The 72089-nt window shown below is 41.1% G+C and overlaps 3 protein-coding genes and 1 long non-coding RNA gene across 7 annotated transcripts in view; all 4 read right to left on the bottom strand.

The window, feature by feature from the left end:
* The window catches only part of LOC115355799 (calmodulin), a 13840-nt gene extending 8499 nt beyond the window's left edge, over positions 1-5341 (bottom strand). The window contains exon 1 of the mRNA XM_030046689.1: positions 5214-5341. Within this exon, the coding sequence (XP_029902549.1) occupies positions 5214-5216 (3 nt within the window). The 5' untranslated portion in view covers positions 5217-5341. The remainder of the gene's footprint in view (positions 1-5213) is intronic.
* A 4399-nt stretch (positions 5342-9740) lies between these two features.
* On the bottom strand, positions 9741-22499 carry LOC115355800 (uncharacterized). Of its 4 annotated transcripts, none has more exons than XR_003927917.1 (5): positions 22417-22499; positions 20273-20367; positions 18140-18235; positions 11158-11334; positions 9741-10083 (listed from the first exon to the last, which is right to left on the bottom strand). It is a non-coding gene; the product is annotated as an uncharacterized LOC115355800 (long non-coding RNA). The 4 variants fall into 4 exon arrangements; XR_003927919.1 differs by having other exon boundaries at positions 11158-11289; positions 22375-22473; XR_003927916.1 differs by having other exon boundaries at positions 22375-22473.
* A 2361-nt stretch (positions 22500-24860) lies between these two features.
* Positions 24861-39919, bottom strand: LOC115356297 (26S proteasome regulatory subunit 4). Its single transcript, XM_030047412.1, has 11 exons — positions 39829-39919; positions 39241-39294; positions 38071-38167; positions 37431-37555; positions 36848-37033; positions 36475-36603; positions 32910-33006; positions 29526-29715; positions 27546-27697; positions 26169-26323; positions 24861-25206 (listed from the first exon to the last, which is right to left on the bottom strand). Exons 1-11 carry the CDS (start codon positions 39829-39831, stop codon positions 25072-25074), a joined length of 1323 nt encoding a protein of 440 aa, XP_029903272.1. The 5' UTR covers positions 39832-39919; the 3' UTR covers positions 24861-25071.
* A 7287-nt stretch (positions 39920-47206) lies between these two features.
* Positions 47207-55500, bottom strand: kcnk13b (potassium channel, subfamily K, member 13b). Its single transcript, XM_030047448.1, has 3 exons — positions 55164-55500; positions 52161-52942; positions 47207-47362 (listed from the first exon to the last, which is right to left on the bottom strand). The coding sequence occupies exons 1-3, from the start codon at positions 55498-55500 to the stop codon at positions 47207-47209; spliced, it is 1275 nt and encodes a 424-aa protein (XP_029903308.1).
* Between the last annotated feature and the right edge of the window lie 16589 nt (positions 55501-72089).

Below are 72089 nucleotides of genomic sequence, written 5' to 3' on the forward strand. Positions count from 1 at the left end.
GCTAAGCCTTCGCCAGAGGCCTCAACCAGAATCCACTCTCTGCTCTCAAAGTGAATATCAAGACTGTTCATCGATTGTATCTCATGTTAAGCCCCCGTTCCTTAATATTTCAGTGAAAGATTTCTTTATGCGCCACTTTATTTCCAGCGTGAATCATTTCCAACGGTTGCTTTTTTTTCCTAATCAGGATTAGACCATGCTCAATCGATTGTGTCCCAAGGAACGCCACTGATGTGGTTGAAGATACGAATGCCTTTGGGAAGCCATTTTGATTCCTTCTCGACTTTGCCACGAAGCTGATATTCCTGCTGAAAATCAGACACCAGGCCTACTTCAATTGCATAAAGAGCGAGCGCTACTTTATATTTCATTAACTGGATCCCCATTGGTGGATGTGACTGCTCGTCTTCTTTAGGTGCATTTGTGTACAGTCACAATGAGATGTCTCAAACACAATGGGAACTACTGAAAGAGTGCATTTTTTTTTTTTTTGGACTGACAGAGACTGCCTCTACCACATGCTAATCCATTGCCAGCTCCACCAGGCACTGCGTGAAATTGTACTCTCGGCCATTCAGCTGATCAGTGGCTTCTTGAGATTGACTCGCTATGTATGTACAAAGAGTAGAATAAGTAAATATACTCCTGTCTTCACAAGTGGTCCATTAATAAAGAGGGACAGCAGGACAACAAGACAGTGTAATGAAAAGGATAAGGGATTGTCTGCAGGCCAAGAGAAAATGTTTAGGCGGGGTTGTTTCAGGACATATCAGCATGGGAATGTTTTCCATGGTGCTATTGCTGCCTACCAACAGGGAAAAGGGCCTGCTGGGTTGGCATGGTTTGGTTCCCCTCCCAGCCTGCTCTCTCCACGAACTAGCCTCTCTAATGGCTGTGAGTGACTCACACGGGCTTTCAATGGCTTGCAAGCGTGTATTCACGGCCAGGCCTTTTACATAGATGGATCGAGCCTGTGAAGGAGCCACTGATTTCAGACAAACATCCTCAGCAGTAAAGCGGTGATGTGTGAATATGAAGCCTGTGGTACAAATGGCGCCTCCCACAGGTGCCCTCCCTTCCTCGTTTGAGGGAAAAAAAACAGAAACTTGTTATTATTATTGTTAACAGACGACTGACGTCATTCTGCTGGCAGTAAAACAGGAACACACACACACAGACGAACACACATGAGCTGACACCCATATGCACGTCCAGATGTATTTTAACCTTTATACTGATATACTAAACACAAGCACATCTCTCACACACACACACACACACACACACACAGAGAGACACTATTAATGGTATTCTTCCTCAACACCAATTCTTTCCATCCCCATGTTTCCTGTGAATTAGTCAGAGTAGCCAGTTCTGCCTCAAAGCAAATTCCTACAGCCCATCGGTGTGTTTATGTGTTTGCACAAGCAATCTGGCTGTGGATACAGTCAAGCACACGTCACATAACAAAGCCACGCTTATATCACATGGCTGTGCAAATCTTAGCCTTGCCAAGTTTTTGTGCAGAGGAGATTCTTGTCTTTAAATCAAGACAGTACGACAGTTAATTTAATTTGTTGCGTCAAAGTAGATCCAGTTAAGACTGGATATTATTTATCAGATAACCGCGTGACACACTGGCAGATGCCCTTTAACTTGAGCTTTTTGAAAACAAAAGGCCTCTCCTCTTGGCTCAAGTAGAAGCCACGGGAGAGATCGATCCGGCCAGCAAGGGTTCATGGATAACTTCAGCAGCCCTCATACGATTAGCTGACATGATTCAATAACCTGTCCCGCACACAATAGCCTTTGCTTTTCCTCTCTCTCCCTGCCCTCTTTCCTGTCTTCATTTCCATCTCTGAGATTTGTGAAATGTCAAGAGACAAAACGACTCTACTGAGGGGTGGGGGGTGAGGTGGGGTCAGGTCAATGACACTAATATGCCCCCTACTCTGACCAATATTCTCTCTTTCCTTGCTCTTACTGTCTTTCCCTTCTCCATCTGCCACTTCTCCTTTGTCTTTCATTTCTCTTTGTCCATCATATTGCTGGGCCTCTCTCTTTCTCCTTCTCTTCTATCTCTTTTGGCTCGCTCTCTGGTGCATCTGTCTTGCTGTCTCTCTCTTCCTTTGCCTTTCTATCTCCTACTGTCTGTCTTAAGAGGACTGGGTGTGGGGTTCGGTGACTCAGTGTGCTGTGGATCCTCCCCTGGCTCTGGCCCAGGCTGCTGGGCCTCACTGTGCTGCTGCGCCACCAGGCCCACTACCGGCCCATCCCTTCCTCCACTCCGTTTCCATCCTTATTCCTCTGGCTCCTGGAACTCAGCCCATACCAACTCCTACTCCTCCAAGCCTTTTCCCCTCTGTGTGTCTTTCTATTCCTCCTCTCTTTCCCTGACACACTGCTAAGAGGAAACTCCCTCTGATTCATGATCCACACTGTCCTATGGAGAGGGCTGTGTGTTGCCTGGCTTCCAGCCTTAATGACAGCTTGTAGAGGAATAGGTGGGGGGATCCTGGCAGTGGCTCGCTGGCATGAGTGGGTCAACCACTCCCACTGTTACTCGGGCAGCCAGACCCAGCAGAGAGCTCCATACAAAACTATGGGAGGCAGCAGTTCACTGGGCCACTGAGTTACATCTTTGCCTATCATAACATCCTTCTCCAAACAAACGGCATCCTTCCCGGTGAGTACTGCGGTTTAATTCCACTGAGGATGCAAAATGGTGCAAGTGAAAGCCAAGTGGTACCTTGTCCTTTAACATCTCCAAGCCTTTACTTTATGTGTTTGGGATTTGTTATTGTCAGTTGTAGCAACCATTACTGAAGTAGCAACTCCATATTCACCACATGAAAGGTGCAAAACCAGCTGCCACTCTGACAGATGGGTGTGACACACACACACACACACACACACACACACACACACACACATTCACGCTGACTCACAGACCCACTCACAAAGAGTCAGTGTGACAAACACAGGCATACAATCCCGTTCTATAGGGTCACTGAGCTCAACAGAGTGCTGAACGCCTCTTCTCTTTGAGCCTGGACAAAAGACAGAGGGGGCTTTGGGCTGGGCTGGCACTGGAGGGGAGGAGGGAGAGTTGATGGGTGTAAACAACACCAGCCTCGCTGCACCCTCAAGGCATGGCCAGTCCACCATATGGCCTGGCGGTTGTAGGTGGCTGGGTGCTCGCCTCCATACGACAGAGAGCACTTTACCTCTCTTAGACACCAGGAACATGGGGACATGGCTATAGGGGTGGCCGCCCAACATATAAATTATTCATTGCAGCAGATCAGATGTCCTCCGAGTTGCTCAACATGCATCAGCAAACAAGAGCGCAACAGGAATAGGATAGGGTCTTAGCATGGTCCAGCTACTTATTCGATACTTCCACCTCAATGGGGGAGGCTGTTTCCACTTCAATGGGTGTATTGATGTGGACAAGGGGCTTACGCCTGTGGATTAGACTTTTTCAGAGATGCTGATATGCAGGCTAACTCCATAACAATTCCACTTTACACTCCAATTACTACGTGGCGTTGCAACATGAAACTGCATTGCAGCTCGATACCATATATGGGATATTTGATCACAGCAGAGGGGGGGAAACGAGGTCTATGGCTTCTTGACTCCCATGGGCCATTAATGATCCATCAAGGTTGATAATCAATGGATTAGCTCGAAGGCCTCTTTTCCACATCCAGATCATTTCCATTGGGTTACTTCTCCTTATGTGACGTAACTAGTGGAAAGGCTCTGTTTCTTTAGCTGGCTGCAGATGCCTGAACAAAATGTGTGTGTGTGTGTGTGTGTGTGTGTGTGTGTGTGTGTGTGTGTGGCCCTGTGTCTGAAACATCTGGTGAGATTGGTTCGAAGAGAATTATAGTTGACATACATTCACACAAGTCACCGAGGCCTATGGAATTCATACTTCATCGTTTAATGGCATTTCAGCAACCAGAGAGAAACAGCTGGACTTACAAAAAAAATATATAGATATATAGGCTGCAGTTTGGCATGAGAGTCCTGTAATATTCAGGTTCACAACATGTTTACTTGATTTGTAAAGTCAACCCAACTTTACAGCTGTTTATGTTTAGTGGTAGCCAGTGCAAGAAAGAGCTTCTTGGACGACTCGCCCCGGTAAGGGATTTGCATACCATCAAAAAATTTGCAAAGAGGCAACCAAATCAGCCAGCATAACACGGAGATAAACCTCCAGTGCCTGCAGTAAAGGCGGAACTGAGGCTGATATCGCTTTTCCGAGGCAGCCCAGACAGGACAGGCGATACAATGTAGCTTAAACATTTGCACTACACAGAACATGGTGGATTTCCGTTGCGGTACACTGACGAGATACACTGTTCCAATTGGCCCATCACGGCTCGGCTCGACAGGCAACAAGATGGTGCAACCTAGAAAAAGGGAAACCTAATGGAGCCAGCTCGTTTCCTCAAAACGAGAAGCGCCCTTCGTGCACTCGCCTTTAGTGGCGCTCGGAAACCGACTCCACGCCGTCTTACAGGGCGGAAAAAAACACGGATATCTTTCAAAAAAAAAAAAAAAAAAAAAAAAAAGGGTTATAACATACTGCTTATAACACGTCTGTCAATAAAATGTCAGCAAGGGAGTTGTGGTCCGATCTTTCTGATAGGTAGGCTTCCCAACACGCCTGCGCTCCAAAGGCGGATTGTAAAATGTAGCCTAATGCACTTATGGCTGCAGAATTATGCTGTAATAACCCAGAATAGCTTGCTAGTTATCCCGATACCATTAAATCTAGTCCAAGAATTAATTCGATCTGCACCATGCAGCCATGACCCGTTATGGCCATATGGGCAATAATGCCGTAAAAATTGCGCAGTTATGGGGAAACACTGTTCCCTTTTGAAAAAGGAGCATCATCTCAGAAATAAATCTAGTAAGCCACATAAAAGATTACCCATATTCTGGTTTTCCTTTATCCCGATGCGATAACTACATAAATGCAAAAGTGTACATATATATTTATGAAATACGCTTCGCGGGCGTTTTCTGTCTCCTCTATAAAAAGAATAGTCTATACGAGGAATCAATGAATGAGCAACAAATACAAGGAAAGAAAAGCAATAAGCAACAACAGACTTGCACTTCAATCGGCAGAGGCTCTCCCGGAATTAAAATGTATTTCTTGAGTATTGAGAATGAATGAGGATACGTACCATGTCTGATGAGTTGTGTGCTTGTTGGTCTATGGAGGCAGACTAGGAGTGTGGTCGTTCCTTAGATGGAGTTCCACTAGCGGGTTAGCAGTGTGTATATTGGCCGTGGCCAGAATGGGGATTGCCTGTGTATCCCTCCGCCACTCGAGCACTGATCACTCACTTTCTTATTTCAATTCAGAGCTGTTGCAGCAGCGCGGCCTCCAGCCAGAGACATGCCAATCACAGTGTCTAAAACGCCTGCAGCGCATGTTGAGCATCCTGAAACACAGCCTGTAACAATACGACTGGCTCACCCAAACCTCAATATACCCACTTCTGTACTGACAAGAGTCTTTCTGCCATCTAAATTCGGACTATACACAGCTATAGGCATCTTCATACATGTTGATGCAAAGCTTCCTGCAGTACATGCATTTTAAATGGGCATGACCTCATGAGAAAGCAAACCCCTAACCTTGAGGATGTTAGTCAAATCAGCTCATCTGTTCTATCATAGGAAGCAGCATCAATCCGGTGCCAGTTATGTAAAGAAAGGAGAAAAACATATTAATGCTTCTTGGGGTGTAACTGATGTTTATGGTTTATGTTTGGCTTATAATGATTACCAGCAAGAGGTCATAACCACTGTATCTCTGTGTAGACCTGTTTTGTGCACCATACTGCAGGCTACCATGACTTGCAGGAAGGCCCCATGATGTGCAGTTTTTTATGCCTTTGGTTAGCAATGAAAATGAAATTGAGCCCAAGTAGTTATTTAGCATTAACACATTAACAGAGGTTAAAATGGTTTATAGTTGGGTGACACCATCAAGGACTGCCATCGCTGTCTAGAGGAGGAGAGATGGATTGCAGTAACATCTTTCTATGAGTTTGGGGTTGGTTCATTCATTTAGTAAGACTTAAATGGTGGCTGGTCTGCTAACTTTCTTTCCACAGCTACCACCACACCTCATCATCCACTGCAATCAACACCTCACCCTGTCATAATATCACTATTATCCAAGATGAATCAACAGCCAAAAAAATAGGGAGAGAATGTATTAGGTAAAATTGTTATACATGTTTTATGTAACTTATGCACTGCAGCAAATAAAGAGGATTTCAAAACTAAATACATGTGTAAGTAAAAATTACAAATACAGCTCCAATCCAGATTATTTCCTTTACGGCACATTTCTTGATGTTTCATTACACATTTTTGTATCTCATTTTGTTGCCATTTTGAAGTAATTTTGAAAATCATAGCCTGCTTCAAATTCTGTTAAAAATGCAGACTGCACCTTTAAATTGGACCCATAATTGAGAGACACCAAAACTTCATTTCATGGCTCTAATGATGTTTTTCGCATTAAAACGTCAAGTCTCTTTAACAATTTAACAAGAAACTGCCATCTAGATCCACCTGCCGTTTTTTCTATTCCACAACAGATTTGAATTCTCCCAACATACAGCACTACTTTATGGGTGCGGAAGGATACCATTGGTGTGGGAAGCGACTGGTTGACACTGGAGAATTTGCTGTGCCGGTATGTGATGGCGTTTCTGATTGGCCGCTGCAGACCCGCAATATTATACTCCATGTATCGGCGAGTGTGATTGGCTACGTGGGACCTGCATTGCACCAGGCAGTGGCACTTGATGGAAATATAATAAATATAAATACAAGAAACTTAAAAATCAACACACCGTTAACCGTGGTTTCTCTAGCACCTCATTAGTTATGTTATATGTTCAACATTGGTTGGCGGGGTTGGAGGGATGGAAAATGTGACAGGTTTTATTAGTACAGGGTGGTTGTTTGATAGGCTCGACATGGGAAGTGCGAGACCTGCCATTGGCTGCTACAGAGTCTTCCAGGTAGGCCTGTGTGAAGTGTAAGAATGAAGCACGGCAGATTTGTTGCACTTATTTAAGCTGCGCAACAACTGCAGACAGTAAAGCCTGTGTTATCTTCTTCTTGTCGTTCACCCTCAGGCCAGAGACAAGCTCGGGCTGACAAATACCTGCCCGAGGGCCATGAATGAAATTTGGTACATAGAATGACAAAGCAAAACTTGATAAAGCAGATACTATCACACTGTTGTCATAATTATAATAAACAGTCTGCTAACTACACACAAGTCCTCCAGCCTGTTTGAGGATGAAGTGTGTCTGACCAAAGCGCCACCCAGTGGACACCGTGTAGAATTAAACTGGTGAGATCATCCAGGCACAATGAGGAAGGAAGAATTTGGAAAGGAAAAAAAAAAGGAAACAGGCACAGAGCCAGTGCTAGGAATTTTGTGGCATTTAAAGGGTGCAGCATTTTGGCACTTGATGCATGTAAACAATATGCTTGCACTGCTGTTGACTGTGAACACTGAGGTAGAACAAACTTGTAGGCGCAGCAGTAATGACTTACAAAACAAAACAGAAAAACATCCCATATCTCATGTTCTCTAAGTTTTCACATAACTATATCAGATAAGTCATACTTTTGTGGTGAAACAAACTGTTTAAAGATAGACTTGGCACAATGTAGTGAATCTGTGCAGTTCACTTGGAGACCAGGCTGTGCTAGATGCCTTCTCATCGGGTCATAGAGCTGAAATAAATTCAAATTAACAAATTAAATGACTCAACATATGTAATCTCATGAATGATTGAACATGCTGCAGCATTATTTCCTCCTTTGATTCATAAGCTGATATACTAGTTATTTATTGTTTGTCCCAGTGCCTATAGCTCCTTTGTCTCACTAAGTTTAGTTTTCTAACTTTTTAAAGGAGGGATAAGAGTGCGAGGCAGCTGATAGGGATCACTCACTGCTGATTGTGTAGACATGCTCCAAGGCAAATGGCAGAGCTTGTTTTGAAAGCTGGTGAGTAAAGTCCTAAGTTTTGAGCACATCATATTATAATGTTTGTGAATACCTGAATACTAGGCCTTGTATGACAAACATAATTGTGGATTTTTTAAAACTCATTTGTCTATTTAAATGTACAAGTTTCCACAGCCGGTGCAAATGAAAATAAGGCTGTTACAAATACAAAATGTATTTTAGGTGTAGATTAAGAATTTGGTTTAAATTACCTATTGCCATAGTGAGACTGTTGTCTAAACCTTTGCAACTCAGTGTTAAGCCTGAGTGGGTTCAATAACAGGACACGAAAATGTTTTGCAAATGTCCTACATAGTGAGGTTACCGTTTGAATTTCTTTCGAAAACCCTTTGGATGTTAGAGAATCCTGAAAATAATGTAATCATCTGCTTTTAAACAGAACATTATTTGCTCGAGCACAATCTGTACACATCAACATGAATGAATAATGTGAATGTGACATTTCAGAGAATGCCAACAACATGGTCAGCCCTGTCTTATCATCCCCCATCAGTATCTCTGTGCTTGCGGGGGCGGTTTGGAAATACCCAACCAAGAGATGCCTCGAGCTGTCAGGTCAAATGCCTCATTATAACACACCCCTCCCTGGCCCAATACGCCACGCTTGTCTTATTTAAATGTTTTTTACCATTTGCTGAATGTTGCAGTTGAAATGCGTGACTGATTTAATAAGGAGAGAGAGTTGCAGGGGAGGGGGGCTGCAGCAGCTGCAGCAGCAGCAGCATTCCCACTCAAGTCCAAACACGGCCCTGGAAGTGTCTAGATGCTTTGCTGCATGGGGCCACTTTCTGCTGAGCGCTGACTTACACATGGCTCCACATCAAGAGGAATTAAATCAATGCTGCTGTTCGCTACATGTCAAGCTGTACACTGAGTGTGGCTTAGCTGGATTAAGCTCAACGCACTGGAATAACCAAGAGGCGTTGTGAAATCCAGTCACAGTCAGCACTCTCCCCCAGCCATGTGCTTCCCCCAGAGGAACCCAAACATGCACTAAAACATTCCCCTTACTCACTAAACACTAATGCACAAGCGCACTGACATTACACAGTTCCTGGAAGCAATGTCTGAGTAAATGCTACAGTAAGGTTGCTTTTTCTTCTTCTGTAACCCCAAGATTTATTTATGTGCATCTGTGTTGTTGTCTAGTAATTGGTGGAGAACATTTTTTTTAAGGGAGGAAGGAATTTCAACATCACGACGGGCAGTTCCCTCAGCCCTTGTGTTTCTCTCTCTCCCTCCCTCTCTCTCTCTTTCTCTGAGTTTTCACAAAGTTTTGCTGTGAGAAATAACAGGTTTTTTGTGTGTGCATGTGTGTGTGTGTGTGTGAGAGAGAAAGAGGGAGGAGGAGTGATAAAGAGGTAAGAAACACTACATATGACTTCGCATATTGACTTATACCACAATTAATTCTGTTTTTGACACCAAGGGCAACAACAGAGATTGAACTAATTGAATAATTTGTGTGATTAATTAAGTGAAGTTATCAAAGCACAGGGATAAATGCAATATACAGTCATCTAATGGGGCGCAGGCATCCACAGATGCTGCCGCTCTACAAACACGGCCTAACAGGGTTCCAGCCAAATAGCTGCAGCGAAACAACGTGGATCAAACACACGACTAAAGCTGTGACCAGATACTTTACAGTCGAAAAAAAAACTCTTTATTGTTGTTTTATTTATTGTCATATCACATAACGGTAACAAGAGAGCAGGGTAAGCCAGACATAACATGCACAAAATATATCAAAACTCTCTGGGAAGACAGACAACACAAGTGCTGCCTCCTCTATTTCACACAGCGATGGCAGATCAGGGGGTGGGGGAGAGAAAAGCAAAAGTTTAAATGTTAGAGGTAGAGCCCCTCTGGTGTGCCCTCCTGCTTCTTGTACAAGACGTTCTCCTTGGACTTTTTGAAGTCCTCGTTGGTGACCTTCATACGGCGCTCCTGCAAAGCCATGAGGCCTGCCTCTGTGCAGATGGCCTGCAGGAGGGGAGAGGACAGGAGGGGAGAGGTGGAAAAAAGAATAGAAAAAACATCTCACTACAAATAATTATGTTTTGGAGAAAAAAAAAAAAAACATGCTGCATGTTAAGACTGATTGGTTGGCATTGGTTATGAGGACATGCTGACGCTGCCAGGACAAAAAAGCAGCAGTCCAAGTTAAGACTAATAATTAACTCAAATATCAAAATCATAATCCAAATCACAGGTGCTGCAAAGTGAAGCAAGATGGGAGACTAATGATGCAAGCACACAGAAACTATAGTTTCTGGTTTCTACCACAGTTTGCAGAAACTATAGGGAGGTTGCCATCACTGTAATTAATTTGACAATGTTGCAATTACTCTACACCTTTAAATTTACACTGTTATTCCTGTAAAACTATTTAAAGTAATGGTAATTAAAAATAAAATGCTGCTCAGTAATAGAACAGGGCCGTCTCAACCTTCCCAGCCTTTTCATAGTAACTTTACCAGCTGCTGTAGCTGACAGTAAATGTGTGCAAGAGACCGCGTTCACATTTATAAGATCAACAGACTAAACCTGGAGTTAAAGAGCCAACTCCTTGCTGGAGCTGCTCAAAGTGCCATTCTGGAATATTCCACATGAGGGCAGCAGAGCTGTTTTGGTGAAACATAACGCTCCAATTGCAGAGTTGCTGGATCTTTGCCAACACCTTTCATGCTCATCTAAGCAATAAAGGGCTGCAGCCACAGAGCTAGGCTGGAGCAAATTAACAGCACATCTCTATCTCCATGATGCAATGTAACTGCACACACCCCTTGCATGTTCTATAATCCATTTTTATGTTGAGACAAATGAGAGAAAGGGCACAATGAGATGGAATCTTTTATTAGATTAAGAAAACAAATCAAAACAGAACAATGCTAAATAAATAATAATGCACATAGTGTAACCACAATGCACTACTGGTAGATTTTCAGTATATTTGATAAATGACTGTACTCTACCAGCCTCTCTGGAAAGTAATAACATGTGTAGGTGTGTAGGTTCCTCTGTAACCCAAACAATAAAAACAGTTTTCAGTCAGACCTTAATGTCCACTCCTGATTGGTCATCCTTAGCCAGGATCAGGTCATCCAGGGTGACTTCATCCACTACCATCACGCGGCCAGTGTGAACCTGGAAGATCCTCCTCTTGGTTTTTTCATCTGGCAGGGGGAACTCAATCGTACATTTTCAATTTTCTGTTATTCTCTTTTTTAGAACCTGGGGATGAATAAGACCCATTTCAAGCCATCTTTATATATAAATTTAAGGGTGCAGCAATAAATTGCCAATCATCATCTGCGGATAAGTTTTCTAATTAGGACATTAGTGATCTGTCAATCACTGTCTCAACCGCCTAATCAAAAGAATCAGGATCAGGAAAGCAGTCAAACACATGACATATATAGTGGGAGCCAAATTGTAGCTGTCAGCAGAGTGTTATGAATGTAGGCTTGCTGCCCGTCCGGCACTGACAGTTTGCCGTGTTTTGAATTTTGACAGCTTATTATCACCGATTAGAACCAGAGAGCAGAGAACATGCTGCCACAATGAAGAAACTGCTCTACCAGAGGTAATAGGTGAGTAGGCATCACACACACACACACACACACACACACACACACATGCACATTAACATGTGAGTACCACCATTTGTTTGTTGCATTATGGCTTGGCCGGTGGATGTGATGTATGTTAAGAGCAATCTGTTAAGGAGCTAAATTGTACAACTTATGTGCGTGGGGCACACCGTTACAGGTAGAAAGTTTGGGCAAACAGTATAATTCCAGTCCCTGATCAGCAGCCAGCCATATATTAGTTATTATTGCAGACTCTTGTTGGAATGTGCGTGCAGGCCAGCGGGACGCTAGAGGCCCATGCCAGTAAAAACCAGGGCCAGGGACTGACTGGGACACAAAAGTGGCCCTGCACTTTGACCCAGACCAGCCCACTGCCCACGCCGTCCAGATTCTCTGCACCCCCAATACCTAACCATGATCACACACAACATGAATACACCAGCCCCTAACACCACCTGTCTGCATCACAGCAAATGTACACTGATATACAACAATCATGAATGGAGACATATTTTCATTCAGAAAACACTTAAAGATGAAAAAGAGATGAAAGGTGAACTATATTTGTTGCATTTTAGGGCTTACATTTGTAATTTTGATAAACACTGGTAAAGATGAAAAAAACAGTTTTGGTCATTTTTTTTTTTTCTGCTTTTGAAAATGTTTCTTTTATCTTTTTTTGTCTATATAAAGTAAAATCTGCATTGTAACTACCTGCATTATGCTTTATTATAGGTCTGGCAATGTGAGGCAGCAGTGTGTCACATTGCCTCTGGTACAATGAGGTATTATTTTAATCATATTTTAACAATTCTATGTAGTTTTTACCTGTTGGAGGGCCATGCCTTGAGAAAAAAAAATAAAAAAAATTGACCAGCTGCGCACAAATAGAAATCAGCAGAATGATGCCCAAACCAATTGCAATTCTGGAACCTGTCAATAGTCCCTCCATAAATGGGTGGTACTTAATTTATTGTATTTACTCATACAAATAATGGCAACCAATTAATTTCAGTTGGTTACTGAAGTATTAAAATTGCAATAAACCTATGATTATACCCACAGAGAAAACAAATACACCAGCCACTAGAGATCTGCAGCGCATTGCTTCTGCCAGTGTAGCAGCTTCAGCTGACTGTAATGAACGTCTGCCGCAGCAGACGTGTTGCGCCGCGTCCGTGCCCAATGTAGTCTGGCCGTTACAGAGCCCTGCTCAGAGAGGAGATCAAGTGCACAGAGAGATAAAAACAGAGGGAGGGAGAGAAACAACTGCTGCTGGGGTTTAAATGGAGGGGCTTGGGCACAGTGCTGGAGCTGCAGAGACAGAGAGAGAGAGAGAGAGAAGGAGTCTGATAGAGGAGAGGAAGAGTGTGAAGAAGGGGCTCGTCTGGAAGACACGGATCCTAAGGTGACTTTTATGGTGCAATCATGGTTATATTCAGGTCTGGTCAGAGGTGTGTGTATGTGTGTGTGTATGTGTGTGTGTGTGTGTGTGTGTGTATGCGTATGTGAGAGACAGAGAGCGTGCACAAAGTGTTAAAGAGAGTTCCGAGTCCTGCAGGTAATAAAGAATGTGTTGATAGCCTAGAAGCCTTGGCAGCCTTTGGTTGGAGGTGGCAAAGCAGCGATAAATGAATTTTTGTGTACTCTCTAAAGCTCCAACAGATCTGGTTGACAGTGAATGAGGCTTAAGTGGTGGCAGTTTTGTTTGTTTGGGTGTGTGTTAATGTGTAAATATGTATTTGCAGAGGAGGAAGGTTTTTTCCTCTTGTCAGACAATGTGTGTCTGCCTCCGTCTCCCTGGTCTAGTCTGACTGATTGGATGGCTTATTATTGTGTTTCTGACAGAGAGAGAGAGGGATAGAGAGATAGAGAGGCAGAGAGAGAGAGAGGCAGAGAGAGAGGGGGAGGTTTAGAGGAAGGGAAAGTGATCAGATGACCGAGAAAGAGGCAGATGAGAAGATTAATCCAGGACAGAGAGGTGAAACAGACAGAGAGGGGAAATGATGGAGAACAGGAGATTTTTGGACAGCGGAAAAAGCAAATGGAAAGAGGAAAAGAGGAGAGAGAGAGCGAAGGGGAGACGGAGTGAAAGAGACAGGCTGACATGCTCTCTCCAGGAGTGCTCGGAGTGCTGCTCATTCATAATTCACCTCCATGGCAAATGTTCATTCACATACTGACCCCCCATCGCTGCACTCAATGAAGTTCTCGCCCCTCTACCTCTCCCCCTGTCTCTCAATGGACACCCCGTGGTGCGGCGTTCACTTAGTCCCTCCCCACAGCCCGAGCCAGGGTGCCACTTCATTTCCACTTTGACTCGATTCAACTTCTCAGATCTCATGTTGCATAAAGGCTGTAGCGTTTTTCCAGTGACGCTTCTTCTGGGACCAATTAAGAATGAGCAGCTTTTCAGTTGGACCAGTTAATTGGAGATTGAGTTGCGTTTAGTAAATTGAATATTGAATCTGGACTCTGGATGCAGATAATTGGTATGGATAGCTGAGTTGGTTCGTGCGTGCTTGTTAGTCAAATTCCATCAACACAGCCATGTGTGTGTTGAGACAGTCTGTAATTGTATGATTTCAGTCGCACACTGTATGCGTCACAGACTACCATTTACACTGCAGAATCATTATGAGCCCTGAAATCCGGCTGAATTCTGCCGAAAACATTTGCGACTGTATCATCATTCACATCACTGGACCTGGAACCCATTTACATCATTATCAGCACATCAGTCCTCTTCTGTCCTGATGTATTTCCAGTTGGTCCACATGTATATTTCACAGGTGACCTGGATTAAATAATACAATAGCTTATTAAATATGTAAAATATATTTGTTGTTAAAAGAGGTTTGCATTTTTATATTTTCTCATATATTCCTCTCCAGCTTCTGAACAGAGACTGGCGTACGAGGTTGGATATAAAGCTAGCTGGTGTCCAAAGATGGACAGATGCAGTGATCGTAAAAATACCTATTTGCCATGGCTCGGGACAGGTCCAAAGGCAACAAATCACCGCTATGTAATAGTGACACAGAATGCCCTATAGATATAAATGGTGGTACCATAAAGCTTTCACTAAATACTGCTAAACAAATCACTTGGATGTGTTAGACTTTTGGGTGAAGTATTCCTTTAATGCCTACACTGTAAGCCCACTGCCTCCTGTACCAGTCAACCACGGCTCATGTCTGACTAGTGCAAACTTTTCAGGGGGAAAAAAATACTGCAGAAATACTATTTTGTTCTAAAATGTAAATGCTACAAAAGAACACTTTTTCAGCAGAGAAAATCTAATATATAAAATATAATATTCTTCTCTTTTTCATCTTTAATATAGGTATTGAAGTACTGAGTATTGAGCACACATACCCACACACATAAATACACTTTAACAATTTACCCCACCATTTACGGTGGATATTCTGTGCCACGGCCTGTATTTGTCTGAATTTCATCGATGACTGGGCCTTTATTAAACGGTCTACTCGCTGCCACAGTGTTTTCAAAAAGAAGCCAGAGAGGCTGCTAATTAAGGACCAGGCTGCTGTTTGTATCTAATGAGAGAATCCTCCTCGTTAGTTTGCCAGGCAATGATTAGAGAGAAAAAGGAAAGAGAGGAAGGGGAAGAAGCCATAAATCAAGAGCGGCTCCTGACTGACTCTGATCAGCACAAGGCTCTGTGGGACAGTGAGGTTTTAATAGCCACTCTTTGACCAGTGTGACTATTTCTTGTTAAATTCCCAATCCACAACCCAGAGAACTGTGACAGAGGCTCTTGACACAAGGAAAGAAGGCTCTTGTAATGTCAGATAAATATATTTAAAGGAACAGTTCACAAAAAAATCCAGAACAAAAATATTTTCTCACTTAACTTAATTTTTGATGGTTTGCGCTCCATATAGAAATTAATTAGGCTGTCAAGAGCTACAGTATTCTGTATTTCACAAGGCTGGGAGACAGGGGAGATCATGACAGAATAATTTTGTTCTAACTATGAGTGGCTTTTTACTAGCAAGAACCACATCAACCACATCGTTTATTGGTTTTGAGAGTGACGTGTGGAATGAATAATGCTTGACTCTCGTGGCACGTAGAATAACAAGAACAAAAGGGAGGAGAGGTTTAGGCTGAGGTTACACTATGCAACTTTCAAAATTCAAACAGACCGTGAAAAGACTGGGTAGTTTGCATTAACTGACAAAATTTTGAAGAATTTATTTTGACAACTGAAAGACTGGGATCTCACACGCAAAGACCTGGATTACAGATTTGCCACTTGCAACTGGACTAAACTGCTCTCATTAAACTCACATGAGAACACTCCCAGTGTGGGTAAAATGTCTTTATTTTAGTCTATGTGGGTGTGTATATGGATAAGTATGATGAATGGAAATGCTCATCTTTGGTAAGCATCATGTTTAGACTAGCCACATGTATGCGTGTTTGGTGGAGGCCTGTTTAAGCCCGTTTAAGCTCCCATCCAAACAAGGCCAAACCACACTCCAAATATGGCAAACAATGTGACTTTTTGGACTTTTAGGCAGCAGCATGTTGAGAGCGCAGCTTGTGTGCCCTGTCTCTGTGTGTGTGTGTGTGTGTGTGTATGCATGTGCTTTTGGAAAGTTAACCTGGAAGTTGTGGCCTGGTTTGCCTTACTAGGCCATTGGCAGCAGCAAGAGGGTTTATTCAAACTCCCACTTGCCTTTTCAAAAACCTCTGACATCCCAGCAGCAGCCTCCTATTGCTTAGCAACCAGCTGGGTCTTGAGGATAGGCCTCATAGATGTGTATGTATATCCACAGCTGAGCGAGAGCAAACACTGCTCCGCTGCCTCTCCCTCCCCTATGAGCTACTCACTCTCTCTGCAACCCCAATTAAGCCCATTTGATTAAAAAAGCTGTTACCTGTAGTTACAGTTGTGGGGTAATGATGATGACGACACATCCACAGCAAATAAATAAAAACAGGCAAGTCTTTGATGGTGCATGAGCACTTATTCCATCCATGGCACAATGGGAGTGAAGATGTAGGGCACTTTTCAGTCAAGACTTATGGACTGTTCATAATATATCAACAGCCTTCTAGAAAATGAGCGCAGTCTCTCGTGTAATGCGCCGAGGGACCGACAGTAGGGGGGAGGGGGAAAGATAGGGAGTGAAAAAAAGATACACCAAGAAAGAAAGAGTGAAAAAGGCTCCTGGCACAGTGATGGTAATTCAGGAGGATGGCTTTCTCCCATCTCTGTTTCAGTAGGCTCCATCTATAGCCCCTGTCTAATAACTAATATTACGTGTGGCTCGCTTGTCCTGCACTCCACGGCTTGCTGTCGCCCTCAGAGAAATACACAGCTTGGAAAATGAAGTGCCCTGCTCCCACGTCTTTAAAAAAAGGATTATTGCCTGGCACAGCCTGCTGCTCGCGTGATGATATTAATTTGACTTCCAAAACCGGTCAGGTCAGAAGCGTTTGGGAACTACCACCAAGAGGAGGGACCTATCAGCGGCTGGAAAAACTACAGGCGTGGTTTAGGTGATGACAAGAAGCTACAGTGCACTGAACTGGGGACAAACAACACAGGATATCAACGTAGATTTTCCATAGAAAAACTGTAATGATCGTGTGCCAGTATGCAAGCTAGAAGTGTGCTTACCAATATGTGCTCTCATTTTTGCTATTACAGTTGCTGCCATTTGTTTAGCTCCAGTGCTGTGACGTATGCCATATGGACACCTAGATGACTGACAGATGGTTGACCCAGTCACCTGCTCTATATTTTTTGTAAATACCCATTGCTGCCACACCCTTTTCTCAACAGTTTGAATCTGATAGTGCATAGATCTGTCTTTCATGTAGTGAACAACGGTAAGGAAATTACAGTATGGCTGCACCAGCCTAAAAGAATCAGGCCTAGAAACTAAAACTCTGTGCACCATGAAAATTTGGCATTTAAAGAAACATTGCCTTCAAACATGCTTTGTTTTCATTTTTAGTTTTTTGTATACCTTCATAGTTGTCCATCTTTGTCAATATCTGCCTCTCTATTGTTGTATCTGCTACAATAACAACAATGACAAAATCATAGTTTAACAAATGGTGTGGCCCAATTCCCACCAGATGGATTAATGAACAGACACAGCAGCAGGCTCTAAGCAAACAGGAGCTCAGAAACACCAGGATTTACTCGATGACTGGTTCTTGCTGCAGGTTTGATGCTATTTAGTGCTGAACTGGCCTGGAAAGCATTTGTTATCTCAGCTCCTAAAGGCGAGCTCCTGGCTTTTCATGCCAAAAGAAAAAAAATTAAAATGGGTATAAGAAGCTTGACTTGTGACCCAGCATGGAACAGGCTTGCCAGACATCAAACTTGGACTTGCTGTGAGGCTTGTCCTGCTCTGTCAACTTCCTGTATTTGTTATTCAAGCGTCAACTTTGCCTACCTTGTCAAATACTCGGAAAGCCTCGCGGATCTCCTCCTCGCTTCATTTTTCTGGCCATCATGGTCAGGAACTCGGGGAAGTCGATGGTTCCATTACCTGGAACAGGAGATCAAACGGGCACATTTAATCAGACAAAATTGCAATTACTTAAAAGCAAACTCAAATAAATACAGATAAAATACCTGAGCAATTTGTCTGATGAAGAGCACCTGATTCAATATTAATTCAGTGCACCTGTCCTTATTTTCAGGCTTTTTCCCATGTGTGAAACCTAAGTTTCTATTAATAGAGAGAAATATGCACCCATCAACACTTGACAATGGACCTGTATATTCCAATAAGAAATACCCAAATGACTGTACAAAGAACAGTACAAAGTGCTCTACGTGCTTTGTACTTGGGTCTCCTCAGTCTTTTGAGCATCACAGCTCATTGAAGTGATATTTTTCCAATTCCTCACAGGACGGTGTCTTTTCTTTGTACAGTACTTTGAAACATAAGTCAACCATTTTCATGACGGTATGGGACATTGTTTTTCCACCTCTACAAAGGAATTCCTGGCAATGACAGTGCAACTCCTGACATGAATAACTGTATCGAGGGGGAACACCCCTGAATTCAGTTCTCCATGCACCATACATCCCTCCTGCTATAAACACAGCCAGTGCAGGCAGAGAGGCGGGGCTGAGGCAAATTGGATGAATTGAAGTGTGTATATGTGTGTTTCCCCTTTTTTCCTCAGGGAAGCCCTTGGAGGAGGTTGTCTGTGCTGTTACACACAGCGCAGCAGGATTGCACGGGAGAACCCAGGGCCAGTCATCCATAATGATGACATATAGGCTGGCCTACATGACTGTATTATGGATGCAGATTATATCTCCGCCTCCCACCCCCACCAACACTGCTGATGCATGCATATTTCCTTGTACAACTGTAGGCTTTAGAATTGAAATCCTGCAGCAAATTGTAGACTTCAAAAATCTGAATTGATCTCTTAGTCGTCTCCTGCTTGAACTATAGTTACCAGAAATGTATGCAATGGAAATGACACCACTACAAAAGGAAAGTGGTTGAGAGTTTTTACGGTCCTCCAGATAGACGTTAACAGTTGCAATTCATTTAACTGATAAGAAAAAGGAGGAGTGAACGTTATTGGTCAATTTCACGGCTGATGGAATGGCAATGGCATCCCCTTCGTTAACACAAAGTTTAATACTTATAATGCTGTATGTGCTGCATGCTAAAACCTGCATAGTTTGTGCCCCAAACTGCAAGATTAGCATAAGGTGGGCATGTCTGCAAAGGGCAGACCCGTGGGTACACAGAGAGCCCATTTTCACTTCACTTGAGGCCAGAGGTCAAGGCACCTTTTTGAAAATAGCTATGCCAGTTTTTCCTCACCAAAATGTAGCCTAACTTTGGAGCAATATTTAGCCATCTTATCGACAGTCTAGCATGACATGCTTAATGGCTTGGTTTCAATGGAATCTTTAGCTTGTTCAGTTTCATATGATGCCGTCTTTATTTATTTTATTTTATTTTATTTATGTATTTAAAGAGGACAATGCACATTAATTAACATTGCTGTAAATGTGTCAGTGTTAGCCAGAGGCTAGTTTACAACCGCAGTCCTCCGGCATGATGTTAAAGAACCATTAAAATATACAAAAGGGACACAAGGGTCATAATACGCAATACTCAGCATCAATTCAGTTATTTAAAAAAATCGATTAAAAAAAAAGAATCACAATACTATCAATTTACTATCAAATGTTTTGTAAATTTCATGCAGGTTTCCATTTGGATTTTTTTTTTTTTTTGGAAAACCCTGTAAATATTAGAGAATCTTAAATAATATAGTCATCTGTTTTTAAGCAGAGCGTTATTTGCTTGAGCACAATCTGTACACATCAACTTGAATGAATAATGTGAATGTGACATTTCAGAGAATGCCAACAACATGGTCAGCCCTGTCTTATCATCCCCCATCAGTATCTCTGTGCTTGCGGGGGCGGTTTGGAAATACCCAAGCAAGAGATGCCTCGAGCTGTCAGGGCAAATGCGTCATTATAACACACACTCCTCCTCTTGTCACCCACCCCTGTCTGACCCAACACAACACACTTGATTTACTTTTTTTTCTTTCCCATTTGCCTAGATTCAAGCTCCCCTGTGCTGTGATCTCTGGACTCCATTGATGAGAAGAAATCCTGTTCATCTGGTAATTGCTAAAAAAAAAAAACATGTGACATGTTATTTGGTGCCATTGCATTAAGAAATCTGAGGTAGTGATGTTTCAACTTTACAGTAAAACCTAAAAGTTCAGGCATACACCAGAACACTGGTGTCCCAAAGCCAATGCTTCAGCTGCTGGGCTGACAAGGTCGCACCACGGGACTTTGGTCTGAAACACACCAACAAGCTGTCTGAGGATCTCAAGCCTGCAGAGAGAACCATAGAGGGATTCCTCCATGAAGCTAACAGATCTGCCATCAGTCAGCTAAATGTCTTCCAAAGGGTTAGGGTTAGGGCATGGCGACATGGGGATTAAGTGGGCTCCAGGGGCCCAGCAGAGGATCTCCCCTGCACTCCCATAAAGCCTAGGGGACCTCACGTCACCAAGTTGGGTGATATAGGCAGCCACTGTAGGGATTCAGATTCATTTTTGGTCAGTAGAATTGTATTATAGTGTGTCCAATTTTATGAAATTACATGAATATAAGTTATGCAGGAAAAAGAAAATCTATCATAATGCTCATTTCTGCAGTTCAAATTGTAGATGTGGTGTTTTGTTAGTTGAAACAATATACAAAACACAGCAATGTAAAGTCATGATAAAATATATATATATATACAATAATAAAATAAATTAATAATAATAACTTTTTTTTTGGTTCAGACAGATTTTCTGGGGGTGAGGAAACCAGGCTGAAGTGCTGAATGTTGAACTTGAGGAGAAAGAAGTCGACTCCCTGTGGCGTTTCCTGTCTGCAGCGAGCACTGTGAGGAGGATCACTTTATCACAGGTGGATGTTCTTCTGTACACATTACACAACAAACTGTCAGAGGAAGTTTGATTAATCATCCTAAAGTTCAATGTAAGAGATGTGTCAGCCCCTATATAAAACATTTTATACAAATGTCTGTGATTCACTGTCATCTTTGAAGTCTTCTTTTGAGGTGTTTGTTTTGCTCTGACAGCTAAAAGGTCCACATGGTGAAAAGTGAAGGAGCACATGACGAAAGCCTGAGTTACTGAGCAGTATTTGGTGCCAGTCATCTGGCTGTGGGCAAGGGAGAGCACCTGGACGACATCCTCCATTCTCTAAAGAGCTGTGAAGATGACGATACAGACACTTCCAGTTCAGCTTATTCTGAAGCAGCGGACCAACAGCAGCTTCTGTGAATCACCAACTTTCTTTACAGTTCAACTTCTTGCCTGTATAGCTGACTTGATCTATGTTGTAGCTGAGGGGTGATACTCATTACATAATATGGTAAATGGACTGCATTTATAAACCGCTTTTCTACTCTATCCACTTAAAGAACCTGATACAGGTTTGGACTGATCTATTTTTTTTTTTTTTAAGAAGCAAGGTTTTGCTTTTGTAATTCATATTGCAGCTCATTACAGGGTCGTTCATCTAGTGGAGACTGGTTTTTGAGGAATATTCCCAGAGAAAAAGAAGAATCCCAAAATGTCAGTACATTAAAGCTCAGTTTTAGTCGTTTTATTCATTACAGTAGGAATTATATATGAGCTGAAAAATATGAGCCTCTGTAATTGGGGATATTAAGCAATTTGAAAAACTTCAAATGAACATGCTGAGATGAAAAAAAGAAATAAGCCCATTTTCCATAATTTAATGACACACTCTTGCCTCTTTTTACAAACCTTCTTAAGTGTAACAGGACACTTGGGTGAATTGTTTTTGATATATTTTGATGACACAGATTAGAAACCCAAATTTAATGTCTCTCTTCAGATTCTTTGTTGTTAATGTTAGAGGACAACAACTTTTAATATTCACTTTATAAGCTGTTATGTATGCAGAAAATGAAAGATGACAGGGAATGAACGAATATTGCCTTACAATGAATAAATGATCACTGACAAAAATACTGTCAATGTCTGCCGGTGTGATTCCAATACTGGACATGTTGTCAAGAGCAACAATTGAGAAACAGCTCAGTTATCTATTTTATCTCCACCAATCACAATCAATGAGTCTCACCTGTGCAGTCTCTCCTGTGCAATCACAATCAATGAGTCTCACCTGTGCAGTACGTGTGTGACACCTCTTCCAGCGCTGTCACACACGCCTTGTTATTAATCTTTGGTTTACCTGGTAAAATGAGAGTAACAACTAATTATAGACAGCTGACACAACCACCCAGGCCCTCCTTAAGCTGCTGCACAGGTTGTGATTGGTGGAATAATCATATATCACATGATTCAATTGATGAACTTAAAGGGCTATTTCACCTATAACAGACTGTTTTTGTATTAAGTATTCAATTTGTGCAATGTTCAATTCCATAAAGAAAAGAAACACCAGCCATCTGTGTTCCAGTGGGGAAAAAAAAAAAAAAAAAAAAAAAAAAAAAAAAAACAACTGGGTCTGTAATCTTACAAAATTAAAATACCATCAAATTTGGTATACTTTATGATTATACATTCTGTATAATCCAAGTCTCCAGCATCATGCTGTATACTCACGGCATCCCAAATACAAGTACTTTCGCCTAAATATTAGTTTGCAGACGATGTTCACAAAATTCAGTGAGCTCTGAGAGTTCTGCTCTCTCAGAGCTCACTGATTGGCTACTTTGGTCCAGCTACACAGAGCAGGGCCAGGTGAGCATGGTGATTCTACATAGAAGTTTTCAAATTGCCTGGTTAGCTCGGCCTCTTTTCCAAATTTCATCCCAGCTGTGTTCTGTTTATGTCCTTTCAAAGGCACTGTAGCATGCAGCTGCGATCTTGTCTTCCACAGTAAACATTTTGATTAAACACGAAGACACTGACATCTAAAAAGCTCATATTTTTGTCTGTGTAGCGTATAGGTTCTTAAATGTTTGCAACTTTATTTTATAGGTGTTCTCACCATTAGGGGACTTCCTTATGTGCATATACACTCTCACACACATGCCAGTCATAGCCCTGGAAGTGTCTAGATGCTTTGCTGCATGGGGCCACTTTCTGCTGAGCGCTGACTTACACATGGCTCCACATCAAGAGGAATTAAATCAATGTTGCTGTTCGCTACATGTCAAGCTGTACACTGAGTGTGGCTTAGCTGGATTAAGCTCAACGCACTGGAATAACCAAGAGGCGTTGTGAAATCCAGTCACAGTCAGCACTCTCCCCCAGCCATGTGCTTCCCCCAGAGGAACCCAAACATGCGCTAAAACATTCCCCTTACTCACTAAACACTAATGCACAAGCGCACTGACATTACACAGTTCCTGGAAGCAATGTCTGAGTAAATGCTACAGTAAGGTTGCTTTTTCTTCTTCTGTAACCCCAAGATTTATTTATGTGCATCTGTGTTGTTGTCTAGTAATTGGTGGAGAACTTTTTTTTTTTTAAGGGAGGAAGGAATTTCAGCAACAGGACAGGCAGTTCCCTCAGCCCTTGTCCCTTCTGTCTCCAAGGTTCTCACAAAGTTTTGTACTGAGAAACAGCAGGGACTCTGTCAGGCAGTAGAGCAGAAAAACAGCTGGAACACCATTGTATTTCAAAGGATTTTTTTTCCTTCTCCTCCTCCTCTGCCTTTAAAGTATCTGTGTCTCCAAAACTCCAGAAGCTACAGTGCTGATACTTTAAGTTTTATCCAACCTTTGAACCGTAAATCTCAAAATCAAAAATCTTTTTCCCCCCCTGGATTATGTGGGTCCCATTTTTCATCATTTTGCATTTTTTCCATACTCTTCCTACAAATTTGTGCAATCGGCATCAAATTTGGTACTTGTCTGGGCCAAGCCAGAAAGTTACCTTTTCAAATTTTTGATATCCACTAGCCTGCCGTTTCCCCAAAAACTGCATTTAAATTTTCAAGATTTTTCACAAAACTGACAGTAATTCGTTAACATATTAGATACTGATTTGCAATTTCAGACAGTTGTTCAGGAGTGTTCACTGGGCTCATGCATTTGAGCACATTGCATTTCATCCCTAGGGGGGTCTACAAAAAAAAAAAAAAAAAAAAAAAAAAAAAGTTATTTTGTGCAAACATCTTAATGAACTCCAGCTTAATGAATTTGGTACACAATCTGCCTATCAACACTCAAGCTGTTGTTGTGGTTCCTCCACTCCTCCTGAAGTTCCTACTGTATTTGGCCTCATTCACAACTGCTTGTACGCTGTAATTGCTGCTATATTTGTGTGTGCGTGTGTGTGTGATGAGAGAGAGAGAGAGAGAGGAGTGATAAAGAGGTAAGAAAAACTACATATGACTTCGCATATTGACTTATACCACAATTAATTCTGTTTTTGACACCAAGGGCAACAACAGAGATTGAACTAATTGAATAATTCATGTGATTAATTAAGTGAAGTTATCAAAGCACAGGGATGAATGCAATATACAGTCATCTAATGGGGCGCAGGCATCCACAGATGCTGCCGCTCTACAAACACGGCCTGACAGGGTTCCAGCCAAATAGCTGCAGCGAAACAATGTGGATCAAACACACGACTTAAGCTGTGACCAGATACTTTACAGTCGAAAAAAAAACTCTTTATTGTTGTTTTATTTATTGTCATATCACATAACGGTAACAAGAGAGCAGGGTAAGCCAGACATAACATGCACAAAATATATCAAAACTCTCTCTGGGAAGACAGACAACACAAGTGCTGCCTCCTCTCTTTCACACAGCGATGGCAGATCAGAGGGTGGGGGGAGAAAAAAGCAAAAGTTTAAATGTTAGAGGTAGAGCCCCTCTGGTGTGCCCTCCTGCTTCTTGTACAAGACGTTCTCCTTGGACTTTTTGAAGTCCTCGTTGGTGACCTTCATACGGCGCTCCCGCAAAGCCATGAGGCCTGCCTCTGTGCAGATGGCCTGCAGGAGGGGAGAGGACAAAGAAGAAATAGTAGAGAAGAACTGAGTTTAATCTCTATAAATTAAAAGATTTTGGAGAGAAAACATGCTGCATATCCAAAGATTCTGTTATTAAAGCTGTAAAATTAATTGTAATGACATTCTAACATTAGAAATGAAGCGTTATGGTGCAACAAAGATGGCCTGATCTACACACTGCATTCTCTAGATGAAAGACATGATTTTGTTTCATACATCCTGCAAAGCTATTAAAAAATGCTGCTCAGTAATAGAACAGGGCCGTCTCAACCTTCCCAGCCTTTTCATAGTAACTTTACCGGCTGCTGTAGCTGACAATAAATGTGGGCAAGAGACAGCATTCACATTTATAAGATCAACAGACTAAACCTGGAGTTAAAGAGCCAACTCCTTGCTGGAGCTGCTCAAAGTGCCATTCTGGAATATTCCACATGAGGGCAGCAGAGCTGTTTTGGTGAGACATAACGCTCCAATTGCAGAGCTGCTGGATCTTCGCCAACACCTTTCATGCTCATCTAGGCAATAAAGGGCTGCAGCCACAGAGCTAGGCTGGAGCAAATTAACAGCACAGACAGAGCACATCTCTATCTCCATGATGCAATGTAACTGCACACACCCCTTGTATGATCCATAATCCATTTTTATGTTGAGACAAATACCATTATATTTAGAAAGGGCTCAATGAAATGGAATATTTTGTTAGATTAAGAAAACAAAGCATAACAAAATGATAAATAAATATTAGTACACATCTATCAAACACACTGAAAATCTGAATCTTCAGTGTGTTTGATAAATGATTATACTCTGCTGGCCTCTTTGGAAAGTAATCACCTATCATATGTAGGTTCCTCTGTAACCCAACAATCAAACAGTGAATAGGAAATGTTGGTGTCCACCAGACTCTGTGACAAGCAGAAAATAAAAACAGTTTTCAGTCAGACCTTAATGTCCGCTCCTGATAGGTCATCCTTAGCCAGAATCAGGTCATCCAGGGTGACATCATCCGCTACTGTCATGCGGCTGGTGTGGATCTGGAAGATCCTCCTCTTGGTCTTCTCATCTGGCAGGGGGAACTCTATCTTACGGTCGATTCTCCCTGAAGAACAGGACAGAGGAGAACGCACAACCAAATGAAGAAATGCAACTGAGCTGGGTTTAATGACTGGTGCTGTAGTGACACTCATGGTTTTTCTCTGGGTTTTCTTAGGGTTTTTTCTGTTGTTCTTTTAAAACCTGGAGGCCAATAAGACCCATTTACAGCCAACTTTATTGATGAATGAAAGGCGCACCAATCAATTGCTGATAATCACTGGCTGGTACGCTTTCTAATTAGATCATTAGTGATCTGTCAATCACTGTTTCAACTGCCTATCAAAAGAATCAGGATCAAGGAGGCAGTCAAACACATAAGATACATAGTAGGAGCCAAACTGAAGCTGTCAGCAGAGTGTAGGCATGCTGCTGGTCCAGCACTGACACTTAATTTCTGATGTCTGCACAAACTGCACTACCAGTGGTAATAGGTGAGCAAGCATCTCAGTCATCACACACATTCATCGACTGTGTGATGAATCCAATGTGATCCAATCTGTGTAGGAGCTTTATTGTACAAATTATGCTTGCTGTGCACACCATTGTTAATGGAAAGTATGAGTAAACTACATCACTGCAGTCCCTGATCAGAGGCCATCCAATCACACATATTTAAAAAACAAAAATACATAGCATTCAGAATTTGCCGTAGAAAACCTGATCAGTGCTTCCCACAATGAATGAAAACACCACTGTATTGAAATTCTCTAAACAGTTAAAACTTATTCAAATTTCAAAAACTTGGTTCTCATCAAGAGGCAATGTTAATACCCAATTATGCATTCCCAAGTTTGAAATATTTCTTGAATCAGCATGCGAGTAAGATAGTATAATTAAGCTGCACTGATTAGTGCCTTATAGTAACTTCCTTTTCTATTATTTTAGTAAATATACTTCCAGTCTGCATTTCCATTTTGATTTTCTTTTTTGGTAACATAATGACAGAGAATGCCTCAGCAAAACAAGGTCTCAGAAAACTCGGAGAAATTTCAGTATATTCCAGACTGACAGTGTGAATAAACAAAAGCTGTAATTACAATATTTATTTTTCCTCTTACAGGTGGAGAACTCTACTTGAAGAGACAAATTATAAGAAAATGAGCACAATTTATCTTTGAGGCTAAACACAACAGTTTTGGATGTAATTTCTCCTTCATGCCATGATGTGATGTAGAAAAACAGACAGAGAGAGACAGCCTTGAAACAGAGTGCAAGATGCTACTGACCAGGTCTGATGAGGGCTGGATCCAGGGTTTCTATCCGGTTGGTGGCCATAATAACCTTGACGTCTCCCCGCGAGTCGAAGCCGTCCAGCTGGTTGAGCAGTTCCAGCATGGTCCTCTGGATCTCCCTCTCACCACCAGAGTTCGAGTCATACCTGTAGGATAAGGACAGTGAAGAAGCATTTACCTGGTTTTGCTACATGGCCTTATATTTTCAGATTTGTTTACAGATTGGTCTGTCACACAGGCAGTCTCTAACTAAAAAGTACCCAGTTTACTGTTTTTTTTTTTTTTTTTTTTGGTCCATATGGCTAATGCAAAGGGTCTGCCTGAGCCTCATTCATTATTTAAAGTAACTCAATTTCTAGCCTAAGTCATCCACAAACTCATTCATTCATGTCAGCCAGTATCCAGCTTAACAACATCGCTGTTTATTTGCATCTTGTTATCCGGTCCACGTAAGCTGCCGGGTATCAGGATGTTAAGGCTTTTATAGTGGCGCAGCCGGACTTGATTGGGAACACACACAGGAATCAATCTGGTGCAAGCTGCAAAGATAGTGGCCAGTCATATACCGTAGTATGGAATGTCTTGGTATTGTGTACATTTCACTTAAGTCGCAGAAAGTCTTAGGGCTGTACCTGACTCCAAATTTCTTCAGTCAAATCAGATTCAGCTGTTCAATATGACCTTTTTTTTTTTTTTTGGATTTAGTCTTTCTGGCAATCAGAAAATGCATCATCACAAGTTCTGATGTTGAATGACCACATTAAAAATAATCAAAGCAAATCATAATTGCTCATAATGAAGTGCAACAGACTCATACAAACATCTGACCATTTCAAACTGATTCCAGCTGAGGAAAGATTTTAATTGCCAGCCAATCTGAATTACTGTGCAGCTGTGGCTGGGTAATATATCAATATTGTGGTGTAAGATTGGATTCTCGTCTGGGATCTGGATATATAATATTGTGACATGGCGTAAGTGTTGTCTTTTTCTGTTTTTAAAAGCTGCAGTAGAGTAAGGGGAAACAGGTTTCTGAACTTATTAGCCTGTTTCGGCTGTTCTGTTGTTTTCCCCAACCTGCTTGATCATCATATCCACATTACTGAAGATTACTTATCAAAAATCTAATTGCATAAACATTTTTCTGAAAGCATCAATAGTCTTTCCTAAAATATTTTAACATTCTTGATAGAGGTATTTAATATCATTTAATATCATGACAGTCCTATGTGCAGCCATTTGTCAGAATAACGAGACAGCTCCCAGGTATGAAGTTGTTTTAACTTTTTTTTTCAAATCATGGGAATGTAAGCAAATTATTAAACTGTTTAAGCCTAAATACACCTAAATCCACAGTTCTGTAAGAGTTTACCCCAGAGTTTTTACTTAGAGAAACATACAGCGTGCATATTGTCATCAAGAGCTGCACTACTGAATTACTTAAAAAAATACTTTAGGAACACTTTAGGCATTATTGTGTCTGCATCGCTCACTTTGTCCACAACCACACTTTGCACTGTTATCATAAAGGCACGTCTGAGCAGAAGTGGGCTAAATTTGATCTATTTTATCACGGTATTGCAAAGAACACCACAAAAAAAAAATGTTGAACTCAAACTTCTCAGTCGACTGCAGGGGGTTTGCAATAGATGATTGGATCAGCCCCCAGTGAAATTTCATTTATGAACACACTCTAAGCAGCTCAGTTATGTTCAATTTTCAAAATAGAAACACAGTTTGAATTTGATGAGGACAAAACCCTAAAGCAATGAATCACCTCCTTACCTGCTAGTGTGCAGTGAAGCGTTAAAACATAACACAGCAAGTCATACATATAAAAACATGGTGCAAAAATAGTCATCTCATTCATTAGTCCAGCACCTAGTCATCCACTTGTAATTCAGCATCACATGGTGATACATTTTCACTCTAATTCTCTCTGTCTCACACACAGTCACACAGACGTCCTTGTACCTCTTGGTCCCGATGGCATCAATCTCGTCGATGAAGACAATAGAGGGGGCATGTTCCTCTGCCACCCTGAACAGCTCTCGGACCAGCTTGGGCCCGTCCCCAAGGTATTTCTGGATAAGCTCCGAGCCCACCACACGCAGGAAGGTGGCCGATGTCTGATTGGCTACCGCCTTGGCTAGCAGGGTCTTACCTGGAGCGCAAACCATGACAGCCAGGGTTATTGATCATTTCAGGCAATTATGACCCAGGACGTACCCAGAATATAACATAGTACTTGTTGGGTAATATAATCGATATTATATTGCTATCCTGATATGACACTTGGTATCATCTGGGACTTTGGATATCATAATATCAGGAAACGGCATAAGTGTTGTCTTTTTATGGTTTTAAAGGCTGCATTACTATACATGGATGTAGTTTTCTGATTTACAAGTCTGTTCTGATTTTCTGTTATTTGCCTCTGCCTGCTTTGTCATCATATTCACATTACTAATGACTGTTTATCAAAAAGCTTTTGTGTGAAAATATCTCATGAGAGCACCAACAGTCATTCCTACAATATCAACTGAGGTGCTCTGTCAAGGATATTTCGATTGTTGGGTTTGTCCACACTGCCCGCACCTTATTAATTGATCTATTTATTTGGCATAAGGATATATTTAATTCAAAGTGTCTCATTCTAATCTGGCCCCTACTGCTTGTTTCCACTGTAGATGTTTGATGAGAACTCATTTAGACATGAGCTGCCTGGTGAATTAAGATCAGAAGCTCAGCAGGTTGTCCAAGACAGAATATATGAGATATTTAAATAAATTCATGGCCACAAATTTTTCCTGACGAGGTCATCTGTAAAAAGGGTGTCAGGAAGAGATTATGAACAAAATGACATTTCATCTGACTTTTGAGACAAAGGCCTACAACCTTTTATTGTTCCAAGATGGATCCAGGTTCCCATAACATTTCATCTTGTATTGGTTTCATGTTTTCATTTACTGCTTGCCATCTCTCTTTATCAGCTTTGATTTTTCATGCGGTATCCAAGGCTGGAAATCCAGTATTTTACATTTGCACGTTTATAAAAACCCCACAGGCAAAATATCAACGACTGCGCAGCCACACTTACAATCAGTTAGTTAAAAGGTCAAAGGCATCAGGCTACCATGTACTCGCACTGATGAGATAAAACGGAACATCACCATTGCAAATAAATGCAACAATTACTAGGGATGCAGCTAGCAATTTGGTAAGAATCTGTTCTTGGTAATCAATTCATCTATCGACTTTGTGTATACATATACATAAATATACATAAATATACATATAATACATAAACACACACACACACACACACACACACACACACACACACACACACACGGATGAGCGACTGATCGGCCAGATGATTAAAAGGATCTGCTCTTGCTAGTCAGTGCAGAAATACTGGTCAGTTAAACTATTGTTTTTTGTTTGTTTGTTTAATTGTTACTGTGAAATGGGTGATCACTCAGTGTTATTAGGAATCCCACCAGTGTTCTGGACAAGATGCACCCACTGGGTTAAATTTAGAATTTGGGTCGGGTGAGGGCTTTTTTCCCTCACCAATTCATAATAATGCAGCCACTCAGACAAATGCAGAAAAAAGGAATTTGCTGCATGTAAAGTTAGATCTGGTTATTGAAATATTAGATAAAGGCTAAAATGAGATAAAGAACTTTAATGTTTTCCCAACCTGATTTTTCATATAGATCGAAATATGCTTAGTTTGGACTGTCTTCTGAATTTAGACTAGTCGTGTAGGTCGTACACAGTACTGCAGATGTATACAGATGAGTGCCAAATTAAATGAAATCCCAACATAAAGTGTATCAGTAAGGTGTTGACATTCCCTCATTTTTGACACGTCAGTCCAAAGTCCCACTGGCAGCACTCCTAGTAGCCCGAATCTCAGTATGAAATGTCCTTGAGAGTATTAAGAGCTCCACAACATGGTTACATGTATTCTATCTGAGATGTCAAATTAGCATACATAAGAACAAATGCAGATTCTGCAGGGTCCCATGACACACAGAAAGAAACAGAGAGGAGGACATGACCAGAAAGACGAGCGAGGCAGACATCACATGAAGACTCTCTCCTTTAATGTCTGCATATAAAAAAAAACCTAACCTATCAAATATTTTGTTACTTTAGAGAAAACAAGTGCATGACTATTAAAAGATGGATAAAACCACCAAACGGTCCTGGAACTCCAGTATATTGTGGTGATGATAATGTGTACTTCTTTCAGAATGTGGTAGTTGTGGGAAAATTCAAAATCAGGTCATGAACTATCAGCATAATAAAATCTTCAAAGCAATAAAACTTTTACTTCCTTTCAGATGATTTGATCCTGCACAGTGAAGAGCAGACATGATCTGTAGAAAGTGGTTTTCTCAAGTGCTGTAAGCTGAGGCTAAGGGTGCTAGAGGACAGGTGCACAGACGTGTCTCACTCCTGACTGGCTGACTGACCTGAATTTACCTTTTGATTACCATAGCACCATGGTAAAAACAAGAAAACAGGGGGTGCCCAATTAGCTCACTGGATACCTCAAGAGTTGGCATAGCAACTGATATGGAAATCAGCCCAGCTGAAGCATCTCTTTGACCAATTACAATGCTTTACACAAACTACCCAGAGTCTAATGTGCCATACTTTGTTGCTAAGCATATTTAATAAAAAAAAATGCTCAGTGAACTGTTTCAGCTGTTTGTAATAATTAAAACTGTCCATTACAGCCTCTCAAACTAACTAACTTACTACTGGAGTGGTTGGTTACAATTTCTCACCTTCCCTTTTGTAGTGCCCTTTAAAAAGCTCCCTAATGGCCGAATGGAATTTGCCAACGCTGTCAAAGTGGCACGGCCACACCTTCACCTCTAGGTTTCATTTGAAAAAGATTGGACACTACTGTGACAGAACTGAAGAAGTAAAGGTTAGGCTATATATAATTCCAGTACTACATATTCATAAAATAGGATTATTTGTGTCTGCTAAACAGCAGTGGGCCCATTGGTATACTAATGGAATTTCAGATAGTTGTCTTGAGATAGTGATCAATTTTTGATGACTTATGATAGAAAACTAATGTTCAAAAATGACTCATTATTTTAAGATTGCTTAAGCATCCATGAAAATGGACTGGGCAATCCCACTTTTGAATGAAACCATTATTATGTTGTCGAAATTTACAGCCCCAACATTGAGGTAGAGTGAATAAAAATACTGCAGGTTGCATAAAGGCTGGTAGGTTATTAAACTATCCAAGTTGTGCTAGTTGTAGAGTATTACTTTGAACGTCTGAAAGTCACTGTTGGTAATTAGTTCAGTAAAAGTGCTCACCTGTGCCAGGTGGTCCATATAAGATGACTCCTTTGGGGGGCTTTATGCCCATCTCTTCATAATACTCTGGATGTGTGAGGGGCAACTCCACAGACTCCTACAAAAAACAGAGAACAACATAATCAGCCAGTGTCCCAAGGTAACATTAACATTAGGGATGCACATGGTTAACCGTTTAACCGTTAACCGATAACAGTAACTCTAACCGATTAATACTAACGGTCAATTTTGTTTTTAAGCTACGTAATTCAATCAACTCATGGGGGCGTGTCGACAGGTGCAACACATGCCATCACGTGCTTTCCATCACAGCCCACTTTACAGCGAAGGTGAAGAGAGCAAAAAGGTGTACGCAGTGCTGTTTGAGATGAGAAAAATCCTGATATTTTGTTGTTTTTGTTCATTTGGTTGATGTTTATTTGGCTGTTTTTGCACATTTAAAAATAAATAAATAAAGCCCATGAGAATTTTTTTTGTCACGGCACTTTTGAATGGGTCACAGTACTCAAAAAAATAAAAATAAAATAATAGGGGAGGCAACCGCCATTCCGACATCCCTCCAATCTATTATTAAAAACTCCTGAAACGGGAAATATAATATGTCTAGTACACGTATTAATGTAACTCGGGCTAGTGTGAAACATGTTAGATTCATGTCTGAATCTCAGGGATCACTGACTGTAAGCAGAAACACAGTGTCAGTGACCTGTCACAGCAGCCAGCTGGAGCGCAGCTCTCCATTGAGCCCGTGTGTCTCCATGCACGCTGGCATCATATGCAACATTAATATTACAGATATCAATGACGGCTCTGCAGATGACACCTGAAGTCACTGACTAATTCCAGTCTCCTTCGTGTTGTACAGTAGGGGTGGGTGTGTATCCTTGTATGCAATTACGCACAAAACACACATTACATTGAATATTTATTTTTTTTTTTATCTCCAGACACGTCGCGGGTCGTCCAGGTTTACAGTAAAATTGTTCGGAATGAAGCCGCATCATCCAGATAAACATTGAGCTCCATCAGAACTGTTTAAAAATCAGATTTCAGAAGCTCAAACTTTATTTTGGAAATGAAGCAGAACACACAATTAAAGAAATCACCAGCGCGCTCGCTCTCGACATAATTTAAAAAGCAATAGCAGACGATTGAAGCCTACAGTACTGTTAATTATATCTAAAGCTTGTAGCTTTTTTTTTTTTTACATTTTAGATGAGTAATTTGCCGTCATTGTAAATCTGCAGTTCAGCACCGGACAGCGGACTGTGCCACCCGCTATCCGCTGCCACTACCCGCTACCCGCAAATTGCGGATTTAGGAACTTCCACTATCCCTAAACGGTATCTTGCGCCACCCGCTACCCGCTGTCCGTTATGCCGACTCGTCATTTGCGCCTGGAGGTGTGTCCGTGGGTGTGTTTCATGCGCTATCCCTAAACTTGCTATCTTGCGCACACACGCACACACGCACAAAGCGGATAGCGGGTGGTCAGGACCACCCGCTATCCGCTATCCCTAAAGTTTGGGCTGTTACGAGAGTGCGCCCAGGCGGCTTCAATGCGCGCCCCGACGGAGCCTCGCCACGCACACGGTCGGACTGATACCGGGACGCCGCCGGAATGGACTGAGTATATTACTCATATAGACTGTTTAGAAGAAGACTGTTTTAATTGGACACTTACGCCAGCACGTTTTATTGTTTTATCATAAGCCAGCAGCTGTGCTATAGCCTATTTTTATTTTTAATATTTTATTTGCCCAGTCTACCTTGTCAATAAATTAGTTTACACATAGTTCCCCCTCTGCCTCTTGTGTGTGTGTGGTGTGTCCCGGGGATTTTACTCAATCAGTACAACCTTGTGACACGTCCACTTGGACACATGCGGCTCCACCTCCCGAATTAACTCGCCTATAATATAATATATAATATGTATATAAAGCCAACTTGCTTTAGCCTCAGTAGAAGCCCTGAGAAAATCTACCTCCCTCTCTCCATCGCGGGTTTAGGATTTAGGATTTAGGATAGCGCATCCTGCCCTCAAAGGCAATGGCACTTGGCACACTGATTGGTTTAACTGGCGTAATGCCCAAAACACGCCTATGCATAATATAGCGGGTAGCGGAGGTGTTTTGCGGATAGCGGGAGGTGCACAAGATAGCAACTTTTACGGGGGAACGCCTCTTCCTAAATCCTAAATCCGCAAATAGCGGGTTTAGGGAGTCTGGCGCAAGATAGGGCCCTCTGATTCCAACCTTTCCTTACATGGAAAGCCTTGTCGGAATGGTGGGACGTTTGTGTGTCGGAATAGCGGTATTTCGGGATGGTGATATGTCTAAATGGTGGTATGTCGGAATGGCAGTATGTCGGAATGACGGAATGTCGGAATGGCAGCATGGAAGGGCATTTAAATCTTATCGGTTAACGGTTATTAATCGTTAAAGGGCGTAGGTTAACGGTCATTAAAAAAATCCAAAATGTGCATCCCTAATTAACATGCAATAATCAGTAAGTTAATGGTTTATGTTTAACATGGGGTAATGACCACATTCATTTTTGTGGAAATGGGTGGAGGAATTAACATTTTTCATCATGTTTTTCCCACAATTCTGACATAATTTCTCAGGTAGATGCAGTTTGCAACTTATTTAAATAAAAAGAACACTTTCTCTCAATTCTGTGCTGGTAACACTTGAGGTGGTTCCAAAATGAGTAATAGATTTTTTGACTATAATGTGATCTATGAGATATGATCCTACTTAGAAAATGTACAAGAATGATTACTGTAATCCTAAGTTTCACAGTGTTAAGGTTTTATCCACCAATGTATCCGGTGGACAGTTAAACAATGTAACTCTGAACAAACAACATTAGTTATCTTCCTACAGCTCAAGCTGCAGGTAAAGAGCAGATTTCTACAGCTGAGTCTGTAATCAGTGCCACAAACAACATATGGTCTTTTTAACTGTAAAATCGTAGCAAGAGGTGCCACGCCATGAAGGCCTTTTCTGGATATGGAGTCATTTCCACTGGCGACAATGCAGTTCCAGATAAAGTTACAAGAGCCTGATTTCAGCCTTGCTCAGCAAGTGATACTAAAATTGAGCTCCAGGAACTTTTTGGAGGAGCTACGAGGGCTGTTGTCTTGATTGGTCCAGGGGATGCTTTGGCAAAACGTACATAAATATGTGCTATCAGAGGGCTGGAATATAAAAGAGCCAGTGCCGAACAACACCAAACCAATGCAGCAAACTGAACAAATGAAATGATGCATGTCCTTATCAGTATGCAGCAAGAATAAAGTAGCTCCCTTGACTGTGTTGTGTTCAATGTTTAACAACAACAGAACATCAGCAACACACCGGGTAAGACACTGGTTGAACAAAACAGGTATGCTGTATGTTGCTGCTGAACAAAAGATTATCATACGACCACTGGCCTGGGTCACACAATTAACTCACTAATCTGTTTGGGGTTTGCCTGGATCGGATCTGTGCTTTACTAGGATTTGACTTAACAAAGCTCAAACCCGTTTGTGTGTCCATGTATGTGCTAAATGCTATACTTTGATCTCCTGGATTTGGCTGTCCAGTCCACCGATGTCAGCATAGGTTTCCTGTGGGGCTTTCTCCACCTTCATCACTGTCACCAGGGGGTCGGTGTCGTCCATCAGCACCCCAATCACAGCATGCACCTACGGGATTTATAGAAGTGATTGAGGCTTTTGAAAATGTATGTTGAAATGTTTGAGGGAACTAAAATTATACTATTTGTCAGCTACTGAGATAGATGGCAGACTAAGCACAAAAAAAAATAAACTTAGGTTTCTTTGTCCTGTAGAGATATCTAGTCGTGGTAGATACTATATTATTTTTTTTTTTTTTTTTTTTAAGTAGGTCCCTTTCCAAGACAGAAACCTTTAATAACTTAAATATTACCTTGTGGTTGAGCAGGACAGAGCAGCCTGGCTCCAGAAGGTCCTTGTCCACGAAGGACAGGATGCTGACATAATGCTCTGAGCCCACTGAGGTGGAAACAATGGCATGGTTGTCATCTATGATCTCCTCCAGAGTGCCCACTGACATGGGCGTTCCACGCAGATCGTCCACCTTTGACCTCTCCTCCTGAAATACAGTGAAACTGGTTTATGTGAGAAGATGCAAACTGCTTAATGGAACAAGGGTATTGTGCTTTTTTCTTGATTGTATCACTGTGTTGTTGCATGCACTTGCGATAATTGGGGATGAAGCAGTGATACTCACTCATCATGCTGTTGGTGCTTACAGCAATTTTTTGCCTTCTTTTACTTTATTATTCATTTCAATCTCATCATGGAACAATGTTTAAGTTTTAACTATTCAGCTAATAGATAGATAGATGTGCAAGCGATGTGACTCAGGATACAGCACACTAATTCTTGAGTTTGATGCAATGAAAATGTGACGAGGGAATGAAGACACAATTTAAACTTGACTGTGTGGTTGTACTTTCACACTTGTATGTACTATTTGACATGCTGACCTCCTGTTTTTCCTCCAGAGGCTTCATCTGCTCCTGGTTCCTGATAAACTCCTCCTCCATCAGCAGATAATCCTTGATCCGCTCCTGCTTCAGCAGCTTCAGGCGGCACTGAGTGTGAGGGGTGACTGAAAACCACACAGACACAGGTAAGCACATGAAAACACAAATGTTTAATTTATGCACTGTTCCCTGACAGGCTTTCACAAACAGTGTCAAATGGCATACATCAGTGAGCGCCAAAGAAAGGATGAACCTAACCTGATATGCTGTGAAAACGATCAGCAGCACATAAGCTCAAATCAGATAAAATGCTTGCTGTTCCATGCCTTATTATGCATGCTAAAAATCTTAAATAAGCAATTAAACGCCTTCATGGAAACAAGAGCCGCAGTACTACTCAAAGCCTTAGACAAACTTAAGGAGAAAAGAAAAATGAAAGTTGAAAATGAGCTGTGATCCAGACAAGTTGGCAGGCGGGGAGAGGGGGATTTGAGAGCTAAAACTCGATTACAATTGAAGAGAATGTTACATAACAACTCAAAAAACACAGGGAGCAATTTACTGTTAATGTTCTGGATAGAGCTGAGGGGGAGACAGAGAAAGAGACAAATTAAGAAATGTCGCTTTTTCAGTTCCTTACCTAAGGGGAGCTTGCTGGCAGCATCTGGTCCCTTGGTCTTCTTCTTTTTCTTGCCAACTCTGGTAGGGATCGGAGGCTCATACTTCTTTTTCTTGTCCTATCAACAGCATAACGAGATGGCACGGGTCAGAGTGGGAGAAAGAAATCCCCAGCTTTACCTTTTAGCTGCTGCACACAGGCACACATTATCTGTGCCTTAACACTCAAACTGAAATATGCCAATTTTGAACAGTCATTTTGCATATGCTACGGCCACAAGGTTTCTAAAGGAGGCCAGTTACTGACTAAAGAGAGCACAATCATTATAGCAAGCATTTTACAGACAGCATATTTGACAGTTCGAGCAGTGAGAATGGAGGAGTTGAAGCTTGACAGTTTGAACAGTTGCGCAGAAATGTTGGGCTCATTTCTTAATACTGCAGCTATTGTAAACAAATATTCTCAAAGCACAGATGGTTTGAAGTATTTTGACGGCGCTAATCTATAGCCTACTTATTTACAAACAGTTTGCATATTTGATTATATTCTTGAGTGTGGCTGTTATTTCTTTTATGTCCTTTCCTTTTGCACAGTATGATCCAACCAATCTTTGGCTCATACTCATTTGTTGTGAGTATGTCAGTAGAAAATGGGTTGGTTTTGGGGAGAAAAAAGGGCAAGGGTCATTACAGTTATCCAGTGAAGACCATCCAACAGTGATGTCTTGCTGTATCAGTCGTCCGACATATCTGATCTTGTTGCTGAACCATCTGGAGGTATTAATTTGTTTACAGTGTATTCAGCACAAAGACAGGCATTCTAACATGAAGTGAAAAACATGTCAACACGGTAACCTTTCTGAGCAGCAGATATTTTTTTAAATGTCTGAGTGTTTGCATGACATGGAAGCTAGTGCACAGGAAAATCTCCCGTTTTCCAAGTCAGTGTTGGCAGGTGCAGAGACTATAAAAGAAATTATGCTTTTGACTTGTTAGTGCAGTGTTTATAACATTTGATTCTCATGCGAAAAATAATCAAATATCGACCTAACCACTGAGGCTTCTCTTAAAAGATCAGACATGGCCTAATTAATGACAAACCATGGCTGAACAAGCTCACAGTCATTGTAAAGACCCGTGTTTTGGGTATCAAAACAACCCCGGCGAGCCGCAGGAGCTGTGTCATCCTCACCTTGTCATCCTTCTTGCCTCCTCCTGGACCGTGGCCTCCACTCTGGCTTTGACCCTGGGACGGCACATACCGACATTCAGACACATTTGTTGTATAGAAAGAGAAAACCTAAGCACTTGTGCACCGTGTTAGATTAGGTTTAAACATGAATGATGCCACACGCCGAGAGTTAGCTTTAGCCGACGCTCGTCACCTCGTTACTCAACACGGCTAACTTAGCTTGTGCTAATTATGTGCGTATACTTTGTCAACAACAATGTGGAATGCAATTTCCATGTAAATGACTTATCGAAACGGCTGCCACAACCATATAGAGTATTTAACTTATTTATTATTACTGTTAATAACAGAAACCAAGAGATGAGACATTGGCTGCTGCCAACCGGGCCAAAAAGCTAACGTCTGCTAGCCGTCACCTTATGCGCTAACAATATACTTTAGTTCCTTATTCAAGACATTAAACACCTTAAACTGTGTGACGAGGTGACATGTAGCGTTTTAGGCACAACATATAATACACCATGGGCGAAAAATACATCTTAGTTGAATGAAACTATGAGCCGAAGAGAAAACTGCTTGCTCACTTACCATTGTTGGTTGTCGCTGTAGAATGACGCCGCGGCGTACGGCAACTCAGGAGGACCTAAAAGTCACGTGAACACGCTTCGCTTTTGCGCCAGGCAAATGGAGACGGCTTGAGTGATTTGGTGTTTTTCAGCTCGTTCCCAGTTGTAACTCGTTCACAGTTTATTATGCCCGGTGCTTTCTTATGGCTACTGTCATTGTGGCTTATTGTGTCTGATTAGTTTTTCTTCGGCTTGCTGCAGGAGTGTTGGTGGACTTTGAGTTCTACTGGGGCTCAGCACTGAAAAATGACGAGGTGTCACCGTTAGTTTAGGTGTCAGCCATAATTTCATAACCGTAATATAAATGTGGCTTACTTGCATCTAGTGCACAGGGTATACTGTTGTGCTAGTTGCTCAGGAGTTTCCTTTCAGTTCCCTGTCACACCATATAAGAAAACAAATTAAGTACAATGCATTACTTTCCACAGTCTTTAAGCCCTTAAGTGGAGAAATACAGAACAAATTGATGCTTTTTGTCTTCATTTATGAGTGGTTCCATATTTTCCTGACTTATTATACAGATTAAAAACTAAGTATGGATACAGGTTTTACTATACACCAGGTAACAGTCTGACTAATGGAATATCTCAAACTCACACACAGCCTGAACTTATTCTCAGTGAGCCAATATGATCTCCTCATGTGGAGGGAAAAAAAAAAATATTGTGTGCTGACTGACAACCAAAGGCCTGCTCTTTTAACTCACACTGAATCCTACTATTATACAGACTGTTTAAACACAGGTCTTAGTTCACTGGATCTTTTTCTTGTTTTACCAGAGGCCTGATGTGGCTTCTCTGTGAGCTTTTTATTTATTTTATTTATTTATTTATTTTAAATTATGATTATTATTTTATTGCGTGATTAGATGAAGTAAACACAAGGGTCAACATTTATAATGCATATGCAAATGTAACATGTATAATGCATGTGGTGAGCCTGAAAAAATAAAAATCTCTGTAATGGTTGTAACTTGTGACTGTTTATATTATATATATATATATGCTGTTTATATTTATTTATATACTGTTTATAGTTTATACATACTGTTTATATTTATACATATTGTTTATATTTATATATACTGTTTATACTTACACTACTCACAAAAAGTTAGGGATATTTGGCTTTTGGGTGAAATTTATGGAAAATATAAAAAGTTCACGCTACAGTGATATTATATCATGAAAGTAGGGCATTTAAGTAGAAGCATACACTGGTGATTTCCTCATCTCAAACAATTTCTTGAAACAAAAGCCAACAACAGTGGTGGATATACCACAACAAAAAATGTCAATGTCTCAATAACTTGTCATGTGCCCTTGAGCATCAATTACAGCTTGACAACGACGTCTCATGCTGTTCACAAGTCGATTTATTGTCTGCTGAGGCATGGCATCCCACTCTTCTTGAAGGGCGGCCCTCAGGACATTGAGGTTCTGGGGTACAGAGCTCCAGCCTCTAAACGGCGACTCAGCTGATCCCATAGGTTTTCTATGGGATTCAGGTCTGAGAAAGTGCAGGCCACTCCATCTGAGGTACCCCAGTCTCCAGCAGCCATTCCCTAATGATACGACCTCGATGAGCTGGAGCATCAAACACCTGTTGTGAATTTTGCCGTTAAACTCCTTGTTAGAGAACAGCAACTTGTGCAAAAAGTACTGAAACATTGAACAGTTGGACGTGCATTCAAAAGTTTACAGAAGGTCACATTAAGTTCACCTGTAAAGGTTATAATGCATTTTAGGTTCATCCTGAAATTTCACCCGAAAGCCGAATATGACCACTGACCAAGTCAAAACACAGCTGTAAACATCTGTTAACATATTGTCTGGTAAAAAAAAAAAAAAAAAAAAAAAAAAAAAAAACTTTGCTCTGTGATTCTTACTTGATCTCTGTTGCTCAAGTTGCCCAGCCATTTTCTCTGCTGAACTCAGCCTGAGCAGCAGAACCAAACAGAATCTGTGCAAGATCATCCAGCCTGTCCTCATGCTGGTAAGACATTATCATGATAAGTTTGGAGTAAATGATCGCATGATGCTAGATTTATCCTGTTAAATGGTCATATCTGAAAGATGAATCTCACTATGTTTCAGACATGGCAGGTGAACCTCTGCATGAAAATGAGGGATATTGAATTTGAAGCCCGAATGGAGCTCAGTTCACCAGGAGCTGATAAAAGCCATTTTGGACCAGCTCCGCTTTAGGTGGAACTGGATAATTCCTCCCAGACAGCTGTCGGGGGTGAAACTGACAACTCCACCATCCTTGATGGAGGTGTGAGTGAGGAGCCCGGCCTGGAGCAGGACATTGAGGATGTAACAACCTCTCCAAAAACTGACTCTGCATTTGCTGTGAGCTCCACCAACTCCCATGACAGAGGTGTGAGTGAGGAGCCTGACCTGGAGGAGGCCACAATATCCACCACAGAGATGGAGTCCTCTGGAGCCTCTGACCCTCCCTGCTGAAGCTGCTGCCATCACTGCAGGGCAGGAGGACTTGAGCCTGTGCCTGGCTGACAACGTGGAGAGCTCAATCTCCTCCGACACCACAACAGGTAGGAGTTCTTCTCTCTGATTTGTGTCTGAGTCATCAGGCCTGTTCACTCTGTAGCTGATGGTTACTTCCATCAAGAATTCAGGCACTGACTTTGCTCTTTGTTGTACTTTTCAGAGGTCAAAAAGACCAAGAGATCCAACGCTTCCTGCTTTGGCTGCAAATAGTCTTCTACTGATGCTGCTGTCTGCCCAAGGACACAGAGGAAGACTAAATTTCTCACTGAAAAAAATAAATGCAGTGCTGCACTGTAGTCAGTGCATATCAGTCGACTTCTCTTTCATTTAAAGTGAACTGATTCAATGTAAAGGGATGCAACTTGAACAGTATAATCTTTCATATTATTGGTGATATTACTGATTCACTATAGTTGTATGGGTCTGTATTTACATTAACTTGTGGTTTGTGAGTCTCTACAAACAAGTTTGTGAATAGGTTCAAAGAGGAGCAGCATCATCTAAGCTGATGATAAAGTGTTGACCTCATAAAGATCGAGCAGGGAGTCTTCCTAAAATATAAGCACATCTCTCTGTCCATTGTAATCATTGTAAAACACACACACACACACACACACACACACACACACACACATACACACACACACACACACACAAAGGACAAGACTGTATGTGTCTTCCCAGTCTAAATGTCCGTGACAACACCTGTAAACCATGGTTAGTAGAAAGCCTTGTTAATTCTCTTCCTACTAAAAACAACAAGTGCTATGCAACCCAACTCCATGTTTTAAGCGTTGTAATCTTTGAAAAATAACACAAAAAAGCACTTTAACAAGGAAAACATTTGAAGTGCATTCTCAGTGGTGTGTATGGCTAGTGTTGGGTGTCAGCTGGAGAGCCTGCTGTGCATTTTATCTCTTTCATAGTGTTACTATGAGGAAGTGGGACTTTGGTACATTATTATGGGTGGGCACACTACAGAAACGATTCTTTTCTGACTATTACTAAGTGAGGAACAAAAATATGAACATTGCTTGTCTCTAACACACGCATGGAAATGTGTCTGATTTGCATCAGCAATGCCTCTCCCTCGATTTTTTAAAATTCTAAATTAAGATTAATTCTAAATTAAGGAAAATGAAATTCAGCATAATAACATGGTCATATAATGTGGCACAGAAACAAATCACTGGGCTACATGCTCAAATCAACAAGGTCTAACAATGCCTCTGCAACTGAAATGTAAAGAGGCAAACAGGCCATTTGATTCCTGCCACTGTAAGAAGAAAGAGGTGAGGTCACTTGATGATAATGAAGACAGCTCCTGAAGGTCTCACATGGAGCATTCATCCGCAGTAGTTAGACTGCATGCCCCTTCGTTGCCATTCACACATTATTTCCACTGAATCAATAAATATGCAACTAACGCCACCCATCTCCAGAAAGCATTAGCGTAATTAGATAATCTGGCAGGCAGTGTTTGTGCATACAGCTGCAGCTAACCATTATTTTCATTCCCAATTAATCTGTGGATTATTTTCTCGATCAATCGATTAGCTGTTTGTTCCATAAAATGTCAGAAAATGGTGAAAAATGTTGATCGTAATGTCCTACATGTCTTGTTTTGTCCCAACCAACAGTCTACAACCAAAAGATATTTGGTTAACTGTCATAGGGGACGATTGAAACCAGAAAATATCCACATTTGAGAGGCTGGAATCAGAGAATTTGGAAATTGGTTTTCTTAAAACTGACTCAAAATATCAAAATACTTGACCATTTATTACTTGGCAACTAATCTATCTATTTGTGCAGTGAGTCCAGACACATACAGAGACATTGCAGCAGTCAGACTCTTAGTTCAGTGAGTATTGACCACAACACAAAGCCAACATCATGTTGCTTTGTTGTCTTTGTTGGCGTATAATGTACTGTAGTTGCTTGCCAATTTGTCCATATTTAACAACGGGGCTTGTGGACAAACAGAGCTTGTGTTTGTGCTAATAAGGAAGTTACATGTGTCATCTTTTCTCAAAAGTGCAACTCAGCATGTCCAGTCACACAGCGCTTTTGCAGATTTTTGTGGACATGAACGCAAACACCCACTGGCTCTGACTTTGGGACATGACTGATGGGTTAACAGCGCTCGCCCACGTCCTTAGCAGCATACAATTATCAAATCCCACCTTGCAGACAATGTTGTGCATGTGGCAGCAGTGGCAGCAACTCTTTGGCAGTTGTTGTGACTCAACAGCCTTAACAAGGACCGCATGAGTCTTATACATACATGCATTCATGCTTGCATGTACACACACACACACACACACACATACACACACACCGGGGGCGACTAACATGTCAATTCACTTCACAGCTATCATCTCTTTTATCTGCGTGCACATGCGTTCTCTGATCCTTCATAAGGCTATTGTGGATATGCATGTGTGCATGTGTGTGTGCGTGCATGTGTGTATGCGTGTTTGTTACCAAGAAAAGATAGATCAATGGAGATCTACTCTCTTACAGTATCAGCAGCATATTAGTGTGGAGGAGGGATTTTCTCCATAGCAACATGTTCTCGTTAGGGGGAGGGGGGTGTGTGTTTGTGGGTGTGTGTGTGTGTGTGTGGTGGGGGTTTCTTAATTATAGTGAATTTTATTGTTATTAATAACCCTCAAATAACTCTCAGTATTAAGAGATTCTTTCCACTGTTATAAATTATTTACTTGTCATGTTGTTGTTATTGGCGTTGTGTCATGATGTGATTTCTATTAATTGATTTATTATTTATTATCATGTTATTTTTAAATCATTGTTGAGGCATGAGGCTCTATGAACAAGCACAAGTTGCAGTATGCCAGAGCTGTGGTGGCTAACAACAGCAGTCAGGAAATGTTAGCGAACATCTGAAAAACACAAACTCCGACCAAAACAAAGTAGACTCTGATTTATTGGGACAGTGTTCTTGGTACTCTACAAGTTGTTGAAATGTGTCCTCAGCATTAGAATATTTAAATACTGTCACATAGATTGTTTGGAATGGATGAATTAAAGCTGCACCAGTCATAATGTGTTTCTTTAATGCTGCAAACAAGTAACATATTTTTTCCGTCATATGGTTTTGCTAAAATTGTTGCTGTCTGACCGCCTTCTTCTCCGGCTGTGTGAACAGATGAATCATACAGTAGATACAGTATTGTACAACCATTGGAAATGATCATAGTAAATCAAGACCCCTGTACAAAAAAAAAAAAAAAAAAAAATATCACAGCGCATTCATATCTTTGCTGGTTGGTTAGGTTATCATTTTAGGGTGAGCGAGATGAAAGAGAATAAGGTTGGCTTTCTGTTTCTCTCCTCAGGAATCCAGATACACTTATGTGAAATGCACTAAAGCCAAGCTGGTGATGTTCAGAGCAGGAGCCTGAAGGAGTCTCACTCTGTAATTTCAGCATTTTCTCAGGCGCGTCTGCAAAGTGCATGCAGAGGCCTGTGTCATCTCCATAAACCATGCATAATGCAGTACCCCTAAGTCTTCCTTCCTTTGTGCTGCTCGCAGCTGTCACCCAAGTCAGCACACCACAAGCCTGCATGCTGTTTTTCACACACTCGTCTTTCTGTATATTGTCATTTTCGTACACTGCACTCGCTGCGGATCCAGAACAGAACAAAAACACAAGTCGAACGCCTCCATTGAAACATTAAGCTAAAATCCCATAAAATAGCCTGGTGCAAATTGTTTCACTGCAGTATAAATAGCGGCCACAGGCAGGCCTGGAATGGTAGTCTAGACAAAGTCAGCATTTGAATATGTTCACTGTTGGTTGCATCCATGCTACATTGTGTCACTTCAATAATATGCAGTGAACCAAAAAGCAAATAGCAGTCTCACATAATGGATTTCCCCTCTGAAGCGGATACTACCCATTCAGCTAGAGATAGGTCTGTTTGCTTCCTAATGAGATTCTTTGTGGGGTTTTTCTCCACGTTTTGGTGTGATAATGTATAAAAGCAGTGCCACAGATTATTCAGCATGTAGGGTATAATATGGCTATATGTCTCTTTACCATATCATTTATAGAAGACATTGCTGACAGACTGAAACATTCAGCTCAGTCCTGTGCTGTGGGAGTCACGGAAAGTACCATTGATTTCTATATTTTGTATTGATTCGATGATGAGCTTTCAGCAATCCAAAAATTAAGTTTCTTTTGATCTCTGCTTGCACCATTTTGTACAAAAGATTGCCATTTTCTAAATGTCAATCTGTTGCATATAATGGGAGACACTCAGTGTGAGCTTATTATAGCCTTTTTCTTCTTAACGTCCTTTTTCAGTGACAGGTATGAACGCAGGGAGGGGCAAATTGAGAATTATTGAGTGCCTTAGATGAGCATGATTTGTTAGGTATGAAGTACTATGTGCTGTGTCAGGTCTTTAAAGCTGAGATACAAGGTCTTTAGGCAGGCTTTTCTATCACCATGGAAACTGAATTCCTGATGGGGAATATATCAGCACACTGGGCCTGATCCAGAGGTGAGACTCCAGTCGAATGTTATGTTCACGAACCTGTGTTCTCCTCCGGATACTGGGCTGTGATGGTTTGATTCTAACATACAGCCCGCAGAGGTCAGCGTGCATGTCAGTGTCACATAATGGAAAAGCTATGTTATGAATTCATGTATTCAAGTCTTATATACGACCAACATATCATTTCCAAGGAAACTAGTTCTTCGCCCAGATCGCATTTTTTTGGGTTTGTTTGTCTGTACGAGCCTTGGCCTCTTGGCCTCTGTGTCCCTTGAAGCTGGATCAAGCGTGTTTCCTCTATCTGTCCACGCTGGTTTCTGCCAGCCGGTTGTTCATGATGCCGAGGGCGCCCACCCCTCCAGAGAAACCATTCTGGTGTGAACTGGAGCCGGATTGGCGCGGATGCCCGTTGGCCATTTCTGAGAGCTGCTTCTGCATAATGGCCAGATTTACCTGTGGGTGTGTGGGTGGGTGGGGGGAAGGAAAGAGAGAAGGAAATCAGTACATGAGAATATATTTGCTGCTTTTGGTAGTGCTGTGTGATCCTATGAGCCCACAAAATTCAAGAATTTGCACTGTGTGCTGGCGGTAGGCACACCTGATTCACCAGATGTCACACACAGCGGCCAGATGGCATTGTGATTCTCTTTTATTCTAAGTGAACAACCAAGATGAACACTGAAAAATTTGTTAACTAAAGGAGCAAGACATCTACATCTCCCACACACACACACGCACACACACACACACCTTTTCCATTGTGTTTTTTTAAAGACCCCCTCTTTGAATCTTCCCTTTTTCTTTGTCAAAATATTCTTGGGCTTATGAAGGCTTTACCGGAAACAGCCTCTTTAATTGGAATGACCATCAAGTGGAAAAATTAGGGCTTTCTTTCTCATCCTCTTTAGGAAGCTTGTGCAGTAAGCGACCATGGATGGATTTGTTGTTTCAACAGCCCAAAGCTCATTCCTCTTGTTCTGAAACATGCAGTAGCCGTTATGTAAATGCATGGCCAATTGACACCTCTCAGCGGCTAGAAGGGCTATTGTAGGGGTCATAGTAGTGGAGTAAGACCACCGCTATTCAGGCTAATTTTACCTATAATACGTAGGCAGCCAACAAAAATGGAAATATAAGTGCAGCCCATGTTTAGATAGACAGGGAAGCCATATCAAACATTTATTATACTTGTTTCTCATTGTTTATCCTGTGGCAGTGACCTGGCCTACTCAATTTTTTTTTTTTTTCCTGGCGCTATCTTTGAAACCATCGGCTATTTTTGCAAACTCTTTTAAAAAAAGCTTGTGTTTTTGCATCAATCCAGTGCACACACAGCATCATTTAAATACGCACATGAAGCACCGACTATATACTGATAGTAGAAATGAAAAACACTGAAGGCTTTTCCTTTTTCTGCATGCAGAGCAGCAGTTTTGTCATACATGTAGTGAACACACACACACACACACACACACACACACACACGTACCCAAATCTGTAGTATGGATGTGTGTTTCAAATATAACACACTATCAGTGCAAATAAGAGGGAAAGTTTTTTTTTTTTTTTCTCAAAATTTTTACTCCTCTAACAACAAAAACACCTAAGAACAAAACAAAAAAAAACTTTGTGCTAGAAAAAAGAACACTTCATCTTACTTCTTCACCTCCTCACCCTGTTCCCTCTCATCGTCCTCTTCCTCTACTTCCTATTCCTCATCCTCTAGTCCTCACCCCTCTTCCTCTCTGTCCAACATCGGCCTCCACTGTTGTCCAAACCAAATGTTTCCCTGTGGCTCAAGCTCTGATTTGTAAGTCAAGTCATGGTATATTTACATGAAAGTGTTTTCACGTGTGTAAATGTGGAATCATTGTCATTTTATAACACACTTTTTGCAAAACTGTAAACACAAATCACTGCTTTACACTTAATTTGCAACTTAAGTGTAAAGCAACTTAACACACTTCTGGCAAACATTGTAAACACTGGCCTTTACATCGCTGCACTGTTTTGCCAATTCCCTTTCCACATTTAGAATTGTGAAAACACGTTTTCTTCCTCTGTGCTTACAGAAGAAGAAAGTCTTACAGTAGAACATTTTGAGGAAAAAAACTTTATCCCCTATTTGCACTGATAGTGTGTTATGGTCAGAACACACATTCATACTTTACACAGGCGGCGCGGTGGTGCAGTGGTTAGCACTGTCGCCTCACAGTGAGAAGGTCCTGGGTTCGATTCCCACCCAAGGTCCTTTCTGTGTGGAGTTTGCATGTTCTCCCCGTGTCTGCGTGGGTTTCCTCCCACTGTCCAAAGACATGCAGGTTAGGTGAACTGGAGAAGCTAAATTGCCCCTAGGTGTGATTGTGTGTGTGGATGTCAATGTTTGTCTGTTTGCCCTGTGATGGACTGGCGACCTGTCCAAGGTGTTTCCTTGCCTATGAGCGCTTGGCTCCAGCATGCCCCCCCCCCCCCCCCGCGACACTAGTGAGGATAAGCGGTTTAGAAGATGAATGAATGAATACTTTACACATTTGGATACGTGTGTATGACAAAACTTTCTGGCAAATGGCTGCCCTGCAGACATGCATTATCATTTCTACTATCAGTGTGTAGTTAAAGCTTCATATGATTATTCAAATGATGGTGTGTGTGTGTGTGTGCGCGTGTGTGTGTGTGTGCGCGCGTGTGTGTACTGGATTGACACAAAAACACAAGTTTTTTGCAAGAATTGTTTGCTTTTGCAAGAGATGTATGATGTTTTGCTGGTCTGGTGTAAGGTTTTGTGGTGAGAGTTTTGCAAAAATAGCCCATAGTTTCATAAATTGTGCCTAAGCAATCAGTGTCTGCGTGGGTTTCCTCCCACTGTCCAAAGACATGCAGGTTAGGTGAACTGGAGAAGCTAAATTGCCCCTAGGTGTGATTGTGTGTGTGGATGTCAATGTTTGTCTGTTTGCCCTGTGATGGACTGGCGACCTGTCCAAGGTGTTTCCTTGCCTATGAGCGCTTGGCTCCAGCATGCCCCCCCCCCCCCCGCGACACTAGTGAGGATAAGCGGTTTAGAAGATGAATGAATGAATACTTTACACATTTGGATACGTGTGTATGACAAAACTTTCTGGCAAATGGCTGCCCTGCAGACATGCATTATCATTTCTACTATCAGTGTGTAGTTAAAGCTTCATATGATTATTCAAATGATGGTGTGTGTGTGTGTGTGCGTGTGTGTGTGTGTGCGCGCGTGTGTGTACTGGATTGACACAAAAACACAAGTTTTTTGCAAGAATTGTTTGCTTTTGCAAGAGATGTATGATGTTTTGCTGGTCTGGTGTAAGGTTTTGTGGTGAGAGTTTTGCAAAAATAGCCCATAGTTTCATAAATTGTGCCTAAGCAATCAGAAAAAAAACTCTAATAGTTTCAACAATTGTACTTCAAGAATCATTTTTAGTGTTTAAGCATTCAGAAAAAAAAACTCTAATATGCCATACTAGAATACATCTAATTAAATTATTATTGACAGACATAGTTTTACACCAGATAAAGCACAGCAGATTGTCCATCTGCCATGTATTTTTTTTTATAATATTTTGATAATAATTTGATAATAATTAATTGCACATTTTGCAACCTGATTGCAATTTAAAATGACAATACTAAACAGCAATATTTTCTGTATTGTTATATTGTCAATATGTTTAAATGTTGTAATCATAATGTTACAACAACATTAAACCATAGGTCATGTAATACCCAGTATATTTAGCATTTGTTGCAATTTCAGCTCTTTGCTTCTACTCTTTGAGGAGTCTTGGACACTTGAGGCATGTAAGTAATGTGACAGGAGATGGCTGTCGGCACGCATAGCGCATATGCAAGACAGGGTCAAAGACATGCTCCATCACTGATTGCAGCCGGCAAGAATTAATGCGATCAGGAGTATTGACCGAATATTCCCATTGCATTACTCACGTGAGAAAGATTGTCAAAGTCTGAGAAATCATCAATTACTGTTTCAGTGGAATAACAGATTTGATTTTTCATAACACACAGTCAGTGAAAAAGCGAGGAGTGCACAGACAAGGGTGTCAGACCAGGGCAGAGAAGCATTATGCATAATGACAGGCAGTGAAGCGCTCTGTGCTCTCACCCCGCAGCACTCAAGCATCGTCAGTTTCACCCATCAGATTTTACTCAATTGAATAAAATGAGTCAAAGGCATCTGAAATTTGAATACTTATGATAGAATTTGCATAATATTGACAAATGAAAGCGGTAAGCAGACTGACAGAGCTTCTCTTGGAGTTGACTCACAGCATGTGGTCTAACCATCACTCAATTTTTTTGAAAAATCTGTTGAGTTGGTGTTTCTGCTGAAATTTGCCCTTTATTGAGGGGAATCCAAATAGCTTCCAGACATTGTTTAGAGAAGCAGGTAGCAGGAGCAGCAACACTTAGTAATCTGAGATGCATTCAATTATGATTCTCTATGATGCATTCAATGGTATAGCCAGAGATAATCTGTCTATACCATTGAGATTGAGATATCCCACCTCCAAGAATATGTGAGGCCACCTCCAGGGGGTGACATAGAGCTAAAACAGGGCTAAACACAGCACAATAAAGACAGGGAGTTTTCCAGGGAATCAGTGGCCCTTTGCTCTTCATTATAAATATTTGGAATCAAACATATTGATCATTTTATAGTATTTAGCTGCTCTGACTAAAATATATTCTACTCTGTTTAACAGGTGCCCAATACTGCCCCTGATGGTCAAAGACTGTACCGCACTCTTTTTTTCTGAGTCACAGTAGTAAGTAGTGGTTCGGCTTTCTCCTTGTTTTTCTCAGTACTTTATCCATTCTCTTAATCCTGTAATATGTTTATGTTCATTTGCATTATGTTTCAGATCTACATGTCAGTGCACTGTGAAGGAAGTGCACGAGATGTACTAATTCTGTTTTTTGTTTTTTGTTTTTTTTAAATTGGGAATTCTGACTCTTGTCACCAGATTTATCATATATGTTTTTATTAGTTTTCCCAGATGTTAGTTATTTATTTTAAAGTCTTTTTATTCATGATTAGTCAATTTTCCAAGGTATTGCAATGTATCATAACATAAATCACACCCAAACCCATATATCATGAAAAGTATTGTACAATGAAATTGTTATCTCTTGCAATGAATAAGTTGAGGTTCAAATTTTTGGACAGCTGACTGAAACTGAACCTTGCTCTGACAGTCTTAGCACTCACCTTATTGGCAACAAGAAAGTCCCTCATGGAGATCATCTCCCCGGACATCCTGCGCCCAGTGTCAGTCTCACTTTCATTCACAGCGTCCGTTTCGATGGAGGGGTCTCGGCGAGCACGCAAGCGGCCTGGTGCCACTACATTCCGTCGTGGGTATCGGTGCGGGTGGTGACCCCCCCTCCCAGGGAAGCAACAGCGGCAGGGGGCCTCCAGTCTCCTCAGCAGCCAGTTGAGGACCTGCTTGATGACGATGGAGATGACATTGAAGAGAGAATAGATGCAGCAGACGCCAGTCAGGATGAAGAAGAAGTTGCCCAGCCGATAGGCCGCTGTGGCGTGGCCTTCATAGGCAACCCGCTGGCTGCTCACCATATCTCCAAAGCCAATAGTGCTGAAGGCCACAAAGCAGAAGTAGAGTGAGTCCAGGTAGCCCCAACCCTCTGCTGCCGAGTACATGAACGAGGCACAGCAGGACACCAAAATGGCTGCCACACCTAGGATCAGCATGACGCAGTAAACGGAGGGTTTCCAGCCCGCCAGACCCTCCCCTTTTGCTGCTGCACCTCCCCCGGCTCCGCCTCCTCCAATTCCCTCGGAGATATTTTGCGGGAGTATGGCCTTGTTTTGGCGACGCTCGTGGCAGGACTTGAGGACAAAAGCGATGACGGTGATAACTCGCTCCAGGAAGAGGTTGAAGAAGAGGATGGTGGCGGCACAGCCAATGAGGCCATAGAACATCAGGAAGACTTTCCCACCAATGGTGGCAGGAGTGGTCATCCCAAACCCTGTAATGAACATGAACATAATGCAGTGGGTGGCAATGTCCTGGGTCACATCCTTGATACCTGTTACTATTACATTCATTCACCAGTTGTAAATCTTTTCAGTTGCCCTTTTTGTAAGTGAAGTGTGTGTTTCTTTCACTTAAAAATGATATTATCACACAAAATACACCTTTTTTCTTCCTTTCTTTCTTTCTTTCTTTCTTTCTTTCTTTTTCTTTCTTTCTTTCACACATGTAAACATTCACAAACGAAACACACGTATAGTGAGAGTGAATGAATAAATTGTTTTGGAGTCTATGTGGAGGGACATAGGCATCAGCTGTAGCTATGTTGACTTACCTCCTCTCACTCACAGACCCCCCCGACACACACACAAACACACACACATACCTTGCTAGTGAGTGATAAGCCCCACTCAGACAACACAATGCCACACTCCATCAGGAAAAAAAAGGTTGCCATTGGTGACTCTCTCCACCTCTAGTTTCTGTCTCATCTACACAGCGCAAGAGTGCGTGGATGAGAGTGTTTTCACTCCATGCAAATCAGCACAGTCAGTCTCAAGTATTGATTTGTTTTGTTCTAGGTTTTTTATTGAATCCACCCACTTTTTTTTTTTTGCAATTTGATGGGTCAGGATCGCATGTTTTAAAGCAAGTGGAAAATCATAGCTATCCTTTGCATCAAAGAGGGCCACAGCTGACCTCACAGTGGGTGATCATTTGAATGACTTTTAACCACCAGTGCAATTGTGGAGTCACTGTCTTGATCCAAACACCCACATGGATCTCTTGGACTTTGTAGGTATTGCTTTATGCAGTGACATGCAAGATTTATTGATGGAGCTGTGACACTCCTCAGTTTCACAGTTATCTTTCACTTTGAACATTCAAATCAATTAAATGGGTTTCTTTAGAGAAGAGAGACTGTGTGTGTGTGTGTGTGTGTGTGTGTGTGTGTGCACGCGCGTGCGCACGCTCGTTCGCATGTGTGTGTTGCTAGGGTTCACGACTTATCTCTGTGTCTTGCAGCCTTGCAGATCAACAAAATGGCCATCAAAGTGAGAGTTACATTGGCTGCACCATTCCAAGTGATGTCTGCCTTTCACCTATCATTTAACACTGATTGCTCTCAGGTGAATCAATATCTGTCTATCTCTCTGCCTATCTCTCCGCTCTCTCATTTCTTGCTACACCTATTTTAAATTTTTCTGACACCTTTACGTTTCCATTTCAGCCTCAGATTGATTCAGTGGGTTTGGACAAACAAAGAGATAGTGGCTGCATATACACATTCAGTGCTGACAGGTATAGCACCTGCAAAATTGCGCAACATGACAGCCTCTTTGCTGCATGTTGCTGAGCCACGGAACAGCAAAGATAACAAGTGTTATCTTGTGTCATACAAAACATACTCTGCAACGTGACTCATCTCTGCGAAACAACAAGCAGACTTCATGGGGGTAGATTTAATTGCTACCACATACTAACTGGTTCTCAAGGTGCTAATTGAGGTGCACTCTCTCCTCCAAAGAACCATCATTTGACTCATAACAAAAAGCCTGATGGGCCTCGTTTTACTGATGTGTTTTTCTTTCGCTATTGCAATGCAAGCCTCTTTGTAACAAATTAATGCACCATTTGGCATATCTAATAAATATACACACAGGCCTGTCTCACCATCAAAGTAGAAAAATATGTTATTTTTGACTTATATAAGATTTGTATATGACTTATAATTAAAATGCTGTAGGTTTAAAAAGGGAACACCATTTTATCTTATCACTTTGCTGTTCTTCTCACTTTTTATTCTGTTAAACATCCTCACTTTCACAGCAGGGAAGCGTGATGCTCTCACTGACCCAAGGTTTATCTTTCCTACACATAAATCTCCATAACAAATGAACAGGGAAAAATTGGCAAGATAAGTGAGTTACACGATGACAAGGGTGTCAAAATGTTTTTCTAGTGCAAAAGATGCTTTATGTCTTGCACATAATCTGTAGATCAGTATAATTTGAAATAATGATAGTGAATAATTATTGTGAAAATAATGGTATGAACCCCTTGAAGTAATTTATTCATTCTTTGCCGGCTTATTTGGCTTTGCAGGGGGGTTGCTCACGTCCATGAAGAATGACTGGATGATGGGTCGGAGACAGCACGGATGTGTTAGTGCATTCCCCGGCTTATATGCTATTTAACACCCGTTTCTGCCTCACCAATGGTCGACACCACAGTTCCCACGAAGTAGAAAGCCCCAGGAAAGTCCCATCGAGGTCTGACGTTGTCCACACGGATCCCTGCTACGTTCGCCTCCTCGTAGTTCCTGAGGAAGTTGTTCAGGTCTTTTTTACTCAGGTTGTACTTTTGGCTGAAATGTTCAAACCTCTGCGCCCAGCGCTCCTTCGCCTCTCGCTCCTTGGGCTGCTCCAGCGCTGAAAAGACAGCGGCCCCGCACAGGAGATAAATGATGATGAACAACGCCAGCAGCAGGAACCTCGCGTTATCCTCGTTTAGTGGACCGGAGCCGCAGCAGCAACCGCCCCTACATGCCATTATGTTGCCGTTGTCACCGTGGTGCATGTGCAAGGAGAGACCTGTGGCATGGTGATCTTACATTAAACATATAATCCTCGGAAGAAACGTTAACGGGCAGCCGGTTCACGACGAAAAAATTAAAGAACTCGTGCGCAGCAGCCTACAGTGAAAAGGTTTGATCAGGCAGCCTATAACTGATCGGTACCCTGCTGTGGCAAGTTGACCTCCTCTGGTCCAAGACTGTGCACTCTGCATGCCTGCTCGTTCCCTATGGGAGTATCGCTACAAAGTCCACATCCATGCCATCCAGTCCTGTGAGATCACCCTCCTCTCCGGCCATTTGAATGTATATAAAGCCTATTTATAACCAGCTCAATCAAAGGATGCTTTGATCAGCGCCAAAGAAGAGGCTGCTGTGTAGCGCTGCAACCTGTGGATGCAGAGAGTCGTGCTGGTGTGCTCTCTGATCCTTCGCTCGCTTCTCCAAAGAAGTCCCCACCCCAGAGCGCACGTTTTACGCACCGCGAATGCAATACCAATATATATGGTTAAACTTGGAGGCTGTGTGCCCTCATCCCACTAAGTTGCCAAATCATCCAAATGTCCTCGCGGTAATTTCCTCACCACGACTTTTTTTTTTCTTTCTGAGGATAGCACAAAGAACGAAGCTAAGAGCAAGACAAAACTTGCCCAAATATGCTCGACGTGACTCCAACTTGGGAGATCTGAATTTGACAATATAGGATGCGTTTGCATAGCGAGATCAATATCACTTGACCTTTCAGCGGCGGGATGAGGGATTCATGCTTCTGCTCATGCTTACCCGGGGACGATTTGAGCAAATGTCACCAGGAACAAGGGTTCAAAATAAATTATTCAGAATCACACGGACAACAAAAGAGCTATTTTTGTAAATTTGGGAATGAAAGGAATGATGACGTGTCCTAGGCCATTTCAGGACCATGGACAGAGCAGAAACTCTTTTTCAAGGTAACGCTGGTTACACTGCGAAATTAATATGAGCTAATGCTGGATATTTAACAAGGCACGAATATATTTACATAAAATTACTAAACTGTTAGTTACTGTGATTTTAAATGCTTTAATTAGTGTTCATGACCATGCTCTCACTTTCCCAGAGCGTCCTTTTACTCAACTATATTAACAAAGCAACAAAGAATACCAGAAATAAAAATTCATGCCAAGTAAACAAATTATTAAAAGTGCTGTAAATTTTTATCAAACACATTGAGAAGACCAGATTAATGCATTATTGCTAGGGAGGAATAACATGATAACATGATAAGCCTTTCTAGAGGCAATGTATAGTTTTTTTTGTTTTGTTTTGTTTTGTTTTGTTTTGTTTTTTTTTTGTGATTGATAAATATGAATTCCTATCTTCAAGTATAAAGGATAAATATTAAGGGGACTTGTAAACTCCATGGATGGTGGATGTGCATTAATGAAACACATCAGTATAAGGTAATAATCAGTAGTTGACAAGTTGGGGTATATGGTAGTTAAACAAGAAAAGGAATTTATGTCACTGACAGGGATAAGAGCTGCACTAAGTAATAGCTCAGAAAACATTTCTTTCCATGCATTAGTTAATTGTTATTTCAGCATTAGTTTATGCTTTTACTAACCCTTGTAAGTCAACATTTATAAATTTTTACCTTTTTGTATACTCAGGAATAAAGCTGCCAGGCTGTCATATAACTAGATTTAATGTTGTGCAACAAGATAGCTATCTGTTCAGGTTTAATTACGTTTCAGGACCTTGGGTTTGCTCTTGGCTCTGGGATAAAGCATGAAAAATATGCTTGAAAATGATACTTTGAGCCGCAGTGTTTATTAATGCAGCACTCATATGGTATATATTTTTAATATGCCCTTGAGCGGTATCCTGTACGCTATAGGGCCAAGGATACTCTGAGATAGTTCATTTCCTACACATGAACATGAGGAAATCTATAAACAGGGATTCAACACTCCAAATTATAATAATTATATAAAATGAGCATAATTCAGTTCAGTCTTACAGTAAGAACTGATTAAGTGTCCACTACACAGTCAATGATGAAGTCCTCAAAGGCTTTTACAAGGGTCACTTTGGCAGATTTGAGAGTTTTTGTGGTGTATTTCAGACAGTGCATGTGGCAAATTGGATGTCAGCGTGACCAAGAAAGGTGAACTATTGAGTGATTTGAAGAATGGTGGTTGTGAAGTGCAAGCCAGTGATCTTTTTGTTGAGTGTGCAGAGGTGGCTACATTACAGAGTAGTGGACAGTGGTTGAAGAACAGGAAATACCCTGAGAGAATGCAGATTTTTAAGCATTCTGCTTTGCTGGGCAGTGAGAGTAGAGACAGTAGAGTTCATCATCGGAGTGGGAGAGGGGATGACATGCAGCAAAGGGCCCAGGCTGGAATCAAACCCTGGCCACTGCAACTAGGACTAGCCCTATCAGTATGTGGTACATGCTGGAAAAGTAAATCCCAAGTAGAAAATGTACATATGCATATAATTTGTAGGACAGTTGCAGGAATCCAGATGAAAAATAGGCAAAAATACATGTGACTGGGTGGGAAGGGAGAGATCATCGGTACCACACTTGAAAGTTCACAGTAGTAAGAAGTTAATGCACTTATACACTTGGATATGTGGATATTCAAGAAGTATGTACTAGCTTAACCAAGGGAAACGGATGTGATTCCAAACACAATGTGAATTTTCATTGATAACCTGGAGAAAGGAGCCAGAAAAGCACTGGGGGAAATGGAGGTTCAGCCAAAAGTAAAAACAGTTACAATATGAGTATGGATTAGTAGAAATATTAATTTTTTATCAAAAAGTCACATAGTCGGAGAAAAACAACCTCATAAATGGTGCCCAGTGCCTCTTGCCACAGCATGCAGTGAAGGGACCTCAACCAAGTGGCAGCAGGGCAGCACTCAACAGTAACCATTAATCAAGACTACAATGTAGAAAACCTGGGTAAACCAAGTAGTTCACAGACAATACCTCAGAATGAGGAGGAAGTCTACAGAACAAAATCAGAATGAGTTTTATAATTCAGCCCTTCTTAAGTTTCCATAGCTGGGAGGCCACAACCCCAGCAAAAAGGAACAATTGCAAACATGATAAATAACTCACAATATTTACAGGGAGGCAAAACAGCAGCTGCAGGAACCCATGGGAGACAAATAATGAACTGGTTGTCCTGCAACACTACAATTACCAGAAAAGGAGTCACTTCAGGTGCTACAAAGCATAGTACATACCAATACCTACCATATTCTGGGCTTGTATGACCAAGCCATTTCCTCAGCTGAACTAAATTTAGCCTTGTCATGCCATGCTGCACCAAGCTGGAGGACCACACAGCTAAAGTACACAGGGGGGAGCTGCCCATGAAAAGAAAACATTAGTGTCTAACAGCAGACACAATAGAACTCAAGAGGCATCAAACACAAGAACCTGCCTCAAAGTGACACAGCCCACAGCAGGAAGAGAGCGATCTTAAGGCAGCTGAGGAGTCAATGTCCAATGCTGGCAAAGTTGCCTCCTTTCATACACTGCAGTGATCCCTCTTCTCTGTTACATGCAGTTCACATTTTTTAACGTGTGTGTTATCAAGTTCCTGTCCCCCATAATGCAATGTACAAGTATCCTCTTTCACTACAAAACAGGCAGACTTTATATTCCTGTTACTATGGTTATTGAATTTGGACTGTGAGACCGCTAAAGAATTCTGTTTCAAATTCAGGCTTCATTACTGTGGAAACTTTAAGATTAATTCATTTCTGCACTATTTCCTTCATGCTGGAGCCCAGCCTAACTTCCTAGCAGGTGTTGTATCCTCCATAATTACATACAAATCACTATTTATGGTTCCAGTTTGTCTTGATTCCTCTTACATATAAAAAGTTAGAAATCCTTGTGAAAAATGAAATTGTGTATTAATATGACAATCACTCTTAACAAAAAGAAAAAATAGATTCATTAGATCTGGTTCACCGACAATCTAAAGTTACATGGATGAAAATCTTTAAAAAAGGACCATTTATTAAATGGTTTATTAAGCGTTTAGTGATTTCATTTTTTGTTTCCTGGAACGAGATTTTTTTTTTTTTTTTTTTTTTTTGCAAGAGTAGTAAAGAGTTAGCTGTATATATTTAATTTATTACATTACAACCACATAGAAACAACCCATTAACCACAAGGACACCATAATAATCATCTGGTACACCTAGCAACTGCCTACATACACCCTAGCAACCATCTTGTACAGCCTAGCAGTAACCAAGCAGCCACCCAGCACCCAGACACACTTGTACACCCTAACAACCACTTGGTAAACCCTAGTAACCATCTAGAACACAATAGCAACCACATAGATACACCCTAACAACTGCCTACATGCACCCTAGCAACCATCTAGTGCGCCCTTGCAACCATCGAGTACACTCAAGCAACTATGTAGATACACCTTAGCAACTGCCTAAATACACCTTAGCAGCCACCTTTTACCCCCTAGCAAATACCTCAACACACCTTAGCAACAGCTTAGATACACCCTAGCAACTACTTAGTATATCCCAGAAACCAAGTAGATACACCCTAGCAACCATCTAGTACACTCCAAAAACCATAATGTGCATCCTAGCAAGCACCTAGAAACCCATAGAATACAGTTTCATTCAGATATCTTGAGGTCAGAGGTCAAGGGATCCCCCTTGAAAATGGCTATGTCATTTTCCCCCTCAACAAAATTTAGAGTAACTTCCAACCATTATTTATTTCCCCCCTTGCTGACAACCTAGCCTGAGTTTAAGAGGTTAATCCAGAGGTGGGAACAGCCAAAGATGTGTAGATCTACTACTCTTTCGTACAAAGGAGTTAAAAACTCTGTAATTTAAGCTGGGGGCCAAACCAATTATTTCTTTGATAGTAATTAATGAGGTCATAAAATATATTTGAAATTCAACGGAAGCCACTGAAAGATACCTCTCTTGATTCTAGTTTTACCCAGTCGGAACTAACAATGAGTCTATATACTGTACATAAAGAGTAAGACCTGGATGTCAGATAACCTGTTTACAAAGACTGCTCAGTAACTGATGTATGACTATATGGAAATATAAAAGATGGTGATTTATAAAATAAAACCTATTTTAATAACAAATAACCCTAATAACTATTTATCAGAACAATGTTAAACCTAAATTAGAGACATGGGATAAATTCATTTGTATGGGAATGCCAAGGCATGCATACACCTTTACTATTGGCATTTACAGTTGGTTATTGCAGTCTGTGTAAGAGCTGTTTCCATGGAAATACTTGGAATATTCTGTTCATCACGGGATATTTATATCCCTTATATGAATTTAAATTCAAACACCTTAACCATAATACATGTGTTGAATAAACCCTTATTATAGCCTGGTAATGGAGTTCAACAATCTTGTCAGTCATTTTTATACGAGTCATAATACATCTTTGCTGTACATGTGTCACAGCCCCACCTCTGATTTGATCTAATGACAGTGTTTACTCCTTTTTTCCTTAGAGGCTGCAGCTCGACTCCTGGCCTCCATGTCTCCGTTAATGTCGCACAGTTTGCCAAGGTCACATCCATTTGTCATCAGCCTCTACCTCTGTAAGTGGCCACTTCACCTCATTTTGCCACAGTTTATGAGCAGCGTCATTAGGCTTGTGGACTAATGATGACACACACACACACACAGACACACACACACACACACACACACACACACACACACACACACACACACATACACACACACAAAGGAGGAGCTCTGTCTTCTGAGACAGTAGGGGGACACAGTGAGGAGGGACACTACCCCTTAGCCCTTCACCCTTCATATGAGGATCTGTTTTCACTGTCCTTGGGTTGGCAAGAAAGCACCCTACTGAGGTTGACTTGAAATATATAAGACCCATATTCCCTACCAGCTCCAGAGCAGATACCCTTTAGGTAACCCTGACCTCTGACCTACCTGTGGAGCAAGACAAGTGAAAGGAGATTAATTTTTTCCAGAGATCAATACAATATCACAGAAGGGATGCCTTCCTAGAAAACAGCATTTCCATGCTCCATCACACAAAAAGATTGCAGTTTAAAGGTCTGACCTTTAAACTGCAATTGGTGCATCTAACTCCAACTGAGCCATTGTCACTCGAGTTGCTGCTTTGATTCAGTTTTGATTTGCTCAAATAAAGACATTTTGCCCACTCTGAAAAACTAAAAAAAAAAAAAAAAAGAAAAAAAAAGAAAATTAATAAATTAAAAACAAACAAAACTTGAAATAACTCTGTATAAGATCACATTCACTCCGATTTATGATCAATCCAACCCAAGATTTTAAATTTTAGGTATGAATAGGCTGCACACACATCTTTCAGCAGCCATCTAGCTAAAATGACTGAAAAAAAAATCTTTTTCTGACCAAGTTTGCTTTGGCTTTTGTCGTGTTACCACTGGATCAGTTATGTGATGCCACTGTCCTATTTTTAGCTGGGCATCAGCTTGCTGTTCAAGCACCAGCTCACCACAGAAGCTATGCTGGATTTCTGCCTCTGACTTAAATTACAACTTTGCTTTTGTCAGTAACAGTGAGTAATGAGCTTTATTTTCCTTTATAACAGATCATGGAAAAATTACAATCAAACTCATCCACTTCTCATCCACCTCTCTTATAGTACTGTCTTGTCGGACTGCATCCAATCACTGCAGATGGGGTAACCATAGTAACTAAAACTAGGTTATGAAGTATATAAACAACAGTAAAGTACACAAGCTCACAGTACACCTTCAGGGAAGGTCAATATTCCATGAGCAAACTCTTCTTATGAAAAACAGAAAAAAAAAAAAAGAAATGCCTTTATAAGAATCCTAACTCTCTCTTAAATCTGATGGACAAAAACCTACACTGGAATATCTTTAACTGAATATCTTCATATTGATATTTAGATGATATTGTATAGCTGACTATTGATGCTTTAATAAGATATTTACCCACAAGAGATTTTTAATCAACAATCATTAGCAATGTAGATATGATGAGGCAATAGTAATTAGATAATTAGTAGAGGAAAATAAGCACCTGCAGCAGTCTAAATTGAGAAAACTGCATTTTTTACCCTAATGCAGCCTCTACAGTAACACCAGGAAAAAAAAATCACTTATGCTGTATCATGATATCACGAGACCCAAAGCACTGTACTGTTTCTATATATTTTGACTACATGTAGAAACAATAAAGGGCAACAGGAAACAAGCTGTCCACTTCAAATAATGCCGTATTCCTCTGGGCCAAGTAGCATTAAAGTCACTGTGTTTTAACCTCTGCTGTGATTTTGAAAAGAGGTAAGATGCATCGTTGCTTTAAGCTTCCTCAAAATCCCCTCTGTGCAGAGTTAAACTGAATATGTATCACCTCCAGCCTGAAATCTCCTCTTTCATATTCATTCCTGTGAGCTATCAATAAAGGCAAACATGTACAAAAAAAAAATAGTAAGTGATATTTGGATGAAAGGATAGAGCATTCGACAATATATATATATATATATATATATATATATATATATATATATTTGCAAATGCAACTTGGCCAATGTCTGTACGAAAGGCAAGATTATATACTTCTTAATTGGTGTCGTAAAAGCTTGAAAATGTTGACCCGTTGATTCTGATTAGTTAAAAGTTAAGGTTAATAGGATACCTATGAATCTGTGCGCGGAAAAAAAAGAAGTTTTCTGGCTTTAGCATTTGCCGTGGTTGATTAGTTTGACCCGCTCCCAAACGAAATCTCCTCCACTCTCATCCTTTGTAATGCAGATGTGCAGATGTGTTGTTCTGGAGAGGATTCAGTCCCTGCTACCTTAGACATTGTGCGAGACTTAACACTTTAAAGCAGTGGGCTTCATTTCCACTGTGCAGGAGTTGTTTCAGCAGACAGAGAAAGCTGGGATTAGGTATGAGCCAGCTAACTGCTTCAAGGGCTGTGGCTGCCTCTAAGTGTGTGTGTGTAGATGTGTGTGTCTGCATACATACCTCTGTGGACGTATTTACATATTTACATATGTGGTTGACTGTGCATGTGGTTATTTATATTTATTTATATCTGTGTGTAATTGTTTTGGCTTGTATGTATTGGGGTGTGTGTGTGTGTGTGTGTGTATGTGTGTGTGTGTGTGTGTGTGTGCGCGCGAGAGAGAGTGCATGTGCGTGTGCGTAAGGCCCAGAGCTCAGCCTTCATCTCCAGTGCTTTGATTTTCACAGCGTTTGCAGTCTACTGTGAATCACAGGGGAAATAGCACTGTGGCACTTGCAAAGCCAGTGCAGGCAGCACTGACTCTTATGGGCTAATAAGCTTGCAGCATTTGAGAATCAGTTATGGGCTGAAGAAATGGAGGAGCTGCACTGTAATAACAACCGTAAATTGGAAAGACATGCCCTTCATTCAGGTTACAAGTGAAGGATGTCAAAGAAATTACTTCCTGCGTGGTGATGACAGTTGATTTGTGGTTGGTCAGCCTGCTGATAGTGGTGGTGCAACAAATAGTCAAAGTAATTCATAAGATTCATAAGATCTCACCACCCAGCTTTATTGAAAGTTTTTTTTTAAGAGTGTGTATGCATTTCCCCATGTGTGTTTGCTGACGTTCCAGAGGTGTGAGCAGGTGAGGCTGTGTTTCTTGTCGTGGGGTAGTTATATGGAGGTCTGTTTATAAATGTTGTGATCCAAGGCTGAATACACCTGTGGCTCTACCTCCATACCGTGTTGTATGAGCTGACACTGATACAGTGCTTTTAGCTTCAAGGATACATCGTGCATTAGCAAAACATGCCTCAAAGAAAACAAATCACTGTGCCTTCTAAGGCTTTTTAATATTACCATAGGTGATTGACTGTTGCTTTAATGGATGTTTCGATGTCTCTCCCTGTGGATCTTCAAGCAAACATATCTGTGATGTGTATAAACGATGGGTAATTTCTGACAAGCTCACCTTTCAGTATGTGGAGAGGTTGCAATGTGCAATTCATTATTTCCTCCTAACAAGCTAGAAGCAGTAGTGCTGAGGAAATGATTTAGTCAGTGATCACAAGAGACTTGCACTGACCTAATGCCATTTTACCTCTATCTGGAATAGTTCATTTGACATATTTCTGTAGGAGAGTTTGAAGAGTTGAATAAGCTAATTGTTGGCCCAGTTGACCCAAAAAACTTACCTCCACCCCAGTCATTTTGTTGATAATGTGACAGTTTTAGGATAATAATGTGAATATTTGGCAGCTACTGAACCGTGGACCTGCAGCTGATGATTCAGGTTCAGATTCCCAACGATTGTGTTGGACGGGGATTCAGCATTTTGTGCATTAAGATTCCTTGAGTTGAGAATGCAGCGTTTTCATCTTGTTCACTGAGAAATGTCTCCGGAATTTGTAGCTCAAAATAGAAACTCAAACGGATAACTACCTCCTTCACCGCCAGGTGTATGCATAAACTGGAAGAATTATCCACCAAGGTGGGCCCCATGTGTTCTAATGCACCTTTAATAATAGAGGCACACTGTGATCAGCGGAGAGGAACACTTTCTCCTCTGCTGGCAATAGCATTACAGGCTGTTATTGAATTGAGGACAAGGTGAATTTACAAGGCCATTACTAAAAATACATTTCATATCAGCGAAAAAAAAAAAAAAAAAAAATGAGATCAACACGTACGTGACAAATACAAAGAGGCTTTACCTTTTGACCACCATGAACAGGAGCAGCTTCGACTCAGTGAATACAAAAGACTGATTTGGTCATTTGATGATGTAGCATGCACACTACCCTGTCCAAAACATTACTGAATCTGGACTTGAATCCAGGTTGTCCTTAGGAAGGCCACTCTCTAACTATTAGACTACACTGCTTATATGTGCAACGTCGTTGCCATGGTAACTAAGAAAAACTCAGAATATCTCATCTCAACTGTGTTAATTCAAGTCCAAGTGTCTGCTGCTACATTTCAGCTGGTTTAACTAATGTAGCTTCACCACCACTGCCTTGGTGATGGGTCAACAGGAGGGAGAGCCGTCCTTTTGGGTCGGCCTTTAATGTCAGTGCAAGCAGCAGAACAGTTTGATTCACAAGATTCACAAGTGAAAATGATACAGTCTAACAATTAATAACTAATAATAAAAAAGTAAAGCCTGGATGGTGGTAACTGGAGTTAGAAAATGTGTGACAAACACATTGTTTCTAATGCAGATGCCCTGCTGAACCTGATGATGGCGCTAGAGTGAAATCAAGTACCAGAAAATTCACACAGAAAAAAGGGAAAAAATTTAAATCTGGAAAAAAAAAAACTTAATGATAACAAAATTATATTTATGGTTATTAAACTGGTATTTCAAACATCAGATCACTGATGCTGGATCAATGTCAGATTTATTGTGTTTAAATACTTCAAATTGGGGTCTGCGGCTTGTTGAAAGTCACCTTGGGGGTCCAGGATGTGAAAAGGTTTGAAAACCACTGCTCCAGCCAACATGACTCTCACAAAATTTCAACTCTCATTACACCCAGTGCTGCTGTTCTAACAATTTGGCCTGCTGGTGGCACTAGATGAAAGGTCATGGAGTTACCAAAATCACTAGGTTTCATCCTGTACACAACATGAATGTTGTCACCAAATTTCATTATGATGCACCATATATATTTTGAGATATACCAATACCATTATCATCATATCATTTAGTTTCTGTGTTGCATGTTTGCATTGAGGTGGCATTGGTATTCAAGATATTTTGCTTATTTGTGGTGTAAAAATAGTTTAATCCTATCAGTCTATTTTAGTCTGTATCTGCCTAATCTATGATACCAGTATTAACATGGATGATTATTGATGATTTATGATTTGCTGCCTAAATCAAAAGAGTAGCTCAGTGTATCTCCACAGACACAGACTTCATCCAGACAGAATCTATCCAGTCTTGGTACCAGTACCATAATGTAAAATCAATCTCAATTTAAGCAGTTGTTTACATTGCATTTGGAAGAATTGATGAGTCCTGTGAATAGTAGATCCCCTGGTGGGACACAAGCAACTCATTTTTGGCATTTTTGCCAAACTGTTTAAACTGAGAGGTTTGTTTAGCATTGTATTGTGATTAAATAACAATGGTCGCCCTGTTTTACAAAATTGGCCATTTGTCATCAAACATTTTTTAATTTGCATGAGAAGGGGTAGAGATGGGCTCTGCATGGAATGTGTTGATGTTAAGTCCTGGCTGTTTACTGAGGTCGAATGACAACAGCAGTCGACTTTTTGGGCAAAAAATATCTAATCAAAAAGAAAGCTCATGATGACCATGTGGTTTTGAGATTGCACAAGGGGGTTTTGAATGGATGCCATGAGCCCCAGGGCCCCCTGTCTTACAATAATTAGCCCTAGAATTACATGCCGGTCACCCTTTCTCACTATCTTATCTTGTCTATGCACCAATAAAGCAGATGTGCTATCAAACATCCTAAAAGACCCCACGCAGTGATCTTGCTCTCCCTGGAGATGTCACGGAGGGGTGGCCTGGTTGCCATGGCTGTTTGCAGTGCCTGGCCCTTTGATGTTCTGCCATTGCAGCATTTGCTCACTCATGTTGTACCATTTTGCCCATCTTAGTCAACCAATCAGACTTGGCCCCAGACACTGGCCTTCCCCTTTGTTTCATCGAGCCACAGTACTTAAATGGCAATTTAGTCATCAGTGTGGAAAGACAGGCGCTTTTTTGAAACTGCTTGTCTGCAAATTATCCTCTGGTTTTGCAAATTGAGTTGTATCTGTTCCCACACAAAATTTCTCATGATCATCTGAGAGGGATTTGTGTGGAGTGCTAATTAGATTTGTCCCACCTGGATCAATTTTTGACACATTTGTATGTGTGTGTGAACTGGTCTGGGGCACAAAAAGGCAAGCAGGGGATATAAAACAATGGGGAATGAACATTTACAATGTCCTCTGTCCCACTGAAGGCAAAATAGCCAAGTGGCTTCATTACATTGGTATCAGCTAATCACTTTCAGTTTTCATAGACAAAAACATGACAAGTCTAATCGTTATTAGGCTTATTTAAAAGTCATACTGTCCTGTTTTTGTCTTGTAAAAGTCATAAAAATGACTGTTGATGATGAGTATGGAATGATAACCCTTGCTTGGCATTTCACTTCATATAGTAGCTGCATTTGATTTGAGGGTTACAGACAGAGAGATTGTGCTTTGTGTGTTTGTGTCAGCATCACACAATACACATGCACAGCCTCACTGACGAGGCCACAATAGACTCACAAACATAAAATGAGAAATAAACTGAGCAGAGCAGACAAAAACTGGAGATCAAAAGCAAACATAAAATGCCCAGAGGGCTTGGCTTACACCCAGCAGCATCAGGCACTCACAGATGTAATAACAGGAACCTTTCACTGAGGTTCAGATGGTTCAGAGTAGACCTAAGTATGTGTTCAACATAATATAAGCCAGCAAGAATTAGCAGATCAGATATTGTGTGAAATTTTAGCTCAAATTGAGACAGCAAAGATTCCTGCTAAAGGTGGAAAAATGTTTTTCATTTTTCCTGCGAACCTGCAGAAAGAATGGTTCCTTTACTTTTCTTATTCCTGTTCTTATAGGACTGAAACATGACCTTGTCAAATAAAAAGAAGTAATTATAAGCATGTATTATTATTATTATTATTATTATTATTATTATTATTTTAAATGACTCAATTATGCAAATTCTGTATATTCTTTGTTCTTGCATCCGTTTGTTCATCACTTTCAATTTGGATACCTGGCTAAGCATGTTATCTCCTTTCAGTAACAACTCCAGTTTCAGACAATCTGACCAGGCAAGCAATATCATCACAGCCATGACTGTACTTTTAAAATGAAACCATTTGTACTTGAGTGTCTATTATCTGAATACCTGACCAGGGTTTCATTGTTAGCCGGTTTGTACAATACTGTAATGAGTGTATCAGTGAGTGTTAGTGCAGCTTGTGCAGTAATAATTTGCGTTAGATCAACAACAACAAGTGTGTTTTATTTGAGATGTGTACTAGGAAATGTAAGCACCCTAAGAGTTTTTAGTGGTTTAAATTATATGTGATGATGTGCAAAGACAGTGGAGATGTTCAATATTTTCTGGGGTGACTACATAATTAATAACAATCTCTAAGTAATATATTATAATACATTGCACGATCCATACAGAAAGAAAGCAGGGGAAATTATGCATTCAAAATCAGTAAGAATAGTACACTTATATTTAAAGTGCTTTTTATAGAAGGGCAGCAGCTGGTATGGATATATAGTATGTAATTGGAAACAGATGTACAGTGCAGAGTACTAGAGCGCGACGGCAGAAAACATCTCCCTGGAGTTTGAACGAGAACATATATGCACTTTGAATGACATTTAATTAATTCTATTACTAAGCCAGAACTATTTCATTAGCCACATGCAACAGCGGTCTTAACAGGCTTCAAACAGCCTTTTCCTGAATGATAAACAGTTAATCCAGCGCAAGCAAATCAATTACAGTGCAGGGCTGTGTTATTATTATATAGTGGAATGGGGTGTAATCTGCATCCCCTGTTCTCCAGTGTGTCTTACAGTGCCATGAGAGCAAATATTTTTTGGTAGGGGTGGTCGTAGTGGGGACTGAGCCTCTGTTGCTGTTGTAATGACTGGATTATCTGGACTGCAATGCCAGCAATGCATTAGTCTGGCCAGATTAAGGCATCTCCTTAAAGCGATCTGGAAGTTTAATAACTTTTTTGCCTGGATATTTTCTTGAGCTCAGAACATTGTTCCAACTGAAATATGAACAAGTTTCAAACATGGTTCAAATGGTGATCATACTTTTTTTTTTTTTTTTTGTTACAATGACTGCTGAATTTTGTCACTGTATGAATGGAAAAAATTAATCCGGTTCACTGGAATTCCATTCCATGTTTTCCCGATCACCAAATCCACTTTCTCATTCAGACAGTTATGATATGAAAATTTAGCGGTTATCATAAAGATCACAAGATATGTGTTCCTGAGTGTCAAATCTGTTGCAACACTTCCGCGTCGATTTAGATTTAAGACTGGGTGATATATCAAAATTATATCAGTAGTGTGATATGAGACATTGTTTGGGATTTTGGATATCATAATATCGAGATATGACATTGAAGGCTGCATTACTGTAGAAAGATGCAATTCTTTGAACTCATAGACTATCCTAGCTGCTCTGCCATTTGCTTCTACCTGCTTCTATCATATCCACTCTATTTTTAGTAATTGCTTATCAAAAATCTATTTTGTGCAAATATCTTATGGAAGCGCCAAGAGCCATCCGTGCAATGTTGTCACAATATCAACTTTGAAGAACTCAGTCAAAGAGATGGTGATATTTCATTTTGTCCCTATCGCCCAGCCCTACATTGATGTATTATGCACTGCATATGAAAATGTGTTGCTCATATAATAGAGCAGGACATTTGAGACAGCTCAGATTCATTATAGTCATGGCATTGCTCCTCGCAGTGGCATGACTATGCACCTCAACACATGCTGCATCAGCTCATCATGTGAAAACGAATGCAGAGAGAGAAAGAATCTGTTGCTGTCAAATGAGAGAGTAAGTCCAACTGGTCTCACACGCTGGCTGGCCTTCAGTAAGACCACAAGAGGATTAAAAAGAATGAGAGAAGGCTGCAGCAGGGCCAGCCGCTTTTCATCTGCCCTTCCTCACTCTCCTGCCTCCGTCCACCCCTCTACTAGCCTAGCCACCCGCCCACGCCACTACAAGGAATCACCGTTCCCTGGCAACCTGGGGGGTGGCTGGACACTTCTGTGACACTTCTGGTGGGGGTGGGGGGTGTGGGGGGGTTGTCAAAGCCCTCTGAAGATAAATTCAACCACTGATTGCTGCTTTTAAGGGTGTCATGGTAACTGTCCTGCGATATAGTGGTCAATAGGTTTGAGGATTTGAGTGCAGGATTGTGTCAGGAGGACAGTATCAGGGTGCAAAGGGCAAAGGAGATAAAACATGATGGCATATTGAAATAGCTTTACTTTCATGGTGAAACCAGATTAAAGTAACAGCCTGAAAGAAAGAAGAGAGAAAGATAACCGGGATCGCTGCCAATTTACTGTGTTCCAGTGTGTCCTACAGGCTCCATTTTTACCATAAAGTCAGACCTCACACAAACACACACTGGCTGTTTCGGCAATCCACAACAGCTGGCTTGTAACTCAGACGGTCTCTAAGAGAATTTTACCCAGAAGTGCGGAATAGAAAAAAGAAGAGAGCGAGAGGGGAAATATAACAAAGAGCTGAAAAGAGATGAAATGAAAGAAAGATGAACAGAAACAGGATTGAACAAGATAACATGCAATTATGATGAGAAACAGCGCAAGAGCTTTGAGGCAACTAGAATCGACTCTCTCAGAGAAATGAGTCTCTCCTCTACCCTGTCGCTGAAGGACCAAAAATTGCCTTCATGATGAATGATGAAAATGTGTGATTATGTGTGTGTGTGTGTGTGTGTGTGTGTGTGTGTGATTGCACTGTTTTAGACAGTTCATGTTTCCCCCGTGACTTCTATTTTGATCTCACTACTATCCTCTGTTCCTTAAGGAGACCAGATGTAGGCCCGACACATTTAGCAACAGTGTCATCGTGTCATACCTATTTTTAGACAGCCACATATACTGCCTGCCTAATTATCATGTTCTAAGTGACACTGCTAGGAAATAAGGCTCATGATTGGCTTATGGAGTGTCTTAACAGAGCAACTGAGCTTCTTAAGTAACGTGCGGTCGGGCAGTCGAGACTGATTGCATACTGATGTAGCAGTGATGATTCAAGAGAACTGAGGACGGGAGAGAGAAAAAATTGAGAGAGAGAGGTGTTTTTTGTTATTATAGATGAAGTAGGCTACTTATGACTAGGGGCGTTGCTAGACTTAAAGCTCTGCTGGGGCAGCACAGGCTGTCGGCATTCACATCCTGAAAATGTAGCACAATGCCAAGTACAACAATGACAGCATCATTATTAGGGTTGCTGTTGCTAGTGGAGGGAGATGAATATATGATCAAAAATATGAATGTTGCTTGGAGCATTGCTTCCTGTCCTTTCAGCTGTGATCTGTATCTCATAACTTACCTCTAATGTACAATCATGACAATATTTTGCCTTGGGTGCTGAGAATCAGGCCTACACCCAACGCCATGGTTCTAATTTACAGTATTCAGTAAGTAAACATCCTCACATCAGCATGGGTTTATATAAGACACAATTTTTAGTTTAATTTTAACATTATAATATAGGACTAAAAAAGTTGTCAGATGACCAGTGTGCATGGTCAAGTGTTTTTGCACACTTGCTCTCTCTTTCTCCTTCAGGTTTAGGCTTTAGTGTAACCACAGATGTTACCTGCTCATTTGAAACCAACAGACTATTTTGAGATCTTTGTATTTCTATGTCTTTTGGATCAGGCTGGCTTGGCTTATCACTCAAATTGTACCGCAGCTCTACATGT

Source organism: Myripristis murdjan, chromosome 24 (genome assembly GCF_902150065.1).
Source record: "Myripristis murdjan chromosome 24, fMyrMur1.1, whole genome shotgun sequence".
Taxonomy (NCBI): Eukaryota; Metazoa; Chordata; class Actinopteri; order Holocentriformes; family Holocentridae; genus Myripristis; species Myripristis murdjan.

Excerpts from the sequence above, each read along its gene's own strand:
- kcnk13b (XM_030047448.1), bottom strand. The coding sequence starts at position 55,500 with ATGGCATGTAGGGGCGGTTGCTGCTGCGGCTCCGGTCCACTAAACGAG. Across the intron at positions 52,943-55,163 it reads AACTGTGGTGTCGACCATTG|GGTTTGGGATGACCACTCCT; the intron begins GTGAGGCAGAAA and ends TGTTCATTACAG. Across the intron at positions 47,363-52,160 it reads ACTTTCTTGTTGCCAATAAG|GTAAATCTGGCCATTATGCA; the intron begins GTGAGTGCTAAG and ends ACACACCCACAG.
- LOC115356297 (XM_030047412.1), bottom strand. Across the intron at positions 37,556-38,070 it reads TGCCAGCAAGCTCCCCTTAG|TCACCCCTCACACTCAGTGC; the intron begins GTAAGGAACTGA and ends TGTGGTTTTCAG. Across the intron at positions 33,007-36,474 it reads GCCAAATCCAGGAGATCAAA|GAGTCTGTGGAGTTGCCCCT; the intron begins GTATAGCATTTA and ends TGTTTTTTGTAG.